This window comes from Bos javanicus, chromosome 5, assembly GCF_032452875.1.
Source record: "Bos javanicus breed banteng chromosome 5, ARS-OSU_banteng_1.0, whole genome shotgun sequence".
Classification (NCBI taxonomy): Eukaryota; Metazoa; Chordata; class Mammalia; order Artiodactyla; family Bovidae; genus Bos; species Bos javanicus.
Window position 1 is genome coordinate 76,676,052 of NC_083872.1, and position 72,089 is coordinate 76,748,140.

The 72,089-nt window shown below is 41.5% G+C and overlaps 1 protein-coding gene and 1 long non-coding RNA gene across 2 annotated transcripts; both read right to left on the reverse strand.

Moving 5' to 3' along the window:
• Window positions 1–32,168: 32,168 nt before the first annotated feature.
• Window positions 32,169–39,123, reverse strand: ALG10 (ALG10 alpha-1,2-glucosyltransferase). The gene is made up of 3 exons (XM_061417418.1): window positions 38,793–39,123; window positions 37,313–37,510; window positions 32,169–35,646 (listed from the first exon to the last, which is right to left on the reverse strand). Exons 1-3 carry the CDS (start codon window positions 38,973–38,975, stop codon window positions 34,591–34,593), a joined length of 1,437 nt encoding a protein of 478 aa, XP_061273402.1. The 5' UTR covers window positions 38,976–39,123; the 3' UTR covers window positions 32,169–34,590.
• Window positions 39,124–47,343: 8,220 nt separating this feature from the next.
• Window positions 47,344–47,862, reverse strand: LOC133248934 (uncharacterized). Its single transcript, XR_009736783.1, has 2 exons — window positions 47,808–47,862; window positions 47,344–47,694 (listed from the first exon to the last, which is right to left on the reverse strand). It is a non-coding gene; the product is annotated as an uncharacterized LOC133248934 (long non-coding RNA).
• Between the last annotated feature and the right edge of the window lie 24,227 nt (window positions 47,863–72,089).

Consider the following 72,089-nt stretch of genomic DNA (forward strand, 5'->3'; position numbering starts at 1 on the left):
AAACTGTTTCACTGAAGTACTACAGTGTAATTGTCATATGTGTGGGTGCATGCTTTAGTCATGTCCTACTCTTTGTGATCCCATGGACTGTAGCCTGCCAGGCTCCTCTGTCCATGGGATTCTCCAGGAGAGAATACTGGAGTGGGTTGCCATTTCCTCCTCCAGGGAATCTTCCCAATGCAGGGATCAAACCTTTGTCTCCTGAGGCTCCTGCATTGCAGGTTGATTTTTTAGCCACTGAACCACCAGGGAGGCCTGTAATTAGCATGCACACAATGATATTCTGTGCCGTGCTTAGTTTCTCAGTTGTGTCCTACTCTTTGTGACCCCATGCCCTGTAGCCCACCAGACTCCTTTGTCCATGTGGATTCTCCAGGCAAGAATACTGGAGTGGGTTACCATGCCCTCCTCCAGGGGATCTTCCCAACCCAGGGGTTGAACTCAGGTCTCCCTCATTACAGGCAGATTCTTTACAGTCTGAGCCACCCGGGAAGCCCATAAACAACGATAGATTGAAGGAAAACAGTAAAGCTCTATTTGATCAGGTTTGCTGGTGTGTCTCACAGAACAGAGTGACTCAGAGATGGAGGAGTGAAGGGTATTTCTAAATTCATGTTTGGGAAAACCGGGTACTATTAGCTGATACTATTAGCTCCACACACATACTTCATCACTCACTCTCATCTCCATGACCTAAAGCAGATGGAATCTAAGATACCATGTTGAAGTGGAGAAAAGTATAAAAAAATGAAGTCATAGTGAATTTATTTCAAATAGTAAATGCTCAGGCACAAGACCAAATGTATCATAGGAGAAAGGACAGTAGCAATTAGATGAGTCAAAAAAACTGAGTCCAGGGACTTCCCTGGTGGTCCGGCGGTGGCTAAGACTCCACACTCCTAATGCAGAGAGTGTGGGCTGGATCCCTGGTGAGGGAACTAGATCCCACATGCCACAACTAAAGAGTCCACAGGCTGCAGTGAAGATGAAGGTCCACGTGCTGCAACTAAGGCCTCGGGAAGCCAAATAAACGTTAAAGTAAGTTTTAAGAAAAATTTAAAAAGTATTGAGTCCATTTTTACTAAGTAAGAATATTGAGTAATGTTATATGATTGCAAAGAAATGCTACAAGATGGTGAAATGGGCTGAAGGAAAATATTATTGTAATACAAAGTTTAAACACTTCAGATAAACAAGGACTATAGGCATCATTTTATCACAAGAAAGCTATGCATGCTATGGCTACCAAAAGTGGCCCCTATTTTTCTCCTATAATTGGCTCTCTTTTTGTTATGTTATGCTGCCAACTAAAGAAGCCCACAGAGATGCTTCTTGAAGGCTTGCAGCAGGTTGAGTCTGCACTCCCAGAGCCTGGTTATTTCTCCAAGTGGAAACAACTTGCTTGACTTATAAAAATTTGTTGCAAACACATTCCTAAAGTGTAGAATATGGAACTGTGACAATTCACACACTTATAATACAATGTAATGGGATCTAAAACAGAAATATTGTGGTTCATGTTACATAAATGGCAAGAGAATAGTAGAAGTTCAGCTGTGTACTTACTATTATAAATTCATCAGCAGCAGAAATAATGGCTGTATTTCATTATCATTTTTAGTCTCACTGTTAGTGATCTTAAGCAGAAAGTCAAACATATATTAGACAATTTACAATTTCTTATGACTTATAAGAAAGGATTACATCTAAATTATTCACCCAGGTGTGTCAAGAAAAAAAAAAGATTACACTTGTTTAGTCATGACTAGTAATCTAATACATAATAAAGGAAAACTTGTTCTCCTCAAGCATCGAGGATGACAGAAACATTCCAGCGCCTACCGTGGTTCACTGTGAAAAATAGTGTGTTTACGTCAGTAAAAACTAGACTAATGGTTCTGATGACTGTTTCTCAGGAGTAAGAAGGCTAATATTCATCACAGCTTTATTTCCAGTGAGGCACACTTGGAGGAGATGAACCTGAGGTGGCTTCTCTGATGAAGGAAGAAGTGCACTGTTTGCTCCGATGACTGTGGAGCCGACCTCCACCCCCTGGCTTTGCTCTCACCTAAGGAGCAGTTCAGACTTCCCAGGTGGCTCAGTGGTAAAGGATCTGCCTGCCAAACAGGAGATGTGTGTTTGAGCGCTGGATCAGGAATATCTCCTGGAGAAGGCAATGGCAATCCACTCCAGTATTCCTGCCTGGGAAATGCCATGGACAGAGGAGCCTGGCGTGTTACAGTCCCTGGGGCCCCAAAGAGTCCACCAACCACCAGCATTTACAGATTCAGTGAGGCCTGGGCTGTAAAGTCACCCAGCCCTGGGACCAAAGGCATGAGATGAAGAGGAGGAGCAATGAGTGCCTTGTGTCCTGTGTCATCTGCCCTCAGGTAAGTATGTCTGTTTCCTTTTTACAAAATGACATTCGGAGTTCCTGCTGCAGTCAGGTCCCCAGCATTGGTTAGGTAAGCCTGGATTAGCCTGCCCTGCCCCTGGCTCCCGCCCCTGCATGGATGCGCTCTCTCTCATTCAGGGACCAAGTGGAACATCAGAGTCCTCCATGCATCACAGGCATCTCCACTCACCTAGGGGTGGAGACCACCCCTCTGCGATGATGAGCCCTCCATCACACCCACGTGGAGTCAGGGGCATGAAGTATTTGTGAGCCTAAAACCAACACGCCAAGATCCAGGGGCACAATGTCAAGTATCAAGACTAACAAGTGGGACTTCCCTAGTGGTTCACCGGGTAAGCATCCACCTGTCGGTGCAGGGGACACAGGTTCAATCCCTGGTCTGGGAGGATCCCACAGGCTGTGGGGCAACTAAGTCTGAGTGCTACACCTATTGAAGCACGTGCACCGAGAGCCCACAACATGCTCCACAACAACAAAAATGAAGCCACCACCACAAGAAGCTCTCACATGCATGGGATACTAGGGAGTAGCCCCCTGACGCAGCAACTAGACAAAGCCTGAGGGCAGCAACGAAGACCCAGCACAGCCAAAAATGAAATATAAATCAAAACCGGAAAAGAAAAAAAAATAAGACTAACAAGTGGTCCATGCTGTAAGTTTTAAATAGCAAAACTATAGCTGTGCTGAAAAGTATGAATAACACATTTTTTGACTGGAGTGATCTACTCTAAGAAGGGAGTTTGAAAATAAATCATTTTAATGATCTTTGCTGTGTTTATCTGCTTTTTACAAACAACTTTCTGTTAAATACTTTCTAATGATCAGTAAAGTATGCTAGTACTAACTTACATTCTCTACAACAGAAAGAATACATACACATAAAATATTTGAAAGTGGGAAAGAGCCTTTTTTAGAGTACTACAGTTATGGAAGGATTTGTATACTAGAGAAAGTGTGTATCTCCTAAGATGATTTCACATTCATGAGATAGTCGGCATCTAATATTCTCCAGCTGCCACTGGACCCCTGGGCATTTCTAATGCTTTTCTTCATTTGACAGTATGCTCAGTTGCTCAATCGTGTCTGATTCTTTGTGAACCCATGGACTGTAGTACGCCAGGCTCCTCTGTCCATGGGATTCTCCAGGCTAGAATACTAGACTGGATTGCCCTGCCCTTCTCCAGGGGAGCTTCCTGACGCAGGAATAGAACTCGTGTCTCTTGCATCTCCTGCACTGGCAAGTGGATTCTTTACCACTGCACCACCTAAGAAGCCCTAGTATTATGTTAGAAAATTAAAAACAAAATCCCCTGTGTGATAGAATTGGAGGCTAAATGTAAATCTACCAGATGTGCGCACTAACTCGACAAAGCCTTTCTTTACCACCCCCTCCCAAAGCAGTCCTGTCACTTGGGGCAGGATCCACAGTCGTCACAATAAATAACCTGTGATCCCTGCGTCTCCTTGGTCCCGCTCCATCTCCCTGGCCCCAGACAGACAGGCTTCCTCGCTGTGCCCCTGCCTCAGGGTCTTTGCAGTTTCTGTTCCCTCTCCTGAGAACACGCTTCCACAAGTGTCCCCTTGTCTCTGGCACACACGGAACTCTTGCACTCTCAGGCTGTTGTTCAAATGTTACCTTCTTAGAGAGATACCCTTAGCTATCTTTACAAACACTGTATCATGACCAGAAATTCCCTAAATCGCTTCCCCGCTTGTTTTGTTCACAGCACTTAATGACATGTATCACTGCAGTTTCCTTTGTTTATAGATTTATTAATCTCCCATCTTCTCTTTCTCCCCACTAGACCTTGAGATCCATGAGGACAGGTTTTGATTGCTTATCCAATGTTTGTAACCCTAGAGCCTACACAAGTGCCTTGTATGCAATCAGGTTTTTTTTTTTTTTTTTTTTAAGGGGTATAATATAGGTGATTTACAATGCTGTGTTCATTTCTACCATTTCTCAAAGTGAGTGAGCAAAGTGAGTCAGTGAGCAAGTGAGTCAGTGAGTGAGCATAAATCCCCTCATTTCTGGATTTCCTTCCCATTTAAATCACCACGGAGCACTGAGCAGAGTTCCCTGTGCTATACAGTAGATTCTCATTAGTCATTTATTTTATACATAGTAATGAGGGCTGAGGGTAATTTCATATCAAGGCTAAATATCCTTTTTTTTTTTAAACCATTCAATAATATCTGCCTCTGAAGTCGCATCTTAAAATCTGAGTTATCACCAGCACATCAACTTACAGAGACTATGCTCATCCTAACCCTATTCTGCCTGAGGCCCTGCAACGTCTCCCACATTCTCCTGTGGTCCACACTGAAATGGGGCAGCACAAAGCCTTACTAGTAAAATTTCACCACCCGATTCTGGTGACTCAGCCCTGACATTACATTGAAAGTCAGCATCAGTGCCGTGGATAGAACTGTTTCAAAGGCTGAATGCAGTAATCAGAGCCAATATTCAATCAATACACTACTTAAACAAAAAGTGGGCACTCTCATCTCACAAATATGTTTTTATTGATTCTTTTCTTTTTTAAAATATTTATCTTTTTAAAGTACTACAAAATGGACATTAAGCCAGTTATTTGGAAGGCTGTTTTCTTTTTCATGTCATTTTAAAATTGTCTTATGAAACAATATCATGTTTATTCATGCAAATAAAATGCCATAGTCAAAGTTTAAACTGGTGTTTATTTTAAAATAGTTTCTGCTCTGTTCTCCAGCTGATTCACCTAACTTTCTTTCTTACCCATCAACACCATTGACTTTTTGGACAAATTTATCTGTGGTTCTAGATTTCCAGTGAAACATTTTATGTAAATATACAAATCCAGAATTATTCAAACTATGGAGTTGATATCATTAGAGTGCACACATAATGTGACTTTTAGACATCTTCCACTTGGATTCAGAATCAAGATGCCTGTCTAGACAAAAAGAAGCATCTTTAAACAAAGCAATCTGTATTTCACCCTGAAAGTGAACTAACTAATTTGTTTGAGTACAGACACTGGATTATCCATGACTTATGTTTGCTTTCCCAAGCTAAAAATTATCTTCCAACTTTATTGCTTGGTTCTTCTGTGATTCCCAATCTTATTTTTATTGTATTACCATTTTCTTGTTCTAAAACACTTGCTTATTTCTTTGTGGAGAATAGTGTTCAGGTATTACAGTTTCAGATTTGTTCTAGGTGGTTTCTGTACTTTTGTTCACACAAGGCCAAACATTTCTGAGGGTTTTCAAAGAAGAGATTGGAGTTCATTGAAAAGTAGCATTTTCTGTGATAAAACTCAGCACATATTAAAGGTGTGAAGAAAAAGTCACTAAGGGAAAGCTAAACTCAGGTCATGGGAAAAATGAGAAATCACTGCCAATTCACAAGTACAGATGGAGAAAACAACATAATTACTTATTTGCTGGGGCTTCTTCTTCTTTATGCTTTTCTGATCTCAAAAAGTATCAGAAACGTCTGTGGATCCAAAGATAGATGACAATGAAGTGAAAGGTTGATGTTTGGATGTACTGAAGTCAAGGATGTTGTTAGTGGTTAAGATGAGTGCATCTAAGAAAGGATTTATTTCCCATGATTCCACACTAATTAATGATTGAAACTGGGCCCATTTGAAAATTGATTCTGGGACAGGGGTAAATACATGCATATCTGAAAGGCACTGCAACTTCAGGAGTGGAGGATATCCCTAGATGCAAGGTTACAACTTTTTCTCTCTTCTGAAACAATTTGTGCAAACACTTTATAGTTTTGGTGCAACTTTAATCAATGTCAGATCACCATTGCAGGAACTTCTTGTGTTAAAAGTTAATTTAATTAGATATTTCTTCTCTGATACACAGTTTCAAAGATGACTTTACCCTTAGTTCATCACATTAACTATTGTTTCATTAATAGAAAAATAACAAAATTTGATTCTATGTTACCTTGTTCAGCTCAAAAATGCAGAGTAATTGTAGTAATTTATTACTAAAAATGGACTTCCCTGTTGGCTCAGTGGTAAAGAATCTGCCTGCCAACGCAGGAGATGCAGGTTCAATCCCTGTGTTGGGAAGATCCCCTGGAGGAGGGCATGGCAACCCATTCCATTATTCTTGCCTGAAGGATTCCTTGGACAGAGGAGCCTGGCAGTCTACAGTCCATGGGGTCACAAGAGTTGGACACAACTTAGTGACTATGCAACCACCACCAATGTTGGAAATAGAAATATACTCCCTAGAGCAAAAGAGTTAATGTATTCATTTGCTATTGATTCTGAAATTTTAAATGAAAGTTTTAATGAATACACCAACACTTGCGTAAATATTTACCTGCCTTTATGAATTCTGATCCAATAATTAAAAATAGCCAGGCTCCATGTGAGTTACCAATGACAGCATCTTGAGTCATTTAGAAAGTGTTCATGAGAGAAAAAGGAAAAATAAATCAAGTGATTTAGCTATTGAATCTGTACAATCCAATACATATTTGCAAATGTGCTGCAATTCTTCTCAAATATTTGTCTTTCTCAAATGTGTTCTGTTTTAGTTCATGACATTTTCACCCCCAGCCACTGGGAAGGGAAAGGGTTAATGCATAAGCCAGGAAGATAAAGCAAAGTTCATGACTTAAAATTTTTCATTTAAATTTATATTAAAAAATTTTTTTTCAAATAATTGAATTTTGACCCATATACCTTCATTACATATTCCACAGACTGTTTTTTTTTGGGGGGGGGGGAGGGCGCTGCTAATAGTTAAAAAAATTTTTTTTGTTTGGAGGATAATTGCTTTATAATGTGGTGTTCATTTCTGCTGTACAACAATGTGAATCAGCCATGAGTATACATATGCATTGTCTGGAGGGGTGGGATGCAGTGGGGTGCAGGAGGGAGGGAACATTTTTATTTTTTATTTTTCCTGTGCTCGGTCTTCCTTGCAGCACATGGCTCTTCTCTAGTTGTGACTCGTGGGCTTAGTTGCCCAGTGGCATGTGGGATCTTAGTTCCCTGACCAGGGATCAAACCTGAGCCCCCTGCAGTGGAAGCATGGAGTCCTAGCCACTGGACCACCAGGGAATCCATTTCTCCCTTTTCTTATCTAAAAATAAAGTATTTTACATGCCACCTAGATGATATGATTTTTTAACAAATCAAGTTACGTTGGAAGAAACAGATAAATATCACAGACAACTAGGAAAGGACAAAGTGATGATTAGGAGAGGAAGTCTTTACATAAAAAAAAAATAGGATTACAAAATTAAAAAAAATTAATTGATGCCAAATAATATGTTGACATCATGAGATGTGCTTGTGTAGAAATGGACTAATTTCAGTAAGAAACAATGCCAGTAGGCATAACACAAAAATATTAAATGTGAATGATAAAAGAACACATTAGAAGAAAATCCTTCAACTATAACCTGCTGAGATGTGTGTCTTGCAAGCCTTTCATAACACGATTAAACCAGAGAAGCTGAGCTCATGGAAAGAGAGTATTAATAGATGGTGGTGAGTGTGCTTTACTTGAAAATGGGACATTAAAAATCAATATTCAATGTATCTTTGGCACAATTACATAAAAAGTGGATAATGGATTTAAAGTGCATATTGATGCATGGTACCAAACAAGCACTCAATAAATACCAGAGATGATTATTATACAGTGGAAGTGACAAATAGATTTAAGGGATTAGATCTGATAGACACAGTGCCTGAAGAACTATGGACGGAGGTTCGTGACATTGTACAGGAGGCAGGGATCAAGATCATCCCCAAGGAAAAGAAATGCTAAAAGGAAAAATAGTTGTATGAGGAGGACTTACAAATAGCTGTGAAAAGAAGAGAAGTGAAAGGCAAAGGAGAAAAAGAAAAATATACCCATTTGAATGCAGAGTTCCAAAGAATAGCAAGGAGAGATAAGAAAGCCTTCTTCAGGGATCAATGCAAAGAAATAGAGGAAAACAATAGAATGGGAAAGACTAGAGATCTCTTCAAGAAAATTAGAGATACCAAGGGAACATTTCATGAAAAGATGGGCTTGATAAAGGACAGAAATGGTATGAATTTCTGAATTCATACCTTACAGAAACAGAAGATATTAAGAAGAGGTGGCAAGAATACACAGGAGAACTATACAAAAAAGATCTTCACGACCCAGATAATCACGATGGTGAGATCACTCACCTAGAGCCAGACATCCTGGAATGTGAAGTCAAGTGGGCCTTAGGAAACATCACTACGAACAAAGCTAGTGGAGGTGATGGAATTCCAGGTGAGCTAATTCAAATCCTGAAAGATGATGCTGTGAAAGTGCTGCATTCAAAATGCCAGCGAGTTTGGAAAACTCAGCAGTGGCCACAGGATTGGAAAAGGTCAGTTTTCATTTCAATCCCAAAGAAAGGCAATGCCAAAGAATGCTCAAACTAACACACAATTGCACTCATCTCGCATGCTAGCAAAGTAATGCTCAAAGTTCTCCATACCAGGCTTCAACAATACGTGAACCATTAACTTCCAGATGTTCAAGCTGGATTTAGAAAAGGCAGAGGAACCAGAGATCAAATTGCCAACATCCGCTGGATCATCCAAAAAGCAAGAGAGTTCCAGAAAAACATTTGATGCTGCTGCTGCTGCTAAATTGCTTCAGTTGTGTCTGACTCTGTGCGACCCCATAGACAGCAGCCCATCAGGCTCCTTCATCCCGGGGATTCTTCTGCTTTGTTGACTATGCCAAAGCCTTTGACTGCGTGGACCATAAACTCTGGAAAATTCTTAAAGAGATGGGAATACCAGACCACCTGACCTACCTCTTGAGAAATCTGTATGCAAGTCAGGAAGCAACAGTTAGAACAGGACATGGAACAACAGACTGGTTCCAAATCAGGAAAGGAGTACAACAAGGCTGTGTATTGTCACCCTACTTATTTAACTTATATGCAGAGTACATCATGAGAAACGCTGGGCTGGATGAAGCACAAGCTGGAATCAAGATTGCCGAGAGAAATATCAATAACCTCAGATATGCAGATGACACCACCCTTATAGCAGAAAGTGAAGAAGAACTAAAGAGCCTATTGATGAAAGTAAAATAGGAGAGTGAAAAAATTGGCTTGGTTCAGTTCAGTTCAGTCACTCAGTTGTGTTCAACTCTTTGCGACCCCATGGACTGCAGCATGCCAGGCCTCCCTGTCCATCACCAACTCCAGGAGTTTACTCAAACTCATGTCCATCGAGTCAGTGATGCCATCCAACCATCTCATCCTTTGTCATCCCCTTCTCCTCTCGCCTTCAATCTTTCCCAGCATCAGGGTCTTTTCAAATGAGTCAGCTCTTCTCATCAGGTGGCTAAGTACTGGAGTTTCAGCTTCAACATCAGTCTTTCCAATGAACATTCAGGAATGATTTCTTTTAGGATGGACTCGTTGGATCTCCTTGCAGTCCAAGGGACTCTCAAGAGTCTTCTCCAACACCACAGTTCAAAAGCATCAATTCTTTGGCACTTAGCTTTCTTTATAGTCCAACTCTCACAAAAGTTGGCTTAAAACTCAACATTCAGAAAATTAAGATCATGGCATCTGGTACCATCACTTCATGGCTAATAGATTGGGAGACAGTGACAGACTTTATTTTTTGGGGCTCCAAAATCACTGCAGATGGTGACTGCAGCCATGAAATTAAGACACTTGCTTCTTGGAAGAAAAGTTACGACCAACCTAGACAGCATATAAAAAGCAGAGACATTACTTTGTCAATAAAGTTCTGTCTAGTCAAAGCTATGGTTTTTCTGGTAGTCATGTATGGATGTGAGAGTTGAACTATAAAGAAAGCTGAGCACAGAAGAATTGATGCTTTTGAGCTGTGGTGTTGGAGAAGACTCTTGAAAGTCCCTTGGACTAAATGAAGATCCAACCAGTCCATCCTAAAGGAGATCAGTCCTGAATATTCATTGGAAGGACTGATGCTGAAGCTGAAACTCCAATACTTCAGCCACCTGATGCGAAGAGCTGACTCATTTGAAAAGACCCTGATGCTGGGAAAAGACTGAGGGCAGGAGAAGGGGATAACAGAGGGTGAGTTGGTTGGATGGCATCACTGCAGTGAACATGAATTTGAGTAAGGTCCAGGAGTTAGTGAAGGACAGGGAGGCCTGGTGTGCTGCAGTCCATGGGGTTGCAAAGAGTCGGACATGACTGAGCAACTGAACTGAACTGAACTGAATGCAAGAAAGATGACCATCATCATCCATGAGGCTTAGTTATTTCTTTTTGAGGCTTATTTACTAAAAGACTAACTCCAAGGCTTCCCTGGTGGCTCAGGGGTAAAGAATCCACCTGCCAATTCAGGAGACACGGGTTCCATCCCTGGTGCAGGAATACCCACAAGCTGTGGGGCAACTAAGCCTACAGGCCACAGCCACTAAGCACACACACCATAGAGCCTGGGAGCCACAACTTCTGAGCCCACATGCCACAAGTATGGAAACCTGCACGCCACAACAAGAGAAGCCACTGCAACGAGAAACCCATGCCTGGTAACTAGAGAGTAGCCCCCATTCGCTGCAACTAGAGAAAAGCAAATGCAGCAACAAAGACCCAGCACAGCCATAAATAAATACATACATAAATAAACATTTTTTAAAAGTCTAACTCCAATGACCCATGAGTGATTTTGACCCTGTTTGGTTCTGCCTCATCATGGAACTGTTAATATTTAATGGAAGCAACACAAGCAGTGGAATCTGTTCACTAAAACCTGTTTGTAAGGCCTTCCTCATAAACTGCAGAACATCAGAACATGAGCATTTTTGACTCACTGGATTCTGCTGCTTCACACAACTCAAATAGGTCCAACCACAATCTCTAATAAAAATATGTCAAGGGTGTTCTTGGGGTTCAGAAAATGGGGTGTCTCATTTGCCCACTAGAATGTACAGTTCATGGGATGGGAACCTGCCTGGCCCATCACACAATATTTCCTCAATAAATACGGGAGTAGCCTTTTCCACCAAATTTTTGAACTTGCACTTGTCTCACATTTAAAGCAAAGTGTTACTTGCCCTTTCCCCTGTTTTATTTAAAACAACAAAAGTCCTAAGTCTTCTATTCTTAAATTCTTCATCATATCCAGACCTAGTCTTCTTATATAGAACCTTGGTTGCCATATTCAGAGCTAACAACTAAATAAAAATTAGGGAAAAAATATTTTTTCTCCCAATACAAAGGGTCTGGATTCAATCCCTGGTCAGGGAACTAGATCCCACAGGTCACAAGCAAGGCCAGGTGCAGAAAAATAAATAAATATCTAAAAAATAAATAAAAGTTTCTATTTCTTATGAGATTGTTTCAGAAACATTTCAGACCCATGATACTGTATTTCCATATGTATGCAAAACAGATTTTACAATAATCAATGCTATAGTTTCATAGAGCATGATGTTAAGAATAATCTTCACCAAAGACCAGATAGGTCTTAAGTGATATGACATTGCTTAATTTACTGCAGTCCAATACTGGTCTTCCATTTCATCTGTATTACAGTAGTAAAATGCACAAATAAAAGCATAAAGATACCACAGTAAAAATAAAATAAATAAGTACTGTGGTCAAGAAACCATGGTCAAAGCCCCTCCATAGTTTCTCTGGACCTAGAGCTCCTCCAGGCTCCACCTGTACCCCATCCCCACTCCAGCTCCTCGGGACACCCGTGTTTCCTCACCGCCCTGCCAGCTTTTCAGATGAATTCAGGAACCCGCCTGCAGCCCCTTGTAACAGTCGTGAGCAACAGTGCAAGTAAGGTGAGTGTGTGATACGTTTACATTTTTAAAGATAAAATTACAAATGCCAAAAAACTATCAAATAATATGTGAATCTTCAAGACAAGACTTTAAAATGTGTGAAATTATGAGTGCTATGTGACTGAAATTTGACAAAATATCCAAGACTGCTGACTATCATTGCACAGCTTTCATGTTCTGTTGAAGGGAAAGGATATTTATATAAATAATTGAAGACAGTGATTTTGCTAAAATGAAGGTAATAAAAGTTTACAAAATATAACTCAATTTTTTTCATCTAAATACTACTTTCCCTTCAATAGATCACCTTGATTTGTTCAATCAAAATTATATTACTTCAACATTATCTTTAAAATGAAAAGATAAATTAAAATGAAAACAATAAAGAAATCAGAATGACTTGAATTAAGCTGAATTTAAATGTTTTTGAAGTAATTAAATCATTTATTTTTATAAAGATAAGCCTAATGCTTATCTAGTTTAATATCACTTACCTGCCAAAATAAATTATGGATGTAACATTACACCCATATTTCATCTAAAGCTACCAATTTGAGAGTGGTGTTAATTTTTTAACATGGTAAAAGTTTTGCAAAGTATTGTGGTCCTTTAAGACTATATGAATTCTATGATAATTTGGGAGAAATTGATACTTTTATTTTTCTCTCACTTTTCCATTTTGTTGACATTTTCCATTACTTCTTTTAGAATGACTCGATTGCTTTATTTATACAGATCCTGCATAATATATATATATATATATATATATATATATATATATATATATATCCTTTCTTGTGGACATTGTTTATAAGCATTTTATTATTGCTCTATCGTGGAAAGATTGTTTCCAATTCTATTTCTAGGAAGGCCTTGCTATCTTACAGACAAACTATTGATTTTTGTGTTTATATCTTTTGTCAACTTTAGGCTTTAGCAAAACACTGTCAAAAAATCCCACTGAGAAGACAAAGCTTACTTTGCTGGATTTGCTGAAATAAGAAAGGAAAACACTCTTGCAGAATCTTAACCACCCAAACAGGAAGAGTGGAGTGATGGGTTTGAAGATCTGACTGGGTGACAAGATACTCAGACAAGTCTTGTGAGATTGGGAACTCCTTGGGAACTGGCAGTGTGTGAGACACAATAGCTTCATACTCATGTGCATACAAGACTAGATTCTGAGCCGAGTTTGCTCGACAGTGTTGATAGTTCAGGTGTTTTTGCTAATTTACAGCTAATATTCAGGGCTAAGTATTTCCCAGATATACCCGGTCTTTCATTTTTCTCAGCCTTCACATAGTGACAAGAATGTATCTCGGGGATGTAGTTTCTAATCACGGGGAAAACCAAAACCACGTGAGTTTAAGCTCTCAGCCCCTCCTCCGTGACATCCATGTCGCCCCAGGATGGAGATCACAACACCATTGTCTGCAAACAGAAGCAGTTTCCATCTCCGCTGCTTTTTTGGTGAGCTATGGATATATGAGAAGACTCTGCTGGCAGTTTTCCAGAACCTATTACTGTCAGATTTGCTATTTCTTTTTGCTCAAAGGTCTTGTTGGATCACTTGAAGGGACAAAGTCCATTTCTCAGTATTTCTATTTTGGTGATGACATATCTGAGCAAAGCAGCATGGAATAATACTAAGAAAGATATGTCTCAGGGTTTGGAGTCCTGTATTCAGCAGGAGCTAAGGGTACCCAAGCTCTATTTCTGTGAAACATGGGCTACAAATTCGCCAAGTGTTGTTACTGTTCAGGCAGACATCTTCATGTCTAGGTCTTGATGGGAGTTTTATTTTTCTGGCCACTTGACCCATTGTCCTGTCATTTACAAAGCACTTATTGCTTGATTCCAGTTACACAGAAAATCACCTTTCTTATTGCAGTGAACTAGCATCAGAGGAAGCTGGTTATCATTCAAAGGAACACAAGTAAAAACAATAACTACACTGAACGTGCATCTTAATCAAAAGACACACAAAGGAGTGACTCAAAGCACTGAAAGAAAAAAATAAAGATGGGAAACATATACACATTGTAGATAAGAGGCTTGAATATCTGTTATAATCTAGATTCTTACGTAAGTGAAGAAGAAAGTGAGGATGTAAGCAGAGGACACAGGAGACCAGACTGAAAGAGGACCATCCATCTCTGCTATTGGAAGCTCGCTTCCTGGGTCTTCTGGAGAAGTAGTCTCCTGGATGAGTCATCATCTTGGTGTTCTGGGATAGGTTTATGGCCCCTGAAAAAGTCACTATAAACTTCTTGAGGAGCCTGGCTTGAGATCTCTGGACCCTTTAACTTAAAGATGTATGCTCACTCCTGATAAAAGTGGTGGGGGAGCAAATTTTGAGTAGAGACCAGGAGTTGGTCTGGAGATAGCTGGAGGCATTTGAGAAGCCGCAGAAATTCAGACCATGAAGACCAAGGTACAATCCCAACAGATCTTAACAAGACAGTCAATTTATGAGAGTATGAACAAAAGATACCTAGATTTTTTTTTGCTTGAGAAAAGTTGAAAGTGTTAGTCACTCAGTTGTGTTTGACTCTTTGCATCCCCATGGACTGTAGCCTGCCAGGCTCATCTGTTCATGGGATTCTCCAGGAAAGAATAGTGGTGTGGGTTGCCATTTGTAAAAATTTAATGAGCTATAATTAATAATTTATGCACATTTCCACAATGTAAGCATGTTATGATTAAACATGAACTTAAGTGTTATTAACCCTTACTGTCTATATTGGAACATCCTGCCTACCTCCTGGGATACATGAATGTGAAATTTAAAACATAACTTTAGAAAATATTTGAAGCAGTATTAACTTCCCCTACTGAAAGAAAAAGAAACTCAAATTTATTTAAAAAGTGTATCAATCTGATTGCCAGAGTGTGTTAATGGCCAAGAGAAGAGTATTCTAAAAAGATTCTGGGGGTTTCTCTGGTGGCTCAGTGGTAAAGAATCCACCTGGCAATGCAGGAGACATGAGTTCGATCCTTGGTCTGGGAAGATCCCAGTTGCTGCAGAGCAACTAAGCCTGTGCCACAACTATTGAGCCTGTGCTCTAGAGCCCGGGAGCCATGACAAGAGAAGCCACCCTGCACCACAACCAGAAAAAAGCCCACACAGCAATGAAGACCCAGCACAGCCATAAACAAGTAAATAAAGAAAAAAATTTAAAAAGATCCTGTGCTGTACAGTAGGTTCTCATTAATTATCTATTTTATTCATAATATCAATAGTGTATATATGATAATCCCAATCTCCCAAATCATTCCACCCCTCTGTCCCCCTTGGTGACCAAAATGAGAAGGAAATCCAAAAACAGAGGGGATAGAGTCATACATACAGCTGATTCACTTTGCTGTAGAGTAGAAATGAAAAGAACACTGTAAGGCAATTACACTCCAATAATTAAAAAAAAAAAAATGAAAAAAGAGAATCTGGTCTCATGCCCCATTTAAACCATACCTTAAAAAGAGAACTCTCTCTCTAAAACGAATGAGTCAGGTGAAAGCAGAAGTGGCCTTGAATCTGCTAAAATATTTTAGGTGGCTTGTACAGTCATATAAGACAATACTTGTGAGTTTCTATATTGCATAAAAACAGCATGTCAAGGATTCAGGGTGGTTCAGTATCTCAGGCAATGATTCGTTATGTAAACAAACATCTGATGGGGAGACCTTGGTGTGGTTCCCAGGGACAGACTACTTAATCTTCAGTGTCTGTCATTTAGGAATTGCCCTATTGGGAAGGCCTGTTTGACTGAGGGCTTAACTGAGGCCTCAAGACTAATGTCTTAACTGTCTTCTTATGTGGCCTTGAATATCTCATCTCCAAGACAACCGGTCATTCACACACACTTGTCTGCATGGAGTTCATCACATCCTGCCAACACAGTCACATTATCAAGCTTCCCTGAATTGCACAAAAGTCCTCCCAGCTTGTACTTATAATGTGTGGTTTTCTGAGTACAGAGAGGATGAAGTTGGACTAACAAAATTGCATTTTCAAAGCTTTAAAAGTTATTATCATATTAATGTCATGGAAAACAAACTAGAGAGAAGCAACCCCATTAATATTAGTGAGGAACCCCTAGCACCAAAAGTAGAGAGACCTCCTTCACAGAGCCATCCACACCCCAAGCTGAAAGGAGGCATCCCCACAACAAGAGGTGCCCCGAGTCCCCTGCCACAACTTGAGAGGAGCCCTCTACCGCAACTAGAGAGAAGCCACTGGCCACAAGAGAGTAGCTGCCAGATATCGCACCTAGAGAGAAACCTCTCTGAAGCACATAAAGACGAGAGAGGATACCACAACTAGAGAGGAGACAGCACACCGCAACTAGAGAGAATCCAACCCACCACAACTACAGAGGTGACCCCCGCAAAAACTAGAGAAGGGCCCCATGCCACAACTATGTGCCACCGGCACATCGCAACTAGACAGAAACCACCCTGCACATCGCTGCTAGAGAGGAGTCGCCCCGACACAACTTGAGAGGAGGGCCCACTGCAACTTGAGAGGAGCCCTATGCCACAACACGAGAGGATCCCCCAGCCACAAAGACAGAGGAACTTCCCTGCCAGAGCTGGAGAGGATACCCCCGCCACAACTAGGGAACAGCCTGTAGGACATTGCACCTAGAAAGGAGTCACTCTGCCACAAATAGAGACGAGCCCACTGAAGTAACTCGAGAAGAGCCCCTGAAAACTAGAGAGGACCAACCCTGTGAAAACTAGTGAGGAGCCCCAGAGCCAAAAGTAGAGAGGACTGTCTATCCCACGGACCTACCCCCACCACGACCCGAGAGGAGGCACCACTGCAACTTGAGAGGAGCCCCAAGTCACCTGTCACAACTCAAGAGGAGTTATCCACCACAACTAGAGAGGGTCACCATGCCACCACAAGAGAGGAGCCCAAGCACACATCACTACAAGAGAGGAGCACCCAGACCACAATTAGAGAAGTGCAGCCTGCCACAACTAGAGAGGAACCACACACCACGTCTGGAGAAGAGCCCCACCGCACATCGCAATTATTGAGGACTATCCCTGCCCAGTGCAACTAGAGAGGAGCCCCCCACCACAACTAGAGTGTTGACCACCCACCGCAACTAGAGGGTAGCCCCTTGCCCATTGCAACTAGAGAATAACCACTGCAACAACTTAAAGGAGACCCCCCCCCCAATTAGAGAGGAACCCCTAGTACAATGCAACTGGAGTGGAGCCCCCGGCCACAACTACAGTGTTGACCAACTGCCACAACTAAAGAGTTGCCCCGGCCCAGCTAGAGAGGAGCCTGCATACCACATCTGTGGAAGAGCCCCTGCCCCCCGCCCCAACCGCAATGATTGAGGAACACCACTGCCCAATGCAACTAGAGAGGAACAGCCGAGTCTTCTGCCGCAACATGAGAGGAGCCCCTGGCCACAATGACAGAGGAGCCCCTTGCCAAAACTGGAGAGGATCCCCCTGCCACAAGTAGAGTGGAATTCCCCTGGACATCACACCTAGAGATGAGCCCCTCTGCCACAAAGAGATAAGCCCTCTGAAGTAACTTGAGAGGAGGCCTTCACAACTAGAGAGGAGCAACCCCGCTAAAATTAGTGAGGAACCCCTAGTGACAAAGAGGACACGCCTGCAGAGGCCTCCCATCGCAACCCGAGAGGAGGCACCACTGCAACTCCAGAGGAGCCCTGAGTCCTCTGCCACAATTTGAGAGGAGGACTCTGCCATTACTTGAGAGAAGCCACTGGCCACAAAGAGAGAAGACACCCCTGGACATTGCACGGAGAGAGGAGCCACTCTGTGGCAAATGCAGACGAGCCCCCCACCACAACAAGAGAGGAGCTCCCTGTACACTGTAATGAGATAAGACTCCCCTCAGACATCACAAATAAGAAACCTCCCACCATAACTAGAGAGGAGCCTGCACACCGCAACTAGAGAGGAGCTCACCAGTATACCACAACCAGAAAGGAGCTCCCACACCACAGTGAGAGAGGAATCCCCCACCACAACTAGAGAGGAGCCCCTCATGCCACAGCTAAAGAAGAGCTACAGCTGGAAAGCAGCCTCCAGCACATCACAACTATTAAGGAGCGCCTCTGCACATCGTTACCAGAGATGAGGCCCCCCACCACAACTCAAGAGGAGCACTCCACTGCAACTCGAGAGGTGACCCCAGCACACCAGAACTAGAGTGGAGCCCCCCTACCACAACTACAGAGGAGCCCCCACTGCCACAATGAGAGGAGCCCACAAACCATAGCTAGACAGAAGCCCACCCACCACAACTACAGAGTTGACCCCCACTGCAGCCGTAACTAGCGAGTAACCACCTGGACACTGCAACTAGACAGGAGCCACCCTGTTCATCGCTTCTAGAGAGGTCCCCCCAACACAAGTCGAGAGGAGGCCCCACCACAACTCAATAGGAATCTGAAGTCCCCTGCCGCAACTCAAAGAGGAACCCCTAGTCCCGTGCCACAACTTGAGAGGAGCTCTATGCCACAAAAGTAGATGAGCCCCTGGCCACATCAACAGAGGAGCACCACCGCCCAAACTGGAGAGGAGGGGGGGACCTGCCACAACTGGAGTGGAGTACTCCTGGACATCACATGTAGAAATGAGCCCCTCTTTCACAAATAGAGATGAGCCCCCTGAAGTAACTCAAGAGGAGCATGTCACAACTAGAGAGGAGAAACCACACTAATATTAGTGAGGAACACTTAGCACTGAAAGTAGAGAAGACACCATCCCACAGAGCCCCCAGCACAACCCAAGAGGAGGCACCACTGCAACTCGACAGGAGCCCCAAGTTCCCTGCCATAACTTGAGAGGAGCTCTCCACTGCAACTTGAGAGAAGCCACTGGCTACAATGAGAGAGGGACCTCCCCCCCAACCCTGGACATTGCACCTAGAGATGAGACCCTCTACTGCAAATAGAGATGAGGCCCCACTACAACTAGACAGGAGACCCCCTGCACATCACAGTGAGAGAGGAGTCCCCTCAGACATCACAACTGGAGAAGAGAACCCCACCACAACTAGAGAGGAGTCCACCAGCACACCACAACTGGAAAGAAGCCCCCACATTACAGCTAGAGAGGAATCCCCCTCCACAACTCGAGAGGAGCCCCCCACTAGAACATGAGAGGAGCCCCCTGCTGCAACTCGAGAGGAGCCCACCTCCACAACTATAGAGTAGCCTCCCACCTCAACTTGAGAGGAGCCCTCGGCCACTAGAGAGGAGCCCCCACCACAACTAGAGAGTAGCCCCTATGAACATCGCCGCAAGAGAGGAGCACACCCACATACTGCAGTTAGAGAGAAGCTCCCTGCCACAACTAGAGAGGAGCCCCTCATACCACAGATAAAGAGGAGCCACCTGCCATGGCTGGAGAGTAGCCTCCAGCACATCACAACTATTAAGGAGCACCTCTGCACATCACTACCAGAGAGGAGGTCCCCCACCACATTCAAGAAGAGCACTTGACCACAACTTGAGAGATGCCCCCTGCATAACACAACTAGAGTGTAGCCCCCTACCACAACTACAGAGGAGCCCCCCAGCCACAACGAGAGAGGAGCCTGCACACCACAATGAGAGAGGAGCCCACCCAGCACAATTACAGAGTTGACCCCCACCGCAGCTAGAGTGGAGCCCCATGCCACTAGAGAGTAGCCACACTCACATCGCAACTAGACAGGAGTCACCCTGTATCTCGCTGCTAGAGAGGAGTCTTTCTACCACAACTCAAGAGGAGGCTTGACCACAACTGAAGAGGAACAGCGAGTCCCATGCCGCAACTTGAAATTTACACCAAGTCTCCCGCTGCAACTCGAGAGGAACCCATGCACCGCTGTGTCCCCCACCACAACTCAAGAGGAGCCTCCCCGCCGCCCCCCACCCACTGCAACTAGAGAGGAACCTGCACACCACATCTGGAGAAGATCCCCTCACCACACCACAAATATTGAGGAACACCGCTGTCAAATGCAACTAGGGAGGAACCACCGGTCCCCTGATGAAACTCCGGAGGAACCCTGAGTCCCTTGTCACAACTCGAGAGGGACCCCGAGTCCCCTGCTACAACTCGAGAGGAGCCCTATACCACAACACAAGAGGAGCCATCGGCAACAATGACAGAGGAGGCCTCACAACAGAACCGGAGAGGAAATCCCTACCGTAGCTAGAGAGGAGCCTCCAGGACATCGCACCTACAGAGGACGCCCTCCGCCACAAATACAGACGAGCCCCCTGAAGTAACTCAAGAGGAGCCCCTCACAACTAGAGAGAATCAACCCTGCTAAAATTAATGAGGAACCCCTAGAGCCAAAAGTAGAGAAGACCCCTCACTGAGGAGCACCCCCTCTCCCCAACACCAACAACCTCGGGAGGAGACACAATCGCCACTGAAGAGGAGGCCCTTGTTCCCTGCTGCAACACGAGTGGAGTACCCCCCCTGCAACTCAAGAGAAGCCACCAGCCACAATGAGAGAGGAGCTTCCCATACATCACATCTAGAGAGGAGGCCCTCCACTGCAAATAGAGATGAGACCCCCTGCACATCGCCGTGAGAGAGAAGTCCCCTCAGACACCACAACTAGAGAAGAGCACCCCACGACAACTACAGAGGAGCCTGCACACTGCAACTAGAAAGGAGCCCACTAGCACACCACAACTAGGAAGGACCCCCCACACCACAGCGAGAGGAGTCCCCCACAACACCTAGAGAGGAGTCCCATGCTACAACTAGCGAGTAGCCACCCACACATTGCTGCTAGAGAAGAGTCGGCCCAACATAACTAGAGAGGTGGCCCCACTGCAACCCCAGAGGAACCCCGTGTCCCTCAACGCAACTCGAGAGGAACCCCAAGTCCCCTGCTGCAATTCAAGAGGAACTGCCAGTCTCGCGCCAGAACTTGAGTGGAGCCCCATGCCGCAACACAAGAGAAGCCCCTGGCCACAGTGACAGAGGAGTCTCCGTGACAGAACTGGAGAGGATCCCCCTGACACAACTAGAGAGGAAACCCCCCGCCCAGGACACCACACCTACAGAGGAGCCCCTTTGCCAAAAAGAGACGAGCTCCCTGAAGTAACTCAAGAGAAGCCCCTCACAATTAGAGGGGAGCAACATAATAAAATTAGTAAGAAACCCATAGCACCAAAAGTAGAGAAGACCCTTCACAGCAGAGGCACCCCCACCACAAACCCAAGAGGAGGCACAACTGCCACCTGCGAGGTGGCCAGAGTCCCCTGCCATACTTGAGAGGAGCCCTCCGCCGCAAACAGAGACGAGACCCCAACACAACTAGAGAGGAACACCATGCACATCACAATGAGAGGGGAGTCTCCTAAGACATCACAACCAGAGAAGAGCACCCCACCACAACTAGAGAGGCACCCACACACTGCAACTAGAGTGTAGCCCACCAGCGCACAGCAGCTAGAAAAAGCCCCCACACTACAGCTAGAGAAGAATCCCCCACCACAACTAGAGAGGAGCACCCCTGCACATTGCAATGAGAGAGGAGTCCCTTCAGACATCACAACTAGAGAAGCGTCCCCCACCACAACTAGTTAGGAGCCCCCCGGACATAGCGCATAGAGAAAAGCCCCTGCACAGCAAATACAGAGGAGTCCCCCACCACAACTAAAGAGGAGTCCCCCCAGTGGAATTTGAGAGGAGCCCCCTGCTGCAACTTGAAAGGAGCCCCCACCTTAACTTTAGAGGAGCCCCAAGCCAGCGCAGCAATTAGAGAGGAGCCTCCCACCACAACTAGAGAGGAATCCACCTGCCAAAACTTGAGAGTGTCCCCCTGCCCCAATGAGAGAAAACCACCCCCCCCCACCAACATTGCACCTGGAGAGGATCTCCTCCAATGTAAATAGCGATGAGCCACCTGCCACAACTCAAGTGGAGCCCCCCACCACAACTAGAGAGTAGGCCCCAGGCTAAAACTAGAGTAGCCCCCCTGAACACTGTTACTAGAGAGGGGCACACCCACATATTGCTATTAGACAGAAGCCCCCTGCCACCACTAGAGAGGAACCCTGCATGCCACAACTAAAGAGGAGGCCCCCTGCCACATCAAGAGAGTAGCCTCTCACTCATCACAACTGGAGAGGAGTACCCCAGCACATTGTTACCAGAGAGGATCCACCCCCCCGCCCCCCACGACAATTTAGAGGAGCACGCCACCACAAATCCAGAGGTGCCCCCCACACACCACAATTAGAGAAGAGCACCCCCCCCCCCATAATTAGAGAGGAGTCCACCCACCACAACTAAGAAATGACCCTCAATGCAACTAGAGAGGAGCCCCATGCCACAGCTAGAGTAGCCACTCTCACATGGCAACTAGACAGGAGCCACCCTGGCCACAACGACAGAGAAGCCCCTCGCCAAAACTGGAGAGGAACCCCCCACACAAGTAGAGAGGAGCCCCCTGGGACGTTGCACCTAGCGAGGAGCCCCTCTGTTGCAAATGCAGATGAGGTCCCTGACATAACACCAGAAGAGCCACCACACGAGAGAGGAGCAACCCCATGAAAACTAGAGAGGAGCCCCAGCGCCAAAAGTAGAGACGATCCCCCACGCTGAGACCCACCCGCCCCCACGCTGCCTCGCCTAGAGGAGGCACCACCGCAACTCAAGAGGAGCCCTGAGTCCCCTTCTGCAACTCGTGTGGAGCCCTCTACTGCAACTTGAGAGAAACCCCACACCAAACGAGAGAGGAGCACAACTGTGGAACTGGACAGTGTTCCCCTGCCACAACTAGAGAGGAGCTGCCTGGACATCGGACCTAGGGAGGATCCCCTTCACTGCAAACAGAGACAAGCCCGCTGTTGCAACTCGAGTGGAACCCCCCACAACTAGAGAGGCACAACCTCTCCACAACTAGAGAGTAGACCCCAAGATACAACTGGAGAGTAGCCCCCTGAACACTGCCACTAGAGAGGAGCATACCTGCACATCGCAATTAGGCAGAAGCCCCCTGCAGCAAGTAGAGAAGAGCCCCCCATGCCACAGCTAAAGAGGAGGCCCCCAGCCACAATTAGAGAGTAGCCTCCCATACATCGCAACTGGAAAACAGTGCCCCTGCACATCGCTACCAGAGATGAACCTTCCCACCACAATTCAAGAGGAGCACTCCCCTGCAACTCTAGTGGTGCCCTCTGCACACTATAACTAGAAAGGAGCCTGCACACCACAGCTAGAGAGGAGCCCACACTAGAGTTGAACTCCACCACAACTAGAGAGGAGCCCCATGCCACAGCTAGAGTAGCCACCCGCACATTGCAACTAGACAGGAGCCGCCTCACCACAACTCGAGATGAGGCCCCACTGCAATTCGAGAGGAAGCCCAAGTTCCCTGCCATAACTCGAGAGGAACCCGAGCCTCCCTCCAGAACTCGAGAGGAACCCCAAATTCCCTGCAGCAACTTGAGAGGAGCCTGCACACTGCAACTAGTAAAAAGCCCAAGTGGATACTGCATGTAGAAAGGAGGCCCCCCTACCACTACTAGACAGGAGCCCCCCAACCATAAATAGAGATGAGCCAACAAACTGCAATTAAAGAGGAGACCCCCTGCACACTGCAAGTAGACAGGAGTTCCCACGTCACAACTAGAGAGGACTCCCTCAGGCACAGTGCAACTGGAGAGGAGCACCCTGGCACTTCACATCTAAAGAGGAGCCCAACCATCACATCTAGAGAGCGGACCAACCTCCACAACTAGATAGTTCACCCCCAGGAGCAACTAGTGAGGAGCACACCACCAAAACTACCGAGGGGCCCCCCATATATCACAACTGGAGTGGAGCCCCACCTTCACAAATAGAGTGGAGACCCCTGCCACAGCTAGACAGCAGCACCCGCACACTGAAACCTGAGAGGAGACCTCCAAAACAACTGGAGGGGAGCTCCCGACCAGCCCATACATCTCAATTGGAGAAAAAGTACCCTTGCACATCACAACTAGAGAGGAGCTCCCACACATATCATAACTAGAGAGCAGTTCCCCATCACAACTAGAGAGTAGCTCCCTGAATATTGCCACTAGAGAGGAGCACACCTGCAGACTTCAATTAGAAAGAAGTTGCTGCCACAGCTAGAGAGGAGCTCCCCACGCCACAACTAAAGAGGATGCCCCCGCCACAACCACAGAGTAGCTTCCCATACATCGCCAATGGAAAGGAGTGCACCTTCACGCTTCATCACACCTTCATCACAACCAGAGAGGAGTCCCCACCACCACAATTCAAGAGGGGCACTCTACCACAACTAGAAAGGAGCCCCCTACGACAACTAGAGAGGAACCCCCTTGTCAAAACTAGAGAGGCGCCAGCAAACCACAACTAGAGAGGAGCCGACCCACCACAACCACACAGTTGGCCCCCACTGCAACTATAGAGGAGCCCCAGCAGCAACTAGATAGTAGCCACCTGCACATCGTTGCTAGAGAGGAGCCACCTCACCACAACTCGAGAGGAGGCCCCAGCACAACTTGACAGGAGCCCCAAGTCCCCTGCCACAACATGAGAGGAGCCCTGAGTCCCCTGCTGCAACTTGACAGGAGCCCTATGCCACCAGCCACAATGACAGAGGATCCCGCCACCAAAATTGGAGAGAATCCCCCCGCCACAAGCAGAGAGGAGCCCACTCACATTCCAACTAGAGAGAAGCCCTCTGCTCACCACAACTGGAGAGGAGAGCCCACCAAAAATAGAGAGGAGACATACATGGCAAGTTGAAAGGAGCCCCCACTGCAACAGGAGAGGAGCCCCACACACACAGCAACTAGAGAGAAGTCCCCACACACAACTAGAAGAGTCCCCTGCCACAACTAGAGAGGAGCCACCCACGGCAAATCAAGAGGGGCTGGCAACTCAAGAGGAGTCCCTACCACAACTAGAGAGGAGCCCCATTCCACCACAAGAGAGGGGCCCGCACAAACATCACAACTAAAGAGGATCAGCCCCACCACAACAAGAGCGTTGACTGCCCACCACAACTAGAGTTGAGCCCCCAAAGCACCAAAAGACGAACCCGCACATCACAAATACAGAGAAGCCCTATGGCAACAACTAGAGTGTAGTCTCCCACCACAACTAGAGAGTAGCCCCTTGCCCATCACAGCTAGAGAGGAACCTCTGCAACAATTCCAAGGAGGCCCATCACAACTAAAGAGGAGCTCCTAGTTCAATGCAACTAGCGAGGAGCCCCCTACCACAACTAGAGAAGAGCCCCCCAGGGCCACAACTAGTGAGAAACACCCTGTATATGGCACTTAGAGCAGAGGCCCCCCCACCACCACAAGAAGAGATAAGCCTCCTGCCACACCTCACAAGGGCCCCTCCACCACAGCTAGAGAGGAGACCACACACCACAGCTAGAGAGTAGCCCCCTGAAACAACATGAGAGGAGACCCCTGTCGCAACTCGAGAGAAGCCTCCACCACAACTTGAGAGTAGACACCCACCACAACTAGAGAGGAACCCACCCACCACAACTAGAGAGTTGACCTTCCATGGCAATGAGAGGAACCCCCACAACTAGAGAGGAGCCTGTACGCCACATCTGCAGAAGAGCCTCCCCACCCCTTACACCGCAAGTATTGAGGAACATCCCTGCCCAATGCAACTATAGAGAAGCTCTCCTGCCACAACTAGAGAATTGACCACTCACCACAACTAGAGAGTAGCCCCATCCCCTTCGCAACTAGAGGGGAACCACTGCAACAACTCAAAGGAGGCCCACCACCACAACTAGAGAGGAGCTCCTAGTTCAATGCAACTAGAGATGAGCCCCCCTGATAAAGCTAGAGTGGAGACCCTGCCATAATTAGAGTGTCCCCTTGCTCATCGCAGCTAGAGAGGAACTACTGAAAAAACTTGGAGTCACTCTACCACAACTAGAGAGGAACCCCTAGTATGATGCAACTGGAAAGGAAATTTCACTGCCAAATTTCAGAGGTGCCCCCCGCCCAAACAACTAGAGAGTTGACTTTCCATTGCAACAAGAGAGGAGCCCCCACTACAACTAGAGAGGAGCCTGCACAGCACATCTGGAGAAGAGCCCCCATGCACACAGCAACTATTGAGGAATACCCATGCCCAACACAACTAGAGAGGAGCCCCCGACACAACTAGAGACTTGAGGCCCTGCCACAACTAGAGAGAAGCCTGCACATCGCAACTAGAGAGGAGCCTCCCCCTCCAACAACTAGAGTGGAGACAATCCCCCCTCACCCCCAACAACTAGAGAGGAGCCTGCACACTGCAACTTGAGAGGAGGCCTATGACGCGACTCCAGAGAAGCCCACAGCCACAATGAGAGAGGAGCCCACGTGCCAAAACTGGAGAATGTCACCCCGCCACAACTAGAAAGGAACCCCCTGGACATCGCACCTAGAGAGGATCACCTCTGCCGCAAACAGAGGAGCCTCCAGCCGCAACTTGAGTGGAGCCTCCCATCACAAATACACAGGAGCAACCTCAGCACAACTCGAGAGTAGAACCCAAGCCGCAACTAGAGAGTAGCCCCCATGAACATCGTTACTAGAGAGAAGCTCACCCACACGTCACAATTAGACAGAAGCCCCCTGCCACAACTAGAGAGGAGCCCTCCATACCACAAAAGAGAAGGCCCCCTCCCACAAATAGAGAGTAGCTTCCAGCACATTGCAAATGGGAAGGAGTGCCCCTGCACATCCCTACCAGAGAGGAACCCCTCACCACAATTCCAGAGGTGCCCCACCCCACACTGCAACTAGAAGTTGCAGAGAAGAGCCCCTCACAACAACTACTAGAGAGGAGCCTTCATACCACAACTAGAAAGGAACTTACCCACCACAACTAAGAGTTGACCCCCACACTAACAGGAGGAGCCCCATAGTGCAGCTAGAGTAACTACTTGCACATCGCAACTAGACAGGAACCACCCTGCACATCGCTGCTACAGAGGTGACAAGTTGTCTTGTCACCCCAAGACAACTCGAAAGGAGGCCCTACCGCAACTCAGGAGGAACCCCGAGTCCCTCCACAACTTGAGAGAAACCTCTAGTCCCCCACTGCAACTTGAGAGGAACCCCAAGACCCCTGCCGCAACTTGAGAGGAATAGGGAATCTGGCGCAACTTAAGCCCTTTGCTGTAACATGAGAGGAGACCCTGGCCACAAAGACAGAGGAGCTCCCCCGCAAGAGCTGGAGAGGATCACCCTATCATAACTAGGAAGGAGCTCCCAGGACACATCACACCTAGAAAGCAGTCACTGCCGCAAAAGGAGATGAGCCCACTGAAGTAACTTGAGAGGAGTGCAGTGAAAAGCCCACCTGGACACAGGTAGAAAGGAAGCCCCTGCACATCACAACTAGAGAGGAGCCCCCCAGCACTATTAGAGAGGAGCGTCCCCCTATCCCCTAACCACAAATAGAGATGAGCCGACAAACTGCAACTAGAGAGGACCAACCCCTCCCCCCCCGAATGCAACTAGACAGGACTTCCCATACCACAACTAGAGGACCCCTCCAGGCACAGCGCAAGTAGAGAGGAGCACCCCAGCACATCACATCTAGAGAGGAGCCTAACCGTCACATCTAGAGAGTTGAACAACTGCCACAACTAGAGAGGAGCCCCAGACACAATTAGACAGTAGCCACCTGCACATCATTACTGGAGAGGAGCCACCCCACTGCAACTCAAGAGGAACCCCGAGTTCCCTTCTGTAACTCAAGAGGAGCCCCCTGACACATCTAGGGAGGAGCGCACAACTAAAGAAAAGCAACTAAAGAAAAGCCCACCCAGACATTGCATGTAGAAAGAAGGCCCCTGCACACCACAACTAGAGAGAAGCCGCCCAACCACAAATAGAGATGAGCTGACAAACTGCAACTAGAGAGGAGCCCCCCCACCCCGCCCCTTCCCTGCATACTGCAACTAGACAGGATTTCCCATGCCACAACTAGAGAGGACCCCCCCAGGCACAACACAACTAGAGAGAATTTGCTTTGTTTGACTCTTCTGCCCATAGGGATTCTCCAGGCAAGAATATTGGAATGGGTTGCCATGCCTTTCTTCAGGGGAACTTCCCAACCTAGGAATTGAACCAGGGTCCCCTGCTTTGTCGGTGGGATTCTTTACCAGCTGAGCCATCAGGGAAGTCCCAAACAGTACCCTAAATAACAGTAATCTCTAAAGTAGTAAATACAGTTTAAGTAAAACAACATAAAATATTCATAATTGGTTGAAGTCTCTTCCCTTGAAAGTTTTGTAACAATCAAGAATTCTATTATAATTCAACAGTTGATAGTTACTTCTCTTATTTTAAATACACACTGATAGTTTTGAAATCACATCCTATTGTAAAAGCAACATATATTTTCAAGTAAATACATATATTAAACACAAAATAAAAAATTAAAACTAGGAAACTAAGGCAAAAAGGGTTAGAAGGTTTCATTTTCAACTATGTGATTTATTTCCTGAAGTTAGCTTATGGTTACATATCAAACTTCTAGGATATTCATTTCATTCCATACTAAAAAATTTCATTCAGCGTACATTTACACAATGTTTATTTTGTGACATATTCATGAAATTTATGGATATGTGACAGGGACTGAATTATTTTTGAAATAAGGGGCTACATAGATGCCAGGCACTGACTTAAGATAAGTGCTATTCTCAGTTGAAGGGAGGACCAAAGACTAAAAAACCTGCCTTATTGATTCCAAAACCATAAGCAAATACAGAATTCCTAACTCTCATGTTAAATGCTTCTTCTAGTCCATGCTTCCTAAATAGTATTTAAATTACCATAAAAAAAAACTTTTTTGTATTATTTGCATGATGCTTTTTGTGTTCTTAATGAAATTCTAATTATTTTAAAAATAATAAATGTTCTCTAAACGAACGAACTTGAATTTATTTCTTTATAGAAATATTTTACTGCAAAGTGAGTCTAAAATAACAGTTCACTATTTAGAAGGTATAAATAAAAATTGAGTATTTCTTTTCTTCTACTTTCCTGGTTTTCAGACAATTATAAAGAAAAAAAAATGTCAAGCCCAGTGTCGCTTAAATTAAAACTGAAATACACTATATTAAGCTACTTATTAGAAATCAATTAAGTCACTTTTATTAAGGTACTTTATGACAGGCTATACAGTCAGCAAAAACAAGACCGGGAGCTGACTGTGGCTCAGATCATGAACTCCTTATTACCAAATTTAGAGTTAAATTGAAGAAAGTAGGGAAATCCACTAGACCATTCAGGTATGACCTAAATCAAATGCCTTATGACTACACAGGGGAAGTGAGAAATAGATTTAAGGGACTAGATCTGATAGACATTGTACCTGATGAACTATGGATGGAAGTTCATGACATTGTACAGGAGACAGGGATCAAGACCATCCCCATGGAAAAGAAATGCAAAAAAGCAAAATGGCTGTTTGAGGAAGGCTTACAAATAGCTGTGAAAAGAAGAGAAGCGAAAGGCAAAGGAGAAAAGGAAAGATATAAGCATCTGAATGCACAGTTGCAAAGAATAGCAAGGAGAGATAAGAAAGCCTTCTTCAGCGATCAATGCAAAGAAATAGAGGAAAACAACAGAATGGGAAAGACTAGAGATCTCTTCAAGAAAATTAGAGATACCAAGGGAACATTTCATGAAAAGATGGGCTCAATAAAGGACAGAAATGGCATGGACCTAACAGAAGCAAAAGATATTAAGAAGAGGTGGCAAGAATACACGAACTGTACAAAAAAGATCTTCACGACCCAGATAATCACGATGGTGTGATCACTCACCTAGAGCCAGATATCCTGGAATGTGAAGTCAAGTGGGCCTTAGAAAGCATCACTACGAACAAAGCTAGTGGAGGTGATGAAATTCCAGTTGAGCTATTTCAAATCCTGAAAGATGATGCTGTGAAAGTGCTGCACTCAATATGCCAGCAAATTTGGAAAACTCAGCAGTGGCCATAGGACTGGAAAAGGTCAGTTTTCATTCCAATCTCAAAGAAAGGCAATGCCAAAGAATGATCAAACTACCACACAATTGCACTCATCTCACACACTTCCCTGGTGGCTCAGACGGTAAAGTCTCTGCCTACAATGCGGGAGACCTGGGTTCAATCTCTGGGTCGGGAAGATCTCCTGGAGAAAGAAATGGCAACCCACTCCAGTATTCTTGCCTGGAAAATCCCATGGATGGAGGAGCCTGGTAGGCTATAGTCCATGGGGTCGCAGGGTCGGACATGACTGAGCGACTTCACTTTCACACAGTAGTAAAATAATGCTCAAAATTCTCCAAGCCAGGCTTCAGCAGTACGTGAACCGTGAACTTCCAGATGTTCAAGCCGGTTTTTGAAAAGGCAGAGGAACCAGAGATCAAATTGCCAACATCCACTGGATAATCGAAAAAGCAAGAGAGTTCCAGAAAAACATCTATTTCTGCTTTATCGACTATGGCAAAGCTTTTGACTGTGCGGATCACAATAAACTGTGGAAAATTCTTCAAGAGATGGGAATACCAGACCATCTGACCTGCCTCTTGAGAAACCTATATGCAGGTCAGGAAGCAACAGTTAGAACTGGACATGGAACAACAGACTAGTTCCAAATAGGAAAAGTCATGTCAAGGCTGTCTATTGGCACCCTGCTTATTTAACCTGTATGCAGAGTACACCATGAGAAACGCTGGGCTGGATGAAGCACAAGCTGGAATCAAGATTGCCAGGAGAAATATCAATAACCTCAGATATGCAAATGACACCACCCTTATGGCAGAAAGTGAAGAAGAACTCAAAAGCCTCTTGATGAAAGTGAAAGTGGAGAGTGAAAAAGTTGGCTTAAAGCTCAATATTCAGAAAACAAAGATCATGGTATCCGGTCCCATCACTTCATGGGAAATAGATGGGGAAACAGTGTCAGACTTTATTTTTTTGGGGCTCCAAAATCACTGCAGATGGTGATTGCAGCCATGAAATTAAGACATTTACTCCTTGGAAGGAAAGTTATGACCAACCTAGATAGCATGTTAAAAAGCAGAGACATTACTTTGCCAACAAAGGTCCATCTAGTCAAGGCTGTAGTTTTCCCAGTGGTCGTGTATGGATGTGAGTTGGACTGTGAAGAAAGCTGAGCACCAAAGAATTGATGCTTTTGAACTGTGGTGTTGGAGAAGTCTCTTGACAGCCCCTTGGACCACAAGGAGATCCAATCAGTCTTTTAAAGGAGATCAGTCCTGGGTGTTCATTGGAAGGACTGATGCTGAAGCTGAAACTCCAATACCTTGCCCACCTCATGCAAAGAGTGGACTCATTGGAAAAGACGCTGATGCTGGGAGGGATTGGGGGCAGGAGGAGAAGGGGATGACAGAGGATGAGATGGTCCCATGTCATCACCAATTCGATGCACATGAGTTTTGGTGAACGCCAGGAATTGGTGATGGACAGGGAGGCCTGACATGCTTTGATTCACGGGGTCGCAAACAGTTGGACATGACTGAGCGACTGAACTGAACTGATGACAGGCTAAGCACATTCCTGAAATAACTTTAATAAGAAGAGACCAGAAAGCTAATATAATTTCTCTTGCTGAAATGACATGGTATGCTTAAACTCAGGAATAAATATATCAATGTTTCCAAATAATTTAAATACAGAGATGCATTATAAAAGATTTCTAGGTATCCACTAAAAGAAAATTTAAATAATATGTGAGGAAACACAGGACATTGGCACTTAACTAATGATATATAAAAATAATACACTGTGTCTATAGAATTTCATATAAGGTAGAAAAAGTTCAAAAGATGTATTACCGGGCATAAAAAACTTATGAACCAAATCTTTTTATGATATTCTTTAAAATAATCCCACTTACAGACTTTAATAACAATAACTACAAGGTCCCAAAGGCTCGGTAGCTTACCAATACTTTTTAAAAAGTTTATTCTTTAATCGGAAGAAAATTGCTTTACAATGTTTTCTTGGTTTCTGCCAAATAATAATGCAATTCATCCATAATTATATACATATCACCTCCCTAAGAATTTTCTAATCAATAATCCAGTTAAGTTTGTATTTTAAAAAATGTCAAACATATATATTTCTTTGGTAACTCTTGAAAAATATTCAAAATACATAAAACTTCAGAATGTTCCTAAAAGCAATGCTTTAGAGTACCTTTTAATTCACAGCATTTCAAATGATCTCTTGAAACAGTGGGGAGTCTCCCCTTAAAATGAATTAGCACAATGATTTCCTTAACTGATGGGGTGGAATAATTTCTCCATTATTGCCAGACTATATTAGAGGAAAAAAGTTTTTTGTCTCAGAAATATGCCTAAAAGTAAAGTTTAAAAAAAAAAAAAAAAAGCATTGCACAGATGGTATCAGATAAGAAATTTGTTTCCCTAAATTACATATTTTGGGGGGAATTTTGACTTCATATCTCCATTATAAAATAATAATTTGTTCAATGTGCTTTCTTGTCTAATTTGAAAAAAAAGAAGTGTCAGTAAAAATATTTGTCTCACAGTCTGTTATAACTAAAGAGTCAATCTACTTTGTAAGCACTGAATACAATACAAATTGGCCCCAAAGAGTGTGTACAACATAAGACTTTGTATTTATTACTCAGGGCTACAGTTGTAATTTGTACTTGTGCACAATTTTATATTTGCAAATAAAGAGTATTTTCCAAATTCACTCCTTATTTGAAACTCAGAGAACCATAATCCAACACTGAAAACAGTTCACAGTTGAAAAATTTACAAATGTCAAACTGGATTAAAAAATGAATTCTATTCACAGTTCTAAGTTTACATATCAAAGTTAACATATCCAAATAATACTTCTCTGTAAGGGAATGACAACTCAAATGAATGTACTCCAAACAGTACACACAGAATCCAAAATTAATCCCCCTAAATCATACCCAAACATTTGTTACCTAATCTACAAAATAAGACTACATCAAATAATTTATAAACTTCCTTTAAATTCTAACTTTTGGGGGATACTGGGATCAAACACCAGCTATGTTTAGTTTTTATGTGACTTTGCAAGTCATTTGTTTTTAACCTCTCAGAAAAGATGTTATTTAAAATATCTTAGCAAAGAAATTATTTCCTACAAGTCTTATGAAGTTTATTGAAAAATCTCCTTTAGTAACTTTGATGGGTTAAAAAATGCTCCACAAAAAGTTAGAACTTAAAACCTGTAAATATGACCTTATATGGAAAGAGTCTTTGCAGATATAATTAAGTTAAAGATCTAGACATGCAATTATCCTGAATTAGGGTGGGCTTTAAATCCAAAGAGAAAGAATTGTCATTATAAGAGAAGGAAGACAGAGAGGAAGGCCATGTGAAGACAGAGGCAGATACTGGAGTAATCCATCTATAAACCAAGGAACACCATGGACTGGAGAAAGCAAGAGAAGGCATGGAATGGATTCTCTTTTGGAGCCTCCAAAAGCAGCTAACACTGGTGACATGTTAATTTTAGGCATCTAGCCTCCAGATCTGTGAAAGATTTTTAAGCCACCAAATTAGTGGTAATCTGTTATGACCACCATAGGAAACTAATACAGTAACGTATTTCAGAAAGAAAACCCAATTTGAAAGGTATTATCATCAACACAATTTATCTTTGGCCATCATATGCTTCATATTAGGAACAGTGAAAGGACATCATCATTTCTAGATTTTTAACAAAAATCCACAACTTGATTCCTAGATAAACACAGAAGAGCCTCTATTTTACAATATTTACTTATCTATGTGAATCTATTTTACTTATGATTAAAATTATATTTACTAAAATGTTAAGCAACTTTTCAATCAACAATGTTACCTAATTGCAAATATTTTTAAAGACTTTGCTAATTTTTCTGAAGAGAATTAATAAATAAGTTTTAGTACTATAAAGCATGCTCAGTTTTCTTAAACCTGTATATAAAAAGCTTCTAAGCTTTTTGAGTGGCAAACAGTGTTAAAGAAATATGATAGCTATACATAATTTTATTTTTCCCATTATTATTCAAGCTTATAGAGCAAGTCTTAAATTTTCTTCAGTTCTTTACCATTTAACTTTCTCAGGTTTATATATATACATATATATAAACATATATATATATACACATACATATATAGGTATATGTGTGTGTATTTAAAATACATATTTTAAATATGCATTTTAAAATACATATTTCAGATAGTTAAAACAAAAAATCTGATGTGATCTGAGATCACCATAGTGTCTAAAAGAAATTCCAAAATTTCTACTTAGTTTTCATTATAGAAATAGTCTAAATAATAAGTCTATTTTTAGAGTTCAAGATATCCCTGATATTACCACATGAACCTCTGAATGTCTTGACTATTAGGCCATTGAAAAGTCTTGTTCAGAAAGATATAAAAGGTTAGGAAGTTCACAACTGCATAGCAACCCAGCTCACAAACAAGTCTGGATGTGGGTGGCAGAGGTATATTAAGCCTATAAATAACATAGGGTAAAATGAAGTAACGAAATTCTAGCAGCTTCTGAGGTACTGTAACAGTAAATAAACATATGAAAAACATTAAATTCCAGAAAATTGACTTTGATTTTAATGAGTCAGCAATACTCCAACCAGCAAATATATAGACTGGAACTAACAAATATTTCACAATTTCATATCTTTGAAAAACTCTTTTCCACACATAGAATGTATAGTGTCTATTATCTGCTAGCAGGTATTTATGAGCATAAGTAAATTTCCAAACTAAAAATATGGATACTAAAGTTATCACAAAAAACTGAATTCTCCGTTTCCAAACTAAGCAAAGAAAAGCCCTGATTTTGTTAAGAGACAGCAGGTGAGGAAAGGAAAAAAAGAGAGTAAAAGAGAAAAAGTAGAACAGCTGAGGAAAGTGTAGACAGGCTTCATGACTACTCCGGTCACCAATAACAATTCCACCATTAACTGCCACAAAAGCACAGAATAGAAACATGAGAAGAATGTACGGCCAAGTCAAAAGTAAAAGCATACTCAAGTTCTTAAAGGACATGGAATAAGCCAAAAGAAACTGAAGAATCTTCCTGAATTCTGAAAATGGTCCTTTAATAGGGGTAGGCCTCTCTTCTTTCTTCTTCTGTAGCTCAGTTTTCCAAGCGTCAGTTAACTTTTGTGCAATGACATTTCCTGCACAGAAGATAGCCCAGATGATATTTGTTTGACGAAACATGAAGCCACAAAATCCAAGCAAGGCTGAAGTTTTATGATTTCCATAAAGACACATCAAGTAGGCAAAAAGAGTAAAAAACATGGATCCTGCTTCTGTATAATAAAGGAAGTTAAAAAAATACAGTGTGGGAAATATTGCTAATGTTAATGTTGACAAGATCCTCTGGATACATGAGGAAGCCTATGAAAAGAGAAAACACAGTTCACAATAAAACCAATAGGCTATTTCTGCAGAGCTAAGGGAGAGATTTACTAAGAAAAAAAAACAAACAAACCAAAACTGCCTGAGTTCTACATAAATAAAATTATTCAATATTAATTTTATTCCTGGCTTTGGAAAAATACAGTATATATTTATGAGGGAACTTTCTGATACTTTTTAGTTACACCTAGCAATTTGGAAGCCAATAAAACAATACATATGTGTGTCAAAGCTTCTACTGCCTATTAGACTGAATTACTCAACAAATAGTTAAGGAGTTACTGTGTGAAGACTATGAACTCAATTCTATGGAGAAGATGGAGATGAATGGGACACAGTGCAAGTGGTTCCATTTCAGTGAGCCTTCCATAAGCATTCACTTGGCCACCATCACCAATTTCTAGTGCAGTCTCAAAACTCTGCACCAGAGAGAATTTAAATATGTATATAACATTTATACCACCACACATAATGATCTTACTATTCTGTGATGAAATTACAGGGATTTTCCTGAAAATAGTGGGGCTCATCTAAAGTTAAACATCTTCTTTTGGCCTGATAATCTATTTCAGAATTTGAAAGTACTCTTATTTCCTTAAATTCTATCTTCCAGTTAATCTAAATCACCAAGCCAGATCATGCCATTCCATTCATTAAAATTAAGGGCTGTCCTTCACCTACTAGGTAAAGTTTAGAATACTTTCCATGACATAAAAAGGATATTCATGACTTCTCTCCTACCTACTTCTATAGCCTCACATCCCTGTACTTTGTAATCTTATAGTTACAAATAGCAATTTCCAGTATCTTGTTGCTCCATGTCTTTCTACAATTGCTTATGCTATTTCTGTCAGAATTCATTCCTATTCTACAGCCCTATCTGTCATCAAGATTCAGATCAGGTATGATCTTCCTGATGTGTGAAGTCTTACTCAATGCAACCAACAGCTTTCCTTCCCAGTCAGGCTGCAACAAGTTCTCTTCTGCTCCTTCTCTGTATTCTTGTAGTGTTTTATAGCTATTGTTATCCCACAATTTACACTACTGAAATCATTTAAGTTAAAACTATTATAGTTAATATTTACTGATTCCTTACTATTACATCTGGAAACATTTTAGTAACTTTTCATTTATTAAGCTCTTTTATGCTTCAGGATAGTCCTGTGAGGTTGAGTCTATATTTTCCCCATTTAACAAATGAAAACATGGAGTCACTAAGGGGCAACCTGCCCAAAGTAACACAATTAATAAGTGGATAAAATTCAAAACCACATAATTCACGTCCAGGGTCTGCATTCTTAAATCATAAAAAACTGCCCAGGTAACATCTGTTCCCCCTAATGAAGACATAAGTTTTATAAGAAAAAGACTGCTTCACTTACCTCTGTAGTCTCTGTGCTTAACACACAGAATAAGCTCAATAGATATTTACTGAACTGACTTAATTCATGAAAATTTATATATTTTATAATAAATTAGTTTTTCAAATATTTAAACACAAACATCTAAAATGGGGGCAGAAGACGTGCTTTAACTTTACAAAATATATACAAATATTGTTAAAAATATTTTCCACCAAGTTTCATAAAATAAATTCACCATAATTGTGGACCTGCCTGTACATAAACTTATTCTGGAAACAAACCTTGTGTCTGGGTTGCACTTTGCGGAGAAGCAAGTACAGTAAATAGAAGTTGCCAACACTGAAGAGAAGGTTAACAAATCGGAGCATTCCAATGGAGCAGACAACATGTTCTGACCATCCAAAGATCCAACTGGCAGGTTTGACCACTCCAACTGACAGCAGGTATAAGCCAGGTAATGTAGTAATCATGGGGTCCCACTTAAAAACAAAAGGTCAACAACGAAGCAAAAGCAAGAAACATTATACTGATAAGACTGATACAGAAATGTCATCTTTACTAACAATCAGGCATCTCTGGGAAGTTATCCTATGACAGTTAAATGAATCCTTTTAACATCAGGGCAAATCAGACACTTCCTCTAAAGAAGTCTTCCTTATTGTCTTTGGTATTTGCTTTCTGACTGTTAAAGTATCAGCAACCAGTAGTCAACAACTTAAACTCAGTTTCCAAGACATACTCTTTGGAGGGCCTGTCTTTTGGTGATTAAATTGTAAACGCTACAGTTTTAAAAAGTCTGGAAATACCTGCTGGAACTCTGATGGGTATGGAGAGAAAAATAAAGAGATTAAAGCACAGGATCCATAATGACAGCTACAATATACTGAGCCAGTACTCTATTTAATCCTGTAACAAGCCCTGTAATAGATATTGTTTTACCATCATTTTCAGATGAGTAATCAGAAACTCAGAAAATTTCCAAGCCACATGAACAGTAAACATTAGTACCAAGTTTTAAAACCAGGTTTTTCTATAACTATAAACTATATTTAACCATACTCTACAATGCCTTCTCCCAAAGGATTTTTATATCCATATCTGCATATGCTGCTGCTGTTGTTTAGGCACTAAGTCCTGTCTGACTATTTGTGACCCCACAGACAGTAGCCTGGCAGGCTACTCTGCCCATGGGATTTCTTCCCAGGCAAAAATCCTAGCCTGGGTTGCCATTTCCAAATGCGTATTCAAACACTTCACTGGTTGACAGTTTATCCAGTTTACAGAAGATTGTTAAAAACATCAAGGGTGGAACTAACATAACTTGTCACTTCTTAGTGGCTGAAGCTACCCCCGCCCCCTCCTATCCCACTCTCAAAATACACAGTGAGATGCTTAACAGGTGACCGAATGTGAATTTTATTTCCTAGGAACAATCCAACGCCTCTAATTCTGGAATTGGCAAAGAAAAACTAGGATAGCTTTCATTAGTTGTCAAAAAAAAAAAAAAAAAAAAAGGGGGGGGGGCAATAACTTAATTCCCCATTAGTTAATCTCCCCGAGGATTTCTTGCTAGGAGACAAATCTGCCATTTATGCACTCATTTAGCAAATATTTTACAGATCTCAGAGGAACAAAAAATTACCCAGTTCCTTTCCTGTTTGGAGTGAAGGGAGCTAAGGATAAAGACGGGGGAAATTAGCGCTGGGGCCAGATCTTCCCTTTCTAGCCAGTGTGAGCGTGCAGACAGGTTGGGGACCCCACCTGCGAGAGAGAGAAATGGCCCTCACAGTAGCGCTGCGCCTGCGGCAGGTGGAAGATCTCGTCCATGTAGGGCTCTCGCAGGGCCCGGCTGAAAGCAGAGAAAAGGAGGCAGGACACTAAAAAGGTACAGCTCAGGGCAGCCGAGAAATAGTAACCCTCCAGCTGAGCCATTCCTGCCCCCATAGCCAAGAACCTAGGCCCAGAAAATCTGTGCAGAAGTCTCAAGTCCGCAAAACCGAGTTTGACACTCGGGATCGAAATGGGCGCGCAAAGCGGGACTCGCCGGAGGGATCTGAGCACAGCCGGAAGACAAAGGATGCCGGGAGAGCGCGGACGCGGAGCTTCCGGGAGGGTCGGGTTCACTGTTTCCTGAGTGACGAATTTAGGTAACGGACAGGACTCTTACTCTGTCAATCACGTTGCACAGGGCGCACTGAGTGGTCAGAGCAGCCGGAAGAGGCCGACCTCGGCGATCTGAGGGCCTCTGACTTGAGCAGTTTGATGGTTTGAAATGAAAATAGTTGCTTTTCCTGAAGGTCTTTGTCGGCCTTTTTCCTGCTGTTTCCACCTCTTACCATCAGGAGGCGGCATTTCTCCATGTTTGCAATCCCCAAACTAAAAATTTGTACATTTCTCCCGCCCTGGTTATTTTTGTTTTCTCTCAAGTGATCTGAATTACTAAAACGTTCAGGTCAAAGGCATTTGATTTCGTCAACTTTGGAGGATGGGAGGAGAAGCTTTGGTTGTGAAAGGAAAGATGGAGACATTCACATTTAAAATTTGAAGGTCCAAAGAGCGCCTTCACTATTGAGCGAATTTAGTACTAAGTAATTTTTCAAAATGTGAATATTCTGAACAAGGATTAATTTATATCAGCATTCACAGTGCATTCAGGCAAATTGCAGTACGCTATGGGAGTTGGGGAAACTGTTTTAGAAATGGGGGCATTTTAGTTGAAAGGAAAGCGTCTCTGTGCCTGAAAGTTTGATGGTTAGCATCTCTGCAGAAGCATAATGTTTTCTTACCAAATAACAAGCATGCACATCTTAATGGGTGATATCAGATCAGATCAGTCGCTCAGTCGTGTCCAACTCTTTTCGACCCCATGAATCGCAGCACGCCAGGCCTCCCTGTCCATCACCAACTCCCGGAGTTCACTCAGACTCACGTCCATCGAGTCAGTGATGCCATCCAGCCATCTCATCCTCTGTCATCCCCTTCTCCTCTTGCCCCCAATCCCTCCCAGCATCAGAGTCTTTTCCAATGAGTCAACTCTTCGCATGAGGTGGCCAAAGTACTGGAGTTTCAGCTTTAGCATCATTCCTTCCAAAGAAGTCCCAGGGCTGATCTCCTTCAGAATGGACTGGTTGGATCTCCTTGCAGTCCAAGGGACTCTCAAGAGTCTTCTCCAACACCACAGTTCAAAAGCATCAATTCTTTGGCGCTCAGCCTTCTTCACAGTCCAACTCTCACATCCATACATGACCACTGGAAAAACCATAGCCTTGACTAGATGAACCTTTGCTGGCAAAGTGATGTCTCTGCTTTTGAATATGCTATCTAGGTTGGTCATAACTTTCCTTCCAAGGAGTAAGCGTCTTTTAATTTCATGGCTGCAGTCACCATCTGTAGTGATTTTGGAGCCCCCCAAAATAAATTTCTGACACTGTTTCCACTGTTTCCCCATCTATTTCCCATGAAGTGATGGGACCTGATGCCATGATCTTCATTTTGTGAATGTTGAGCTTTAAGCCAACTTTTCCACTCTCCACTTTCACTTTCATCAAGAGGCTTTTGAGTTCCTCTTCACTTTCTGCCATAAGGGTGGTGTCATCTGCATATCTGAGGTTATTGATATTTCTCCCAGCAATCTTGATTCCAGCTTGTGTTTCTTCCAGTCCAGTGTTTCTCATGATGTACTCTGCAAATAAGTTAAATAAACAGGGTGACAATATACAGCCTTGATGTACTCCTTTTCCTATTTGGAACCAGTTTATATTTCCATGTCCAGTTCTAACTGTTGCTTCCTGACCTGCATACAGATTTCTCAAGAGGCAGGTCAGGTGGTCTGATAAGCCTCATGCCGGGAGCCGGCATATTGTATATTGAGTGCATATTGCATATTGAGTGCAGCACTTTCCACAGCATCATCTTTCAGGATCTGGAATAGCTCAACTGGAATTCTATCACTGCTGGGAGCCAGTGTGAGGAACTCCGCCCATGACAAAGGTCATGAGGAAGAGGCTCGGCATACGCAAAGGCGGGATCGAGCCTCAGGGGTCCCCCTGGAAATTCTCGAGCATCTACCCCCAAAACCAGAGTCTGTCTACTTTCTGCTTTGTGCTTTCACTTACACCTCAGACTTTACGGGGGCCTGTCCCCCACTACCTCTCTGAAACAAGAGTTAGCTTACAGCTCCAGTTAATAATTCCTGGGTGTGACAGTGTTTCAACCTACAAACTCCTTTGGAAATCCTCTAGCCTGCCTGAATAGGTTTTTCCGGCCACATGTGATTGCTCAGAGCCTCCCAACTGTGAGAGGCGTGAGATGTTCTAAACTGTCTAAATACAGATTCCTTTGAGCAGTTAAAAGATTGATTAGAAATTGTATTGGTGAAGGGTTTTTCACTTGTTGGGCCAATGTTTGCTGCTAAGTCTCCATATCCCTTACCTGCTGTGTCCCTGGCAGTGTATTGATTAATATAATTGGTGTAAGTAGTAGCTTTAATGTTTGTAACCTGGGACCCTTGAGTTAATTCTTTTTTTTGTTATAGCCCACCACACCTTTGCTCTGTAGGAATGTAACTTTATCTAGTGCTTTTGGAGGGTGGCGCTTGACTTATCACCTTTAGAGAAAAATAAGTTTTCTGAAGAAAGGGTCTTAAAATGTTAACAGGCCTCTGGGCCAGAAGATGATGCAAATCACCTAAACTTTTGCATATGATAAGTTTGCAGGAAGAAAGCCTGGCTTACTGCATGACTCTACCCCTTCCCCCATTATCCTCTATGCATAACTTAAGGTATAAAAACTACTTTGGAAAATAAAGTGCGGGCCTTATTCACCGAAACTTGGTCTCACCATGTCGTTCTTTCTCTTATCTTCTGGCTGAATTGTTCAGCCTCTTTTCTCCACTGAATTTCCTCACTGAGCTATCCTTATTTCAGCCTCTTTTCTCCACTGAATTTCCTCACTGAGCTATCCTTATTTCATTACTCTTTATATCCTTAATTAAAGTTTAATTAAGCAGTTGTTTCCTGATCCTCGCCGACGCCGTCCCCGCTTCGAATTCCCTGGATCTACCGGGGCTGGACCCCGGCAGCCTCACAAGCATCCTATTCTAATAAATCTTCTTGTATATCACTTTGCCTCATGCTAAATTTTTTCTGTGCTGTGACATAAAGAATCAGAGTACCTCAAAGCTCCTTGAGATGCATTTCTGCAGTTTCACCTTTATCTTCAGAAATAATGATACTTCTTTCTTTTGGATATAGGGAGGGCACCTCTCATGTGAGGGTTTTCTGACCTACTTCAGGGAAAGGTAAGAATGTCCTTCTTAGGTTTTATGATCTGCTTCATTGGAAAATCAGATAGTTCTTCCTTTATATGCTAATTCTTAGGACTACTTATGCTTGAGCTATTTAATATGTCAAGGTGTCATATTTTGCACTTAGAGTGTCCTGATCAGATCAGATCAGTCGCTCAGTGGTGTCCGACTCTTTGCAACCCATGAATCACAGCACGCCAGGCCTCCCTGTCCATCACCAACTCCCGGAGTTCACTCAGACTCACGTCCATCGAGTCAGTGATGCCATCCAGCCATCTCATCCTCTGTCATCCCCTTCTCCTCTTGCCCCCAATCCCTCCCAACATCAGAGTCTTTTCCAATGAGTCAACTCTTCGCATGAGGTGGCCAAAGTACTGGAGTTTCAGCTTTAGCATCATTCCTTCCAAAGGAGTCCCAGGGCTGATCTCCTTCAGAATGGACTGGTTGGATCTCCTTGCAGTCCAAGGGACTCTCAAGAGTCTTCTCCAACACCACAGTTCAAAAGCGTCAATTCTTTGGCGCTCAGCCTTCTTCACAGTCCAACTCTCACATCCATACATGACCACAGGAAAAACCATAGCCTTGACTAGATGAACCTTTGTTGGCAAAGTAATGTCTCTGCTTTTGAATATGCTATCTAGGTTGGTCATAACTTTCCTTCCAAGGAGTAAGTGTCTTTTAATTTCATGGCTGCAGTCACCATCTGTAGTGATTTTGGAGCCCCCCAAAATAAATTTCTGACACTGTTTCCACTGTTTCCCCATCTATTTCCCATGAAGTGATGGGACCTGATGCCATGATCTTCATTTTCTGAATGTTGAGCTTTAAGCCAACTTTTTCACTCTCCTCTTGCACTGTCATCAAGAGGCTTTTTAGTTCTTATAGATCCTCAATTAAGAATTTTATTTTGTGTTGTCTCGTGAATTGTGATATAACAAGTTAAGGCGAAATGGGCAATTTCTTTTGGAGTTCTAAAGATATGTAGTGTGTATAAGAAATAAACCTTTGTTGATTTAAGCTATTTAAGATTTTTCATTTACTATTGCCACTAAACATAGCCTAGCCTGATCAGTTTTGACATTCCTAATTTTGTGAACTCACATAATACGGTATATATTTAACTCTATGTGAAATACTTTGGAGAAGGCAATGGCACTCCACTCCAGTACTCTTGCCTGGAAAATCCATGGACAGAGGAGCCTGGTAGGCTGCAGTCCATGGGGTCGCTAAGAGTCGGGAACGACTGAGCCACTTCACTTTCACTTTTCACTTTCATGCATTGGAGAAGGAAATGGCAACCCACTCCAGTGTTCTTGCCTGGAGAATCCCAGGGACGGGGAAGCCTGGTGGGCTGCTGTCTCTGGGGTCGCACAGAGTCGGACACGACTGAAGCGACTTAGCAGCAGCAGCAGCAGAAATACTTATTCCCTAACAGTGAGTTTCCCCAAACTTTGTAATTCTGATAACTAAGAAATTTTGGCAAGTACTATCATTTGAAGTGATAGTCCAAGTACTATCTTTCCTCTTATTGAGGCCCTTTTCACTTTCTACTGAACCAAAATACTGACCTCTTGACAGTCACAGTGATGACTTAACTGCACCTTGGGCCAAAATTATAGATGATAACCTCCAAAGTGCAACTAGTCTTGAGCTCAATCTCAAAATTCCAATTAAAAAAAATTAAAATTAATCAAATCATCATTTAATTAAAAAGAAAAAACACACAAAATGTTGGTACAAAAGCATTAGTCAATATTTTAACTCTTTACTGAAAATATTCTGGAGATATGATGCTGGGTGAACAATGTTCCTAGTTTGAGACTTCCCAGTTTTAGCCTTGCAAGTTCCAGGAAATGCTTTAGTCTCAGACAAACAGGGATGATTCATCCTCTGGAAAGTTTTACCACATGACTGAAAGCATATGAACCACCTGGAATGGATCCTGTGTTATCACCTCTCTAGGATTTTTTCTTTTTATTTTTTCATCCTTTTTTATCCTCATAGAGAAAAATTTGACCTCTTCTTCAGTTGTTCGTCTCCAGGCTTTCCACAATGAAAAACACAATGTTCATTGCCAAGCAACACAGAAATTGGAGAAAAGAAATTTAAATACAAACAATTTCATATTTTTCTATGAAAAATATTCAGAAATGGGAAATTTTTTATTTAAAAGAATCTCTATGTGAAGAGGAATTCTCCTCCGTGAAAACATGAGTAGCTGGAATAATTATCCTACAGCTATTACTGCCAGTTTAATGAGAAACAGCACAAGGAAGATAAGCTTCACAAAAGACTTCACCATTAAACTATATAAAATTTAAGGTCATCATAAATTGATTATTAAATGAATTAGGTTGTTATGTCAATAAGATTGCAGTACCATTAAATCAGCCAAAGTGACAAGTTAGAAGGGAAGACATCCACTTAGTTTATAGTTTTAAATAAACACTGTAATATGATTTTACTAATTTTAAAATTTCAGAGTTTGGACTGAGTTTTATGATACAATTACTATTTTGACACTCATTCAAGTTGAAGTGAAATATTGAAGAGAGTTTTAGTTTGTTTCCTGCTTTTAGATCAGAGCCAGATGAAGGAATGGGGACACCCTTGGGCTGACAGTTGATGCCCTGCACCAACTGGTAGTTTGACGTATATTCAAAACATAATTCCTCAATTACTTGCATAAAATTAATTTAGGGAGACCAGAAAAACTGAAATTTCATTAAGAAAATTTAAATATAGAAATGTTCCTTTAGATTTTATTTTTCCTAGGAAAAGCAAACACATTGTAGGTAGAGGTAGTTCACGATCTGTGGTCCTAGTTCTGCTTTCAGGTCTTTTTGTTGATGTTGTGCTTGTTTAGCATTGTTTTTCTGAATGAGACAGCGCACCATATCAAAGGATTTATAATTATTTAATACACTAAAATGAAATACACATTGTTTATTACTGTCTCAAAATTTTAGTTTCCGTAACTACCAAATTTTAATGATTGATAATACATCTGTGCAAACATATTTAAGGTAGGCCTGTGTTATTAAAGTGGAGAAGGCGATGGCACCCCACTCCAGCACTCTTGCCTGGAAAATCCCATGGATGGAGGAGCCTGGTAGGCTCCAGTCCATGGGGTCGCTAAGAGTCGGTCACGACTGAGCGACTTCACTTTCACTTTTCATTTTCATGCATTGGAGAAGGAAATGGCAACCCACTCCAGTATTCTTGCCTGGAGAATCCCAGGGACAGGGGAGCCTGGTGGACTGCCGTCTAAGGGGTTGCACAAAGTCGGACACGACTGAAGCGACTTAGCAGCAGCAGTATTGCTAAAGAAGTGATTTTTCAGACTTCTTTTCACTAGAGGGTGCTGACAACTTCTGTAAAATCAGGACCAATTTGTTACCTTTCCTTAAAAATTGATTCCAATAATGTTTTAGCTGATTATTGATCAGCACTCCAATATATGCTTAACAAGACTGTCACTCAGGATGGCTGTTCGTAGTTTTTAAAATTCATTATTTTCAATATTAATTCATTACTATATTTTTATATTGATGATATCTTACAATTATCATATCATCATGCAAGAAATATTAGAGGCAGGTGAGAGACTAAAGAGAGGCTGATAGAGATGCATGTGTGTCACTTGGGGACAAACAAAAAAACATTACTCACTTTCCTGGACCCTTCAAGCAAGTGAAGTGAATGCCTTAGACCCTGGGGGAAGGTGAGGAGATGTTTGCATCCCAGGACCCAAGCAAAGCCCCACTGGAGAAAAATAAAAACCTGTTGCTCATGGAAGGACAAGAACACCTTTGGGCTCCCTATCCTGCACTACTTCAAAGAAGAGATCTGTTGCCATTAGGGGAGAGGCTAATGGCAGAGGCAAACTCTTCATCTCTCTAGAGAAACTCTCCTTCCATCTAAGGCTACCACAGATGCAAGGCTACCAAAACACGGAGGAACAGGAACAATGTGAAAGTCCATCCCTAAGGCCTAGATACAGGGCATGCTTAACATAGAAGATGGATCAGGATCACTAAATCAAAGTCCTCTGAAACTATCTCTGAGTGACAAAGCAGTTTACTGTTGCAGTGGGGCAAAGACAGAGAGAGAGAAGCCTCTGAAGTGCATGCTTGCAAAGGTGGATGAAAGTTGAGAGTGGAGCAAGAATACTGACAAAAACAGCTTTGACACCCATGGTTCAGTACTGGCACAAATAAAAGCAGACCTCTACCTGGTGGTTCAGTTGGTAAAATAACCTGCCTGTAATGCAGGAGACCTGAGTTTGATCCTTGAGTTGGGAAGATCTCCTAGAGAAGGGAAAGACTACCCACTCCAGAATTTTGGCCTGGAGAATTCCATGGACTGTATAGTTCATGGGATCACAAAGAATCGGACATGAGTGACTGTCACTCACTCACCCACTAGAATTTGAAGTCCATGATACACCTTCATGTTGTGTGTGTGTCAATTATATAACCTAAGCACATATTTCTATAGAGTATATAGTATATGCCTAGGATTGTAATTGCTAGTTCATAAATCTGTGTATTTTTTAGTTGAAATATTGAAAAAGAGTTTTCCAAAGTGGTTGTTCTGAATTATACTTATTACAACTTAGCGACTAAACCACCGCCACCAAGCAGTATTTGAGAGCTTTCTTATTTCCTAGCCTTGTCAACACATGGTAAAAAATTAAAATTTTACTAAGTGATGCATATGTAATGATATCTCATTGCCATTTAATTTACACTTCCCTAATTGATCTCGGTGAGGCAGCAGTGAGTGGTGGCTTGAAGCAAGATCTTAATTCTTGCCCAGGAATTAAACCTGGATAGCCTAGATGAAAACCAGGAATCCTAGCCATCAAACCAGCAAGGCTTAGAGGCTAGAAGTTGATTTTCCCTGAATCTTTGCTACCAGTGAAAAATTCATTTATCATGGTTGCAGAAACTGTAAATGCAGGTACAAAGTCTATTGTTAGAGACATAGCACAACAACAAGTGGGAGAGCACACAGAGAAATAGTTTATCTAGTTGAGATAGAATCAAGGCAGAAATTAACACCCAGAGAGAAAATGTGTGGGTCCCCTAGTCAGCACAGTAAAGAGGCAGTTAAGTCATTTATATAGGTCAGTTCTTCCAGGTTGTTGTCTTCTTCCAGGCCAATTATCTGGTTTCTTTTTCCACACCTGACCTTCCCTGGAACCCTACCCTGGGGTGCCCATGCACCCTTCAGCCAAGATGGATCTCGAAGTGAAGGCTTCTGGGAGGAGCAAGACTCATTATGGCCTAGCTTTATCCCTTGACTTTTGACCCACAAGAAGCCTTTCTGTGCATGTGTAGTGTCCGCCTTGTCCTAAAAGAGGAGGAAGGGAGATCTCTTAATGCTTTACTCAAACCAGGTTTGCCCCTCTTTATCCTTGCCATGACTATTAAGGAGCTTACAAGAGACAAATACTGGCTATTTACCTTATTTCTGTTGTTACTTCCATTTTGGAGGGCAAAGTGAAAGTGAAAGTCTCTCAGTCGTGTCCAACTCTTTGTGACCCCATGGACTACACAGCCCATGGAATTCTCCAGGCCAGAATACTAGAGTGGGTATCCTTTCCCTTCTCCAGGGGATCTTCCCAACCCAGGGATCAAACCCAGGTCTCCTGCATTGCAGGTGGATTCTTTACCAGCTGAGCCACTAGGGAAGGAGGCTGATTATAAATGGCTCAACTGGAGCCCACCTATCTCTTGTCTCAGGGAATGCAAATAGGAGGCTAGTTGTAAATGTCTAATCTGGAGTGCATTTATCTCCTACATAATTATAACCAATGACAGTGAGTATGGTATTTTTTGGCATTAATAGTTTAAATATAATAGATTTATATTTAATTAATTATATTAATCATATCCTACACAAGTATATTTAAAAATTTGTATCTCATACATTGTTATTAGATGTCCATAGAGCATTTAGGGAAACTGGCAAAAAGATAAACATTACTAAATTTCAAAAAGTAGAATTCTTCTATTTGTGTGATTCAGTGATACATATACTCATATGTTACTTTTGAAATTATTTTCCACTATAGATTTTTATAAGATATTGACTGTAGTTCCCTGTACTATAGTATAACCTTTGTAGCTTGTTGCATATTTATTTTTTTAAAATTAGAAATCTAGTGTTCTCTTCATACTAAGTCAAACAAGTGGAATCCATGACAAATATTTGAGTTAGGTAAAAGTTCACAAGTTTTCTATAATATTTATATTATATATATAATTTATATATGTATGCAAAATCTTTTATACTGTACTTTATACATGCTTGAGAAAGAACATAAAAAATGAAAAAAGGAGATGGAGAAATTGGAAAACATAAACTAAATGAAATGGAGCATTGAATATGAAATAGAAAAAGTGAAACAAACTAGATAAAAGTAAAAGATCCTCATATAGTCCAGTTGTTACTGAACACTGCTGTTCATTAGAAACATGTCTGGAGCTCTGGCCAAAAATAAATAAATAAATAAATAAATAAATAAAAAATAAAATAAAAAAGCAATACCTGGGCATTTGTATATTTTTAAAAAAATTCCAAGATAATTTTGATATGAATCTGGGTTTTAAAAAGTGATTACAGGTTTTTCTATTAAATGGTAGTTTTGGTGCATAGAATTCTATAATTTTTCTGTTGACCAATTATGATACAATGTTATTAAGTGAGTAATAGTTACATAATAGTTACCTCAGATATGCAGATGACACCACCCTTATGGCAGAAAGTGAAAAGGAACTAAAAAGCCTCTTAATGAAAGTGAAAGAGGAGAGTGAAAAAGTTGGCTTAAAGCTCAACATTCAGAAAATGAAGATCACAGCATCCAGTCCCATCACTTCATGGGAAATAGATGAGGAAACAGTGGAAACAGTATCAGACTTTACTTTTTTGGGCTCCAAAATCACTGCAGATGGTGATTGAAGCCATGACATTAAAAGACGCTTACTCCTTGGAAGGAAAGTTATGACCAACCTAGATAGCATATTCAAAAGCAGAAGCATTGCTTTGCCAACAAAGGTCCTAGTCTACTCAAGGCTATTGTTTTTCCAGTGGTCATGTATGGATGTGAGAGTTGGACTGTGAAGAAAGCTGAGCGCTGAAGAGTTGATGTTTTGAACTGTGGTGTTGGATAAGACTCTTGAGAGTCCCTTGGGCCTCAAGGAGAGCCAACCAGTCCATCCTAAAGGAGATCAGTCCTGGGTGTTCTTTGGAAGGAATGATGCTAAAGCTGAAACTCCAGTACTTTGGCCACCTCATGCGAAGAGTTGACTCATTGGAAAAGACTCTGATGTTGGGAGGGACTGGGGGCAGGAGGAGAAGGGGACGACAGAGGATGAGATGGCTGGATGGCATCACTGACTCGATGGACATGAGTCTGAGTGAACTCCGGGAGTTGGTGATGGACAGGGAGGCCTGGCGTGCTGCGATTCATGGGGTCGCAAAGAGTCGGACATGACTGAGCAACTGAGCTGAACTGAATAGTTACATAATCACAATAATAAAAGATGTTTATCAGTTTTCTCAATCAATAGCCAGACAAAAAGTAAAATAATTATGACTGCAAGGCATAATGGGAACATGATTAAATTAACAGAATAAAATAATTGCATACAATTCAGAGGGGTCAAGCAGAGTTTTGTGGTAAGCAGAAGTGCACACATTTTCATCTGCTCAATCAGCCTATGTCTTTTGGTTAGTGATTTAATCCATTTACATTTAAGGTAATTATCAATACTATGAACCTATTACTATTTTCTTGATTGTTTTGGTTTTATTTTCTGTAAGTAGAGCTTTTCCTTTTTTTGTTTTCTTTCTAGAGAAGCTCCTTTGCATTTGTTGTAAAGCTTTTTAGTGATGCTGAATTCTTTTAACTTTTGCTTGTCTGGAAAGCTTTTGATTTCTCCATCAAATCTGAAGGACAGTCTTGCTGGGTAGAGTATTCTTGGTTATAGGTTCTTCCTATTCATCACTTTACATATGTCATGACTTTCATTTCTGGCTTGTAGAGTTTCTGTTGAGAAATTAGCTGATAGCCTGATGGGAGCTCCCTTGTATATTATATGTAATTTTTTCCTTATTGACTTTAATACTTTATCTGTGTCTTTAATTTTTGTCAGTTTGATTACTATGTGTCATGGTGTGTTCCTCCTTGGGTTTATCCTGCCTGGGACTCTCTCTGCTTCCTAGGCTTGGTTGGTTATTTCCTTTCCCATGTTAGGGAAGTTTTCAGCTATTATCTCTTCAAATGTTTCCTCAGGTCCTTTCTTTCTCTCTTCCCCTTCTGATACCCATATAATGCGAATGTTCATGTGTTTAATGTTGTTCCAGAGGTCTCTTAGATTGTCTTCACTTGTTTTCATTCCTTTTTCTATAGCCTGTTCTGTAGCAGTGATTTCTACCATTCTGTCTTGCAGGTCATTTATCCATGCTGCAGCCTCAGTTATTCTGCTATGAATTCCTTCTGGTGTATTATTTATCTCTGTTTGTTTGTTTGTTCTTGTTGGTTTTTGGTAAACATTTCTTGCATCTTCTCAATCTTTGCTTCCATTCTTTTCCCAAGATCCTGGATAATCTTCACTGTCATTATTCAGAGAATTTTTTTTTTCTGGAAGGTTCCCTATCTCCAGTTCATTTTGTTGTCTTTCTAGTGTTTTATCTTGCCCCTGATTTGGAAGGTAACTTTGCTTTTTCATGCTGATTAACTTTCTGTAATGTGGTTTTGTTTTAGTCATTATGGGATTGAGGTTCTTCTTGCTTCTGTCTGCCTTCTGATGGAGGCGGCTAAGAGGCTTGTGTAAGCTTCCTGATAGGAGGGACTGGTAATGGGAAAAACTGGGTCTTGCTCTGATTGGCAGGGCCTTGCTCAGCAAAGGTTTAATCCAATTTTTCTCTGATGGGTGGGGTTGCACTCCCTACCTGGTAGTTGTTTGGCCAGAGGTGACCTAGCCCTCAGGTCTATGGGCTGTATGGTCAGATTAATGGTGACCTCCAAGAAGGTTTATGCCAACCGGGAACTTCCCAGAGAGCTGCTGCTTGTCCCCTGTCCCTGTGGTGAGCTCCTGCAGACCCACACCTCCACAGGAGACCCTTTCACACTAGCGGACAGTTTTGCTTCAGTTTCCTGTGGAGTCAGTGCTCTTTTCCTCTGAGTCTTGATGCATACAGTTTTGTTTGTGCCCTTCAAGACTGGAGCCTCTGTTTCCCCCAGTCCTGTGGAAGTCTTGAAATCAAATCCCAATGGCCTTCAAGGACAGATTCCCTGGGGTCTCCCAGTCTCTTTGTCAGGTCCTCAGGTTGGGGAGCCTGACATGGGGTTCTGAACCTTCACAACAGTGGGAGAACTTCTTTGGCATTACTGTTCTCTAGTTTGTGGGTTACACACCCTACAGTTATGGGATTTGACTTTATTGTGGTTGTGCCCCTACTGTCTTGCTGTGGCTTCTTCTTTGTCTTTAGATGTGGAGTATCTTTTTATGGTAGGTTCCAGTCCTGCTGCTGATGATTGTTCAACAGCTGTGATTTTGGTACTCTCATGGAAGGACATGAGCATATGTCCATCGACTCACCATCTTGAACTGGAAGTGGTGAGTATGTTTATAATGGGTCATTTGAATATTCTTATTTATGGAGCTTTTACTCAAAACAGTTGTCCACCTTTTTAAGTTGTGTGTCTTTTAATTCTTTATTTATACTGAACCCTTTGCTGTTTGGATGCCTTGAAAATTTTGCACCCTCTGTGATTTACTTAACTATTTATAAAATGATGAAATCTGCTAAATTTATGTATTCAGATTTAGCAGTCTTTTCCTTTATGGTAATTTCCACTGATGAAGTTTCCATATATTCTGAGGTCAGGACTTCTAAAATATTTTACAGAATCTCAATTATTTGCTTTTCAAACTTAGATCTACAATCTACCTATAACAGACTCTAGTGCATTATGTGAGATGTGAATCTTGATGGTTTCCATAAAAATAAACAGTTGTCCTAGGAAAAGGCTACTTTACTGCCTCTGCTTTACAGTGTCACTTATGTCAAATGAAGAAAATAAAGGCCCATATTTGCATGTGTCTCTTTCTAAACTGTCTATTCCATTCCATTGCTGTGTCATTATAGTATTACATTATTTTACAACATTTTCAAAATAAATCTTGATAACTGGTAGTGCATTTTTTCCCCATTCGCAGGTGGTACTAGTAGTGGTAAAGAATCCACCTACCAATGCAGGAGATGCAAGACTCATGTTCAATCCCTGGGTTATAAAGATCCCCTGGAGAATAGAATGCCATCCCACTCCAGTATTCTTGCCTATAAATCCCATGGACAGAGGAGCCTGGTGGGGTACAGTCCATGATGGGTTTGCAAAGAGTCAGATACGACTGAGCACACACAGTTTTTCTCCACTGTGTTCTTCTTTTTTTCAGAGTATTTTGGATACCCTTGGATATTGCATATCCATTTATATTTTATTAATTCCCACAAAAAACTAGTTGCTGTTTCAATTAATATTGTATTGAATCTATTCAGCTATTTCGGGAGAGAATTGACATTTTTACTGTATAAAGTAGTTCACTACCTTTTTAGTTTTTGATATTGGTTGTCAACCTCTTTTCTTTTCAAGTCTGAGTCTTGTTTTTAAACAATTCCATAAATTCAAACAAATGATAGATCTCTGCTTAGATAATATAGGAAGAATATTACATATAAGTGAAGGATGCAAATAAACTATATCCTCATATTTCATAGTATGAAGTCAATTGAGAATGTCTAATATTGAAAACCCCTTTATGGATCACTGCCTTGTCATGGTGAAGGGGCTTGCATAACTCAATGAAGCTATGAGCCATGCCATGCAGGGCCACCCAAGATGGACGGGTCTTAGCAGAGAGTTCTGACAAAACGTGATCCACTGGAGGAAGGAATTGCAAACCACTCCAGTATACTTGCTGTGAGATCCTCATGAACTGTATAAAAGTCCAAAAAGATATGACACCAAAAGATGAGTCCCCCAGGTCTGAAAGTGTCCAATACGCTCCTGGGGAAGAGTGGAGGAGAATTGCCAATAGCCCCAGAATGAATGGCTCTGCTGGGCCAAAGAGGATAGGATGCTCAGTTACTGATGTGTCTCATGACAAAAGTAAAATCCAATGCTGAAAAGAACAGTATTGTATAGGAACCTGGAATGTTAGGTCCATGAATGAAGGAAAATTTGACATGGTCAAACAGAAGATGGTAAGAATAAACATCGACATGTTAGGAATCAGCAAACTAAAATGGACAAGAATAGGCTAATTTAATTCAGATGGCCATTATATCTACTACCGTCAGCAAGAATCCCATAGTAAAAATGAAGTAACCCTTATAATCAACAAGAGTGTCTAAAATACAATACTTGGATGCAATCTCAACAATGACAGAATGATCTAGGTTTGTTTCCAAGGCAAGCCATACAACATCAGAGTAGTCCAAGTCAATGCCTCTACCACCAATGCTGAAGATACTGAAGTTGATCAGTTCTATGAGGACCTAGAAGACCTCTTAGAACTAACACCTAAAAAAGATGTTCTATTCATTCTTGTAGATTTGAATGCAAAAGTAGGACGTCAAGATACACCTGGAGTAACAGCAAGTTTGGCTTTGGAGAACAAAATGAAGCAGGTCAAAGGTAACTGAATTTTGCCAAGAGAATGCACTAGTCATAGCAAATACTCTTTTTCAACAGCACAAGAGATGACTTTACACATGGACAACACCAAATGGTCAATACCGAAATCAAATTGATTACATTCTTTGTAGCTGAAGATAATTGTTTACAGTTAGCAAAAACAAAACCCAGAGCTGACTGTGGCTCAGATCATTAGCTTCTCATAGTAAAATTCAGGCTTAAACTAAAGAAAACCAGGAAATGGTTTTTCTGGCTAGCCAGGTATGAGTTAAATAAAATTCTGTATGAATTCGCAGTAGAGGTAATGAATAGATTCAAGGGACTAGATCTAGATAACAGTGTACCTGAAGAACTATGTACAGAGGTCCATAATACTATACAGGAGGCAGTGAACAAAGCCATGCCAAAGAAAAAGAAAAACAGGGAGGCAAAGTGGTTATCTGAGGAGGCTTTATGAACAGTGGAAGGATGAAGAGAAGTGAAAAGCAAGGGAGAGAGGGATGTTTAATTTACACTCAATTAAATGCAGAGTTTCAAAGAATAGAAGAGACAAGAAGGCATTCTTCAGTTAACAGTGGTTAATAATTGAGGAAATAAACATAAGAGGAAAGACTAGAGATCTCTTCAGGAAAATTGGAAACGTCAAGGGAGTATTCTACCCAAAGATAGGTGCAATAAAGGGTAAAAATTGTAGAGACCTAGTAGATGCCAAAGAGATCAAGAAGAGATGGAAAGAATACACAAAAAGACTGTATAAATATACAGAAGGTGTGGTTAGTCACCAAGAGGCCAGACATTCTGGAGTATGAAGTCAAGTGGGCCTTAAGAAGCACTGCTGTTAATAAAGCTAGTGGATGTAATGAAATTCCAGAAGAAATATTCAAATCCCTAAAGGAGGATGCCATCAAGGCTTTGCATTCATTATGTCAGCAAATCTGGGAGACCCAGCAGTGGCCACAGTACTGGAAAAGGTCATTCATCCTAATTCCCAAGAACGGTAGTACCAAAGAATGTGCTAGCCATTGGATAATTGCACTTATTTCCCATGCTAGTAAGATTATGCTTCAAATCTTGCATGCTAGGCTTCAGGACCACATGAATCAAGAACTTCCAGATGTCCAAGCTGGGTTTAGAAAAGGAAGAGGAACTAGAGATCAAATTGTCAACATTTGCTGAATTATAGAGAAAGCAAGGGAATTTCAGAAAAACACCTATCTCTGTTTTGTCGACTGTGCTAAAGCTTTTGTCTGTATGGATCATGACAAACTGTGAAAAGCTCTTAGAGAGATGGAAATACCAGACCATTTTACCTGTCTTCTGAGAAACCTGTATGCAGTCAAGAAGTAGCAGAACCCTGTATGGAACACCTGATTGGTTCAAGATAGTGAAAGAAGTAGGACAGGGATGTTTGGAGTCACCCTGTTTGTTTAACCTATACACTGAGCACTTCATGAGAATGCTGGGCTGGATGGGTTACAAGCCAGAATCAAGATAGGTAGGAGAAACTTTAACAACCTCAGATATGCAGATGATACCATTCTAAAGACAGAAAGCAAAGAGGAACTAAAGAGCCTCTTGATGAGGGTGAAGGAAGAGAGTGAAAGAGCTGGCTTAACATTAAATATTAAAAAAACACTAAGATCATGGCATCTGGCACCATTACTGCATAGCAAATAGAAGGGTAAAAAGTGGAAGTGGTAACAGATTTCCTCTTCTTGGGCTGCAAAATCACTGTGGATGGTAACTGCAACCATGAAATCAGAAGACAATTGCCTCTTGACAGCAAAGCAATGGCAAACCTAGACATTGTGTAGACGAGCAGAGACATTACTCTGCCAACAAAGGTCTGTATAGTCAAGGCTATGGTCTTCCCACTAGTCATATATGATTGTGAGAGCTGGACTGTTAAGAAGGCAGAACACCAAAGGATTGATGCTTTCAGACTGTGGTGCTGGAGAAGACTCCTGAAAGTCCCTTGGACAGCAAGAAGATAAAACATGTCAATCTCAAGGGAGATCAACCCTGATTATTCACTGGAAGGACTGATGATGAAACCGAGGCTCCAGTATTTTGGTCATTTCATGCACACAGACGACTCATTGGAAAAGTCCCTGATGCTGGGAAAATCGAGGGCAGAAGAAGAGGGCACCAGAGGATGAGATGGCTGGACAGCATCGTGGATGCAATGAACATGAACTTGGGCAAACTCTGGGAGACGGGGAGGGACAGTGAGGTCTCGTGTGCTGCAGTCCATGGGGTCACAAAGAGTTGGATACGACTGGGCAATTGAACAACAACAACGATATTGAAAAATCAAGCAGTATTAACATTAATATAAGCATGTTATTTCAGTTTATAGAGCTAATTGTCAAAAGGAGCAGCTTGAAGAGTGGAAGATGCTTTAATCCGGGGAACAGAAATCAGATTGGTGAGGATAGTGCCCATTTTTAAGGAAAATTTATAAGCCTTTGAATTTATTTTATTTTGAAAAACTCTTTGTACTTAAAAACGTGGTCTATCAACAGGTGCCTGTCCAGATCCCCATACAACTGGTTTATGACCAAATAAATACAGAAATAAAAGTAGATATTTAGAAATTTTATAGCAGTATCATAGAGTAATCGCATGTCTGTGGAATTTAGGGCAGGAAAGATTATATGTCTTTTTTTCTTTTACTTTTTAATATTTAATTTTTATTGTGCTTTATAAAATTATCAGTTCATAATGGATTGAAAATTTTTAAAAACTGATTTTTATATCATATACAACTTGATAAACACTCTATTACATTATAACAAATGATAATTTAACTCAAAAAGCAAACAAATAAAACTTAGTGCTATGTCCAGAAGATGCATAAAGTGGCTTGTTTTTGACCTGGAAAATCAAGAAATTTAATGTAATAGATATATAAATATAGTGCTTCCATTTGTCCAACATCATTTAATATAATATCCAACATTCAGCCTAAAATTTTCCCTTTTTTTATTTCTGAGAATTTAGTCTCTGTGAGTAAAAGGTTATTTAAAACCTAGCCTAAACTAATTTGGCTTTTCAGTGAGTGCCAGAATTTTTTTCCTCTCATGTATATGGGTACTCTGAAGTTGTTGGGAGAGGCTGGTGAGAGTTCTAGTTCTCCACCTCTACAAGCTCATAATCAGATAGTTGATTGCTGTGAAACAAACTGCCAAATTTCTCAGAAAATGGACATTTACTAGAATAAATACAAATTGGTAATTGCCATGGGCACTTTCCATGTACCTCTACTAGGATTAAATCATGTGCTACTGTAGCTACTTACCTTCAACACCCGCTGAAAGAAGTTCAGATTGGAGAGCAGAAATGAGGGATTCTGTGCTTTGGAGAAAAACTGACAGGTTAGGTGTTCAGGTAGTTAGATATTTTCAGGAGCTGATTTTATGAGCCTAATTCTTATACCTCATATCTAGAAAAGCACTAAAATCCTTCATGGTAATGACTGTTCCTTGTGATTAGCAGAAAGCTTCTGGAAAAATATCTGCTTGATTGAATGCACTTTTACTTCAGCAAAATTACATTCATACTGTACTTCCGCACTACGTCTTTGGAGTAGTTTCTCAGAGCTATTGAGGTGTTGTCTCATGGGCTACAGTCCTCATTTTGCCCCAAAGAAAGTTTAACTTGCAACTCTCACATTGTGCTTTTTTTTTTTTTTTTTTTTTAAGTTGACTCTGGCTCTAAAAGGCAGAAGCAGGCGTAAAATCTGTAAGTGGAAGGAGTTTCTTCTCTCTGCCACTTGGTGTCGTGGCCAGCACTTACATGCATGTCTGCTTATTTACAAGTAGATATGTCACTGTTCTTGGGCTCCCCAGGAGGTGCTAGTGGTAAAGAGCCCACCTGTGTATGTAGGAGACATAAAAGACATGTGTTTGATACATGGGTCAGGAAAATCCCCTGAAGGAGGGCATGGAAATCCAGTATTCTTGCCTGGAGAATTCCAAGGACAGAAAAGTCTGGCAGGTTACAGTTGGTAGGTTCACAAAGAATAGGACACTATTGAAGCGACTTAGAACACATGGATGGTGCTATTCTTATGATGGGGAAATCTTTTTTTAAATTAATTAATTTATTTTAATTGGAGGCCAATTACATTACGGTATTGTGGTGTTTTTTGCCATTCATCAACATGAATCAGCCACAGGTGCACATATGTACCCACTTTCAGAAATCCCCAATGCCTCCCTCCCCACCCCATCTCTCTGGGTTGTCCCAGAGCACCAACTTTGAGTGTCCTGCTTCATGCATCAAACTTGCACTGGTCATCTGTTTTACATGTGGTAATATACATGTTTCAATGCTATTCTCTCAACTCATCCACCATTGCCTTCACCCACATAGTCCAAAAGTATGTTCTTTACATCTGTGTCTCTTATGCTGTATTGCATATAGGGTCATCGTTACCATCTTTCTAAATTCCATATATATGTGTTAATAGACTGTATTGGTGTTTCTCTTTCTGACTTACTTCACTCTGTATAATAGGCTTCAGTTTCATCCACCTCAGTAGAACTGACTCAAATGCATTCTTTTTTATAGCTGAGTAATACTCCATGGACTTAGAAAGCATCACTATGAACAAAGCTAGTGGAGGTGATGGAATTCCAGTTGAGCTATTTCAAATCCTGAAAGATGATGCTGTGAAAGTGCTGCACTCAATATGCCAGCAAATTTGGAAAACTCAGCAGTGGCCAAAGGACTGGAAAAGGTCAGTTTTTATTCTAATCCCAAAGAAAGGCAATGCCAAAGAATGCTCAAACTACCGCACAATTGCACTCATCTCACACGCTAGTAAAGTAATGCTCAAAATTCTCCAAGCCAAGCTTCAGCAATACGTGAATCATGAACTTTCATTATGTTCAAGCTGGTTTTAGAAAAGGCAGAGGAACCAGAGATCAAATTGCCAACATCCGCTGGATCACGGAAAAAGCAAGAGTTCCAGAAAAACATCTATTTCTGCTTTATTGACTATGCCAAAGCCTTTGACTGTGTGGATCACAATAAACTGTGGAAAATTCTAAAAGAGATGGGAATACCAAACCACCTGACCTGCCTTTTGAGAAACCTATATGCAGGTCAGGAAGCAACAGTTAGAACTGGACATGGAACAACAGACTGGTTCCAAAGAGGAAAAGGAGTATGTCAAGGCTGTATACTGTCACCCTGCTTATTTAACTTATATGCAGAGTACATCATGAGAAACTCTGGACTGGAAGAAGCACAAGCTGGAATCAAGATTGCTGGGAGAAATATCAATAACCTCAGATATGCAGATGACACCACCCTTATGGCAGAAAGTGAAGAGCAACTAAAGAGCCTCTTGATGAAAGTGAAAGAGGAGAGTGAAAAAGTAGGCTCAAGATGATAACAATAACCCTGTGTACGAGACAGCAAAAGCGACGCTGATGTATGGAACAGTCTTATGGAATCTGTGGGAGAGGGAGAGGGTGGGAAGATTTGGGAGAATGGCATTGAAACATGTAAAATATCATGTATGAAACGAGATGCCAGTCCAGGTTCAATGCACGATACTGGATGCTTGGGGTTAGTGCACTGGGACGACCCAGAGGGATGGTATGGGGAGGGAGGAGGGAGGAGGGTTCAGGATGGGGAGCACATGTATACCTGTGATGGATTCATTTTGATATTTGGCAAAACTAATACAATTATGTAAAGTTTAAAAAAAAAAAAAAAAAAAAAAAAAACAAAAAAAAACCATGGAGAAGTTCTATACATAATACAATGAACATTACAAGTAAATTTTCAAGTAACTAATGTCAACTCCAAATGTAGTTCTTCTGTTATTAGTGATGGAATAAATACTAGGTAGAAAAAAAATGGGGTAAAAAAACAGTACATTGTCTTGGATTTTGTAGGATTACTCGACTTTAGTTGTACTGAATCATTTTCTAAGCTTCTACATTTAATAAAGCATTGTTACTTACTGATAGAACGACTTGATAGTTTATGCAGCCATTTTTCGAACCAGAATACTTCACGAGATAGGGAGAGGAAGGAATTTGCCTTTTAAGGACATGCAGCTTTATTCTGTTGGTTCCTTTGAAAATAACAGAAATTTTATTTTCTGAATTGGTATTATAATTTTACTTCTCTCCATAATGGGCCTTGGATTTTACTAATAGCAAAAGCAGATTGCCCCTAACCTTTGAGCAATTTTATCTTCAAAGACATGCTTTCATTTTTTATTACATCTCAACAAATGTCAGTTGAATTAGTGAAACTATGAATTTTTTATTTAATGATCCTACTAACTGAAATGAAAAGCTGTTATTAATACTCTTTCTTTAAATACATTCTGTATCTCATGAAAGTACTCATGGAAAGATCATGGAAAATTAAATAAGGCAATGAGCAGAATCAACCAGCATCACTGCTGATTGCCTCATTAAGACCCTTTACCACCATGAAAGTCTTAGTAGAGCCTCTCCCTATGGTAGTATCCATGACTTCTTTTTCCAAATTGCATAAACACTGATTGAATTCCTGTCACCTCTTTGGGAAAATGAATTTCATGCTTTTCTCACTACTATATGAAACGCTTAATCTTATTTGTCCTAATTTTATTCATTTTGGGAAAAACAGTACCGTCAGCTTTATATTTCAGAATGGAGAAATAAGTCAAAATAAACTTTGTTCAAGAAAAAAAAAAAAAGTTGGCTCAAAGCTCAACATTCAGAAAACGAAGATCATGGCATCTGGTCCCATCACTTCATGGGAAGTAGATGGGAAGACAGTGTCAGACTATTTTTCTGGGCTCTGAACTCACTGCAGATGGTGATTGCAGCCATGAAATTAAAAGATGCTTACTCCTTGGAAGGAAAGTTATGACCAACCTAGATAGCATATTCAAAAGCAGAGACATTACTTTGCCAACAAAAGTCTGTCTAGTCAAGGCTACGGTTTTTCCAGTGGTCATGTATGGATGTGAGATTTGGACTGTGAAGAAAGCTGAGCACCGAAGAATTGATGCTTTTGAATTGTGGTGTTGGAGAAGACTCTTGAGAGTCCCTTGGACTGCAAGGAGATCCAACCAGTCCATTCTAAAGGAGATCAGTCCTGGGTGTTCTTTGGAAGGAATGATGGTAAAGCTGAAACTCCAGTACTTTGGCCGCCTCATGAGAAGAGTTGACTCATTGGAAAAGACTCTGATGCTGGGAGGGATTGAGGGCAAGAGGAGAAGGGGACGACAGAGGATGAGATGGCTGGATGGCATCACCGACTCGATGGACGTGAGTTTGAGTGAACTCCGGGAGCTGGTGCTGGATGGGGAGGCCTGGCGTGCTGCGATTCATGGGGCTGCAGAGTCGGGCACGACTGAGCGACTGAACTGAACTGAACTGAATACTGCATGGAGTAACAGACTGGTTCCAAATAGGAAAAGGAGTACGTCAAGGCTGTATGTTGTCACAGTGCTTATTTAATTTATATGCAGAGTACATCATGAGAAACGCTGGGCTGGATAAAGCATAAGCTAGAATCAAGATTTCCAGGAGAAATAACAATAATCTCAGATATGTAGATGACACCACCCTTATGGCAGAAACTGAAGAGGAACTAAAGAGCCTCTTGATGAAAGTGAAAGAGAGTGAAAAAGTTGGCTTAAACCTCCACATTCAGAAACTAAGATCATGGCATCCAGTCCCATCACTTCTCGCAAATAGATGGGGAAACAGTGGAAACAGTGGCTGACTTTATTTTTGGGGCTCCAAATCACTGCAGATGGTGACTGCAGCCATGAAATTAAAAGACACTTACTCCTTGGAAGGAAAGTTATGACAAACCTAGATAGCATATTCAAAACCAGAGACATTACTTTGCCAACAAAGATCCATCTAGTCAAAGCTATGGTTTTTCTGGTAGTCATATATGGATGTGAGAGTTGGACTATAAGGAAAGCTGTGCCCTGAAGAATTGATGCTTTTGATCTGTGTGTTGGAGAAGACTCTTGAGAGTCCCTTGGACTGCAAGGAGACCCAACCAGTCCATCCTAAAGGAAATCAGTCATGAATATTCACTGAAAGGACTAATGCTGAAGCTGAAACTCCAATACTTTGGCCACCTGATGCAAAGAGTTGAGTCATTGGAAAAGACCCTGATGCTGGGAAAGATTGAAGGTGGGAGGAGAAGGGGATGACAGAGGATGAGATGGTTGGATGGTTGTCACCGACTCAATGGACATGAGTTTGAATAAACTCCGGGAGTTGGTGATGGACAGGGAGGCCTAGCATGTTGCAGTCCATGGGGTCGCAAAGAGTTGGACACAAGTGAGCGACTGAACTGAACCAAACTGAATATTCCCTTGTATATATGTACCACAACTTCTTTATCCATTCATCAGCCAATGGACATCTTATATTGCTTGCATGTCCTAAGTATTATAAACACAGCTGCAATGAACATTGGGGTATAAGTCTCTTTCCCTTCTGGTTTCCTCAGTGTGTATGCCCAACAGTGTGATTGCTGGGTCATATGGCAGTTCTATTTGCTGTTTTTAAAGGAATCTCCATACTGTTCTCCATAGTGGCTGTATTAGTTTGCATTCCCACCAACAGTGTAAGAGGATTCCCATTTCTCCATATCCATTCCAGCACTTATTGTTTGTAGACTTTTTGATGGCAGCCATTCTGACTGATGTGAGATGGTACCTCATTGTGGTTTGATTTGCATTTATCTGATAATGAGTAATGTTGAGCATCTTTCAGTTTAGTTCAGTTCAGTTGCTCAGTCGTGTCCGACTCTTTGCAACCCCATGAATCGCAGCATGCCAGGCCTTCCTGTCCATCACCAACTCCTGGAGTTTACTCAAACTCATGTCCATCGAGTTGGTGATGCCATCCAGCCATCTCATCCTCTGTCCTCCCCTTCTCCTCCTGTCCCCAATGAGTCAGCTCTTCATATGAGGTGGCCAAAGCATTGGAGTTTCAGCTTCAACATCAGTCCTTCCAATGAACACCCAGGACTGATCTCCTTTAGGATGGACTGGTTGGATCTCCTTGCAGTCCAAGGGACTCTCAAGAGTCTTCTCCAACACCACAGTTCAAAAGCATCAATTCTTTGGTGCTCAGCTTTCTTCACAGTCCAACTCTCATATCCATACATGACCACTGGAAAAACCATAGGCTTAACTAGATGGACCTTTCTTGGCAAAGTAATGTCTCTGGTTTTGAATATGCTATCTAGGTTTGTCATAACTTTCCTTCCAAGGAGTAAGTGTCTTTTAACTTCATGTCTTCAATCACCATCTGCAGTGATTTTGGAGCCCCCCAAAATAAAGTCTGACACTGTTTCCACTGTTTCCCCATCTATTTGCCATGAAGTGATGGGATCAGATGCCTTTATATGTGTTTATTAGCCATCTGTATGTCTTCTTTAGAGAAATGTCTGTTTATTTCTTTGTACCAGTTTTTGATTGGGTTGTTCATTTTTCTGGTATTGAGCTGCATGTGCTGCTTGTATATTTTGGAGATTAAGTCTTTGTCAGGTCTTTCATTTGCTATCATTTCCCCCCATTCTGAAAGCTGCCTTTTCACCTTGCTTATAGTTTCCTTCATTGTGAAAACGTTTGTAAGTTTAATTAGGTCTGATTTGTTTATTTTTGTTTTTATTTCCATTACTCTGGGAGGTGGGTCATAGACCATCTTGCTGTGATTTATGTCAGAGAATGTTCTGTCTTTACTCTAAGAGTTTTGTAGTTTCTGGTCTTACATTTAGATCTTAAAACATTTTGAATTTATTTTTAATTTATGGTGTTAGAAAGTGTTTCATTCTTGCTGTGATTTATGTCAGAGAATGTTCTGTCTTTACTCTAAGAGTTTTGTAGTTTCTGGTCTTACATTTAGATCTTAAAACATTTTGAATTTATTTTTAATTTATGGTGTTAGAAAGTGTTTCATTCTTTTACAGGTGGTTGAGCAGTTTTCCTAGCACCACTTGTTAAAGAGATTGTCTTTTCTCCATTGCACATTTTTGCCTCCTTTGTCAAAGATAATGTGTCCATAGGTGCATGGATTTATCTCTGGGCTTTCTATTTTGTTCCATTGATCTATATTTCTGTTTTTGTGCCAGTATTGTACTGTCTTGATGACTGTAGGTTTGTAGTATAGTCTGAGGTCAGGCGGGTGGATTCCTCCAGCTCCATTCTTCTTTCTCAAGATAGCTTCGGCTATTCAAGTTTTTTTTGTGTTTTCATACAAATTGTGAAATTATTTCTTGTAGTTCTGTGAAAAATGCCACTGGTAGTTTGATAGGGATTGTGTTGAATCTATAGATTGCTTTGGGTAGTATACTCATTTTCACTATATTCATTCCTCCAATCTATGAACATGGTATATTTTTCTATTTGTGTTATTTTTGATTTCTTTCATCAGTGTTTTATGGCTTTCTATATATAGGTCTTTTGTTTCTTTAGGAAAATTCATTCCTAAGTATTTTATTCTTTTTGTTTCAATGGTGAATGGGATTGTTTCCTTAATTTCTCTTTCTGTTTTCTCATTGTTAGTGTATAGGAATACAAAGGATTTCTGTGTATTAATTTTATATTCTGCAACTTTACTATATTCATTGATTAGCTCTACTAATTTTCTGGTGGTGTTTTTAGGGTTTTTTATGTAGAGGATCATGTCATCTGCAAACAGCCAGAGTTTTACTTCTTGTTTTCCAATCTGGATCCCTTTTATTTCTTTTTCTTTTCTGATTCCTATAGCTAGGATTTCCAAAACTATGTTGAATAGTAGTGGTGAGCATGGGCATTCTTATCTTCTTCCTGATTTTACAGGAAATGATTTCAATTTTTCACCATTGATGATGTTTTCTGTGGGTTTGTCATAGAAAGCTTTTTATTATGTTGAGTTATGTCTCTTCTATGCCTGTTTTCTGGAGAGTTTTATCATAAATGAGTATTGAATTTTGCAAAAGGCCTTCTCTGAATCTATTGAGATAATCATGCCATTTTTAATCTTTCAATTTGTTAATATGGTGTATCACATTGGTTGATTTGTGAATATTGAAGAATCCATGCATCCCTGGAAATAATCCCACTTAGTCATGATGTATGGTTTTTCCCAAATGCTGTTGGATTCTGTATGTTAGAATTTTGTTGAGGATTTTTGCATCTATGTCCATCAATGATTTTGGCCCGTACTTTCCCTTTTTTGTGGCATCTTTGTCAGGTTTTGGTATTAGGGTGATGGTGGCATCATAGAAAGAGTTTGGAAGTTTACCTTCCTTTGCAATTTTCTGGAAGAGTTTGAGTAGGATAGGTGGTGAAATGAAAGTGAAAGTGAAGTGAAGTCACTCAGTCGTGTCTGACTCTGCGTGTGCATGGACTGTAGCCTACCAAGCTCCTCTGTCCATGGGATTTTCCAGGCATGAGTACTGGAATGGGTTGCCAGGATAGGTGTTATTTCTTCTCTTTTTTGCTAGAATTCACCTGTGAAGCCATCTGGTCCTTGGCTTTTGTTTGTTGGAAGATTTTTGATTACAGGTTTGATTTCCATGCTTGTGATGGTTTTGTTAAGATTTTTTATTTCTTCCTGGTTCAGTTTTGGAAGGTTATACTTTTCTAAGAATTTGTCCATTTCTTCCAAGTTGCCCATTTTATTGGCATATTATTGCTCATAGTAGTCGCTTATGATCTTTTGTATTTCTGTGTTGTCTATTGTGATTTCTACACTTTCATTTCTAATTTTATTGATTTGATTCTTCTCCCTTTTTTTCCTTGATGATTTTGGCTAACAATTTGTCTATTTTATTCGTCTTCTCAAAAAACCAGCTTTTAGTTTTGTTGATTTTTGCTATAGTCTCCTTCATTTCCTTTTCATTTATTTCTGCTGTGGTTTTTTTAATATTTATTTCCTTCTGTTAACTTTGGTGTTCTTTTTCTTTTTCTAGTTGGTCTAGGTCTAAAGTTAGGATGTTTATTTGGTGTTTATCTTGTTTCTTGAGGTAGGCTTGTGTTGCTATGAACTTCCCTCTTAGCACTGCTTTTACTGAATCCCATACATTTTGGGTTGTCGTGTTTGCATTTTCATTTGTTTCTATGCATATTTTTATTTCCTTTTTGATTTCTTCCATGATCTGTTGGCTATTCAGAAGCATGTTGTGTAGCCTCCATATGTTTGTATTTTTAATAGATTTCCCCCCTGTAAATGCCATCTAATCATACCGTGTTGTGATTGGAAAAGATGCTTGAAGTGTTTTCAATTTTTTTGAATTTATCACAGCTAGATTTATGGCCCAGAATGTGATCTATTCTGGGCAGACTCCGTATGCACTTGAGAAAAAGGAGAATTCCACTGTTTGGGGGTGAAATGCCCTGTAGATATCAATTAGGTCTAACTGGTCCATTGTATCATTTAGAGCTTTGTTTTCTTGCTCATTTTCTCTTTGGTTGATCTATTCATAGATATGAGTGGGGTATTAGAATCTCCCACTATTATTATGTTACTGTTAATTTCTCCTTTCATACTTGTTAGCATGTGCCTTACATATTGAGGTGCTTCTATGTTGGGTGCATATGTATTTTTAATTGTTATATCTTCTTCTTGGGTTGATTCTTTGATCATTATGTACTATCCTTCTTTGTCTCTTATCACTGTATATTTCAAAGTCTATTTTACATGATATGTGTATTGCTACTCCTGCTTTCTTTTGGCCCCCATTTCCACGAAATATCTTTTTCCAGGCCCTCATTTTCAGTCTGTATGTGTCCCTAGGTTTGACGTGGGTCTCTTGTAGACAGCATATATAGGCATTTTTTTTTTTTTTAAATCTATTCAGCCAGTCTTCTCTCTTGGTTGGAGAATTTAACCCATTTACATTTAAGGTAACTATTGATAAATATGATCCCATTATCATTTATTTTTTGTCTTGGGTTCTTTTTTATAAATCTTTATTTTCTGTCTAGAGAAGACACTTTAGCAGTTGTGGAAAAGCTGGTTATTCAGTTGTGAATAAGAGCTGTGAATAAGAGTTGTGAATAAGAGCTCACTTATTCAGTTGTGTTTTGAGGAGGGAGGGACACTGCAAACAATTGTCACTGGCATGTGTGGGGATTGCTTGCAGTGGATGGACCACACTGGGTTTGCCACAGCCCAAGTTGCATGCATTTCCCGGGACGACACTGCTCAGGCTCCAGGGTGCTCTGCAGTGGCACTGTCCCAAGTGTGCCCTGCATTTCATGTAGTTCCCAGGACTAAGCTACTCAGGTTCTCAGGTGTTCCACAGGAGCACAGACCCAGATGGGCTGTGTGTTTCGTGCCCTTTCCAGGTCTGAGTAGCTCAGGTGACCAGGTGCTTGATGAGCACATTGTCTCAGATGGGCCATGCGTCTTATTCACCTCCCCTGTCCTGGCCACTCAGTTTCTTGGGTTAGCCACAAGAGCACAGTCCCAGGTGTGCTGTGTGGTTCCTCTGGGGAGCTGTTTTCAGGCTGTGACACTCCTGGCAGATGTCAGCCATCCAGGATCCCAGGAAGATATGGCTAGCAACTGGAAACCTCTCACAGTTTGGTGGAAGATGGGGTCTCTGGGGCCGAGATGGAAGCAGTGACTCTGGTTGTCACACGCCTCTCTCTCTGCCTCTGGGGAGGGAGCGCCCTCTATAGCAGCAGGCTTGCTCTCCTTTGGTATTCGCTGAATTCTTTGTTCTATGAGTGCACCAAGGATCACCATGATGCATTATAGACTTTCACAAGGAAGGCTTTTTTCTTTTTTTCTCTCTGGCAATCCCATGGTTTGGGTTGCTATCTCACATTATCTCCCTTAGATTGTCCTCAGGGCATTCAGGCTTGGTCCTACTCTAAGAACCAATGTTGCAGCCCCCACCTCCCTGCCCAGCCTCTACTCACTTGTGGCAGATATGAGCATCTGGGCCATGTCTCCACTGGCAGCTGTGCATAATCTGTGTGTGTGTGTGTTTCCTACCAGTTGTGTTGCCCTCTGAGATTCCAGAACTCCCCACAGACAAGCCTGTGAAAGTGTTTTCTACTATGTGAAAACTTCTCCTTCATGACTCCCTCCCCAGGACAGTCTCTATCCCTAAATTTTTGTCTCTGTTTTTGTCTTTTACATTTTGTCCTACCTACTTTTGAAAAAGTTGGGCTGCCTTTCTGGTTCCTGGTGTCCTCCACCAGCTTTCAGAAGTTGTTTTGTGGAACTTGCTCAACATTCAAATGATCTTTTGATGAATTTCTTGGGGGAGAAAGTGGTCTCCTTGTCTTATTCCTCTACCATCTAGGGATTCTCACACTATAACAGCAAAGTTGAGTAGTTACAAAAGAGATCATGTAGTCCACAGAACTGAAAACAGTTACTATCTGAATCTTTACAGATAGATAATGTATGGCAACCTCTATCATATACTCATGGGAGACACACCAAAAAAAAAAAGACAATAGTGAAACTAAGAACAACGTAGATGAAAAAGTAATATCCTTCTATAGAAATTCTCATATTTCCAGAGTTTCTTGTCTAGCTCTGTGGACCTGAAAGTAAACTGATTACAAAGTTGTACAAGCAACTGGCACAAATACATTTGTGATAGTTGTATAGTTTACATTATGAAAAAGTGTAACATTTTAATAACATGTTATACTTTATATAAGGTTGAGAAATAATATGTTTCTGAATGAGTTAAGTTAAATCAAAATATTATGATCAACCATTTACCATATAAATTATCTTTAATTCAACTACTCAAGTTTGGCCAATTAACACATAAAACAACTGTGTGGAAGAAATGTACATTTGGTCCTAATTATGCATTGAAATGTATATGTAAAGGAAGTGAATTTCATTGTGCATAAATTATAGCTAAATAAGCCTGATTTATTCTCCAAAAAAGACTCTACACCAGCATGGACCTTTTAAATTGTAGTAATTACCATAAAACAGTTCTTTAATTGCCAGTATTATTGCTGTTAGTTAAATGAATAGTTGGGACTGTGATAAAATGTTCCATGGCATTAGAAGTCCAGAATATTCAGTTCCTTTCCATTAAAAAAAAAAAAAAAATCCTGCCTGAAAAGTTGATTGTAAGACTTAAAGGGGTGAGATGGGGGTAAGTGGGATGGAAGCTCAAGAGAGAGACCAAAGACACTGTGGAGCATAAATGAGCTGTCCCTGATGTGCCTTTTCCCAATTCCTGACACACAGATCCATGAGGATGGAATGAATTGGAAGAGTAAGATTAAGATTAACATATATACATTGTTCAGTTCAGTCACTCAGATGTGTGCAACTCTTTGTGACCCCATGAACCTCAGCATGCCAGGCCTCCCTGTCCATCACCAACTCCCAGAATCCACCCAAACCCATGTCCATTGAGTCGGTGATGTCATCCAACCATCTCATCTTCTGTCGTCCCCTTCTCCTCCTGCCCTCAATCTTTCTCAGCATCAGGGTCTTTTCAAATGAGTCAACTCTTTGCATCAGGTGGCCAAAGTATTGGAGTTTCAGCTTCAGCACCAGTCCTTCCAATGAATATTCAGGACTGATCTCCTTTAGAATGGACTGGTTGGATCTCCTAGCAGTCCAAGGGACTCTCAAGTCTTCTCCAACACCACAGCTCAAAAGCATCAATTCGTCAGTGCTCAGCTTTCTTTATAGTTCAACTCTCACATCCATACATGACCACTGGAAAAACCATAGTCTTGACCAGACGGACCTCTGTTGGCAAAGTAATGTCTCTGCTTTTGAGTATGCTATCTAGGTTGGTTATAACTTTCCTTCCAAGGAGCAAGCATCTTTTAATTTCATGGCTGCAGTCACCATCTGCAGTGATTTTGGAGCCCCCAAAAATAAAGTCTTACATTGTTTCCACTGTTTCCCCATCTATTTGCCATGAAGTGATGGGACCAGATGCTGTGATCTTAGTTTTCTGAATTTTGAGCTTTAAGCCAACTTTTTCACTCTCCACTTTCACTTTCATCAAGAGGCTCTTTAGTTCTTCTTCACTTTCTGCCATAAGGGTGGTGTCATCTGCATATCTGAGGTTATTGATATTTCTCCCGGCAATCCTGATTCCAGCTTCTGCTTCCTCCAGCCCGGCATTTCTCATGATATACTCTGCATATAAGTTAAATAAGTAGGGTGACAATATACAGCCTTGATGTACTCCTTTTCCTCTTTGGAACCAGTCTGTTGTTCCATGTTCAGTTCTAACTATTGCTTCCTGACCTGCATATAGGTTTCTCAAGAGGCAAGTCAGGTGGTCTGGTATTCCCATCTCTTTCAGAATTTTCCACAGTTTATTTTGATCCACACAGTCAAAGGCTTTGGCATAGTCAATAAAACAGAAATAGATGTTTTTCTGGAACTGTTCTGCTTTTTCAATGATCCAGGAGATGTTGGTAATTTGATCTCTAGTTCCTCTGCCTTTTTAAAAATATAAATTGGGGCTGGTGCACTGGGACGACCCACAGGGATGGTAGAGGGAGGGAGGTGGGAGGAGGGTTCAGGATGGGGAACACATGTATACCTGTGGTGGATTCATTTTGATATATGGCAAAACCAATACAATATTGTAAAGTTAAAAAATAAAATTAAATTAAATTAAAAAATTTTATTTATTTTAATTGGAGGCTAATTACTTTGCCTTTTCTAAAACCAGCTTGAACATCTGGAAGTTCACGGTTCACATATTGCTGAAGCCTGGCTTGGAGAATTTTAAGCATACTTTACTAACGTGTGAGATGAGTGCAATTGTGCAGTAGTTTGAGCATTCTTTGGCATATGCACTACCATGTGTAAAATATATAGCTAGTGAAAGCTACTATATAGCACAAGGGGCTCAGCTTGGTGTTCTGTGATCTAGAGGTGGTAGCTTACAGTGAATGGTGTCGGATGAGTCATCTCTGAAGAAGAAAATTTAGCTTTGGGGCCAGAGATGAGGCTTGATCACTCAGAGCTTTAGTGTAGCAGAAATTTTATTACAGTGAAAAAGGGACAGAGAAAGCGCCTGACGTAGACAATAGAAGGGGGAAGATAGTGCTCCACTCACTAGTCTTATCAAGGCCTTATATACTTTTTCAAGACTGTAAAGGTCCCCTTATTGCCAAATTCAGACTTAAATTGAAGAAAGTAGGGAAAACCACTAGACCATTCAGGTATGACCTAAACCAAATCCCTTATGATTATACAGTGGAAGTGAGAAATAGATTGAAGGGATTAGATCTGGTAGAGTGCCTGAAGAACTATGGATGGAGGTTCATGACATTGTATAGGAGACAGGGATCAAGACCATCCCCAAGAAAAAGAAATGAAAAAAGTCAAAATGGCTGTCTGAGGAGGCCTTACAAATAGCTGTGACAAAAAGAGAAGTGAAAGGCAAAGGAGAAAAGGAATGATGTACCCATTTGAATGCAGAGTTCCAAAGAATAACAAGGAGAGACAAGAAAGAGTTTTTCAGTGTTCAATGCAAAGAAATAGAGGAAAGCAATAGAATAGGAAAGACTAGAGATCTCTTCAAGAAAATTAGAGATACCAAGGGAATATTTCATGCAAAATGGGCACAACAAAGGACAGAAATGGTATGGACCTAACAGAAGCAGAAGATATTGAGAAAAGGTGGGCAAGAATACACAGAAGAACTCTACAAAAAAGATCTTCATGACCCAGATAATCATGATGGTGTGATCACTCAACTTGAGCTTGGAAAGCAAAGTCAAGTGGGTCTTAGGAAGCATCACTATGAACAAAGCTAATGGAAGTGATGGAATTCCAGGTGAGCTTTTTCAAATCCTAAAAGATGATGCTGTGAAAGTGCTGCACTCAATATGCCAGCAAATTTGGAAAACTCCGCAGTGGCCACAGGACTGGAAAAGGGCAGTTTTTATTCCAATCCCAAAGAAAGGCAATGCCAAAGAATGCTCAAACTAACACACAATTGCACTCATCTCACATGCTAGTAAAGTAATGTTCAAATTTCTCCAAGCTAGGCTTCAGCAATACGTGAACTGTGAACTTCCATTATGTTCAAGCTGGTT

What these genes read in the sequence shown, in the direction of transcription:
- ALG10 (XM_061417418.1), bottom strand. Translation starts at nt 38,975, where the DNA reads ATGGGGGCAGGAATGGCTCAGCTGGAGGGTTACTATTTCTCGGCTGCC. An exon ending in GCCATTTCTCTCTCTCGCAG is followed by an intron (nt 37,511 to 38,792) that starts GTGGGGTCCCCA and finishes TTTGTTTTTAAG; the next exon opens with TGGGACCCCATGATTACTAC. An exon ending in AAGTGCAACCCAGACACAAG is followed by an intron (nt 35,647 to 37,312) that starts GTTTGTTTCCAG and finishes CTCTTTTCATAG; the next exon opens with GCTTCCTCATGTATCCAGAG.